The 70848-nt window shown below is 42.9% G+C and overlaps 4 protein-coding genes, 1 long non-coding RNA gene and 1 pseudogene across 12 annotated transcripts; 4 read left to right on the top strand and 2 right to left on the bottom strand.

Annotated features, from left to right (window-relative positions):
* The first annotated feature begins 22339 nt into the window (after nucleotides 1-22339).
* On the top strand, nucleotides 22340-24095 carry LOC136479810 (cysteine-rich receptor-like protein kinase 10). Its single transcript, XM_066477551.1, has 6 exons — nucleotides 22340-22473; nucleotides 22644-22791; nucleotides 22894-23155; nucleotides 23273-23501; nucleotides 23616-23766; nucleotides 23844-24095. The coding sequence occupies exons 2-6, from the start codon at nucleotides 22663-22665 to the stop codon at nucleotides 24093-24095; spliced, it is 1023 nt and encodes a 340-aa protein (XP_066333648.1). The 5' UTR covers nucleotides 22340-22473; nucleotides 22644-22662.
* A 1456-nt stretch (nucleotides 24096-25551) lies between these two features.
* Nucleotides 25552-28284, top strand: LOC136483683 (cysteine-rich receptor-like protein kinase 40). Of its 3 annotated transcripts, none has more exons than XM_066480820.1 (7): nucleotides 25552-25715; nucleotides 25899-26099; nucleotides 26173-26437; nucleotides 26875-27109; nucleotides 27199-27349; nucleotides 27460-27651; nucleotides 27996-28284. In XM_066480820.1, the coding sequence occupies exons 2-7, from the start codon at nucleotides 25962-25964 to the stop codon at nucleotides 28017-28019; spliced, it is 1005 nt and encodes a 334-aa protein (XP_066336917.1). In that variant the 5' UTR covers nucleotides 25552-25715; nucleotides 25899-25961; the 3' UTR covers nucleotides 28020-28284. The 3 variants fall into 3 exon arrangements, with proteins under 3 accessions (XP_066336917.1, XP_066336918.1, XP_066336916.1); XM_066480821.1 differs by having other exon boundaries at nucleotides 25553-25715; nucleotides 25896-26099; nucleotides 26878-27109; XM_066480819.1 differs by having other exon boundaries at nucleotides 25554-25715; nucleotides 25896-26099.
* Nucleotides 27191-41160, bottom strand: LOC136483684 (uncharacterized). 2 transcript variants are annotated; one of them, XR_010765561.1, is made up of 6 exons: nucleotides 40702-41160; nucleotides 40404-40536; nucleotides 40282-40332; nucleotides 39663-39743; nucleotides 38861-38926; nucleotides 27201-27326 (listed from the first exon to the last, which is right to left on the bottom strand). It is a non-coding gene; the product is annotated as an uncharacterized lncRNA (long non-coding RNA). The 2 variants fall into 2 exon arrangements; XR_010765560.1 differs by lacking the exon at nucleotides 38861-38926 and having other exon boundaries at nucleotides 27191-27326; nucleotides 40702-41156.
* Nucleotides 41161-42450: 1290 nt separating this feature from the next.
* Nucleotides 42451-44009, top strand: LOC136479808 (glutathione S-transferase T3-like). The gene is made up of 3 exons (XM_066477550.1): nucleotides 42451-42716; nucleotides 42911-43151; nucleotides 43233-44009. The coding sequence occupies exons 1-3, from the start codon at nucleotides 42451-42453 to the stop codon at nucleotides 44007-44009; spliced, it is 1284 nt and encodes a 427-aa protein (XP_066333647.1).
* Nucleotides 44010-44979: 970 nt separating this feature from the next.
* Nucleotides 44980-46232, top strand: LOC136479807 (uncharacterized; annotated as a pseudogene).
* Nucleotides 46233-60439: 14207 nt separating this feature from the next.
* LOC136483681 (cysteine-rich receptor-like protein kinase 25) lies at nucleotides 60440-69725 on the bottom strand. 5 transcript variants are annotated; one of them, XM_066480818.1, is made up of 9 exons: nucleotides 69548-69725; nucleotides 68477-68615; nucleotides 68134-68360; nucleotides 64914-64968; nucleotides 64710-64835; nucleotides 64381-64609; nucleotides 64134-64284; nucleotides 62683-62889; nucleotides 60440-61648 (listed from the first exon to the last, which is right to left on the bottom strand). In XM_066480818.1, exons 3-9 carry the CDS (start codon nucleotides 68254-68256, stop codon nucleotides 60821-60823), a joined length of 1719 nt encoding a protein of 572 aa, XP_066336915.1. In that variant the 5' UTR covers nucleotides 68257-68360; nucleotides 68477-68615; nucleotides 69548-69725; the 3' UTR covers nucleotides 60440-60820. The 5 variants fall into 5 exon arrangements, with proteins under 5 accessions (XP_066336915.1, XP_066336911.1, XP_066336914.1 ...); XM_066480814.1 differs by having other exon boundaries at nucleotides 64710-64968; XM_066480817.1 differs by having other exon boundaries at nucleotides 64710-64968; nucleotides 68134-68277.
* Between the last annotated feature and the right edge of the window lie 1123 nt (nucleotides 69726-70848).

Here is a 70848-nt window from a genome sequence, read left to right as displayed (position 1 = left end):
AAGGTCACCGTGATTTGAGGCTTAACAACCTTCGGTGTAAAATGGCTCAAATCAGCAAAACCAAGAAGCCACCCCAATTTAATGGCTCAAACTATCCCTATTGGAAGGCTAAGATGACAACTTATATCAAGTCAATCAATAGGAAGGTTTGGAAGGTGGTAGAGGCAAAGATTGAGATTGATGATGAAGAGGCTCCCACCGCCGCCGAAGAAATGCTAATGACATTGCTCTTAGTGCCATCCATGATGCTTTGGATGAGAGAACATTTGAGCAAATCAAGAACATTGAGAGAGCTCATGAGGCATGGAAGAAATTGGAGGAATCATTTGAGGGCACTCAAGCCATGAAGGGTGCAAAGGCATACATTCTCAAAGAGAAGTTTGCAAGCTTCAAGATGAAGGAGGATGAGAGTGTGCCGGAGATGTTTCATAGGCTTCAAGTGCTTGTCAATGATCTCAAAGCACTTGGAGAAGAGGTGAAGGACAAGGACTTCTCTCACAAGTTCTTGAGATGATTGCCTACAAGATTTGGCACATTGGTCACTATTCTAGTGAGGAGTGGTTTGGACACCATGACACCAAACCAAGTGTTGGGATATATAATGACCGATGATACATATAGAGATGATGATGAGAAGGAAGAAAAGAAGAAGAAGAAAGATGAGAAGAAGGATGAGAAGAAGAAGAGTGTGGCATTCAAGACCACATCATCCAAGGGCAAGGCAAAGCAAGAAACATCGAGTGAAGATGATAGTTCATTTGATGAGATGGATGATGAAAAGATGGCTCTCTTTGTTAAGAGATTTGGCAAGTTCATGATGAAGAAGGGCTACTGTGCTAGAAGAAAGAAATCTTCATCCAAGAACAAGGAAGAGTCAAGAAGGTGCTTCAATTGTGGAAGCAAAGATCATCATGTTGCTCAATGCCCATACAATAGCGACAAAGATGATGACAAGAAGAACAAGAAGAAGGACAAGAAGAAAAAGAAAGAGAAGAAGGACAAGATGACCTTCAAGAAGAAGAAGGGTGGTTCATATGTGGTCACTTGGGATAGTGATGCTTCCACAAGTGATGATGACAAGACCACCAAGAAGAAGGCACTTGCAAGCATTGCTATCAATGAGAAGCCTTCTCTCTTTGATGCTCCATCATGCTTCATGGCTAAGGCCACTAAGGTACAAATTTGTGATGATGGAAGTGATGATGAACATGGTAATGAAAATGATAGTGATAGTGATGATGATGAACCTACTAAAGATGAATTATTTGACATGCTAGAAGATGCTAAAGAACACTTTGACATTAAGAGAAGGGAATGCAAGAGCTTGAATAAGGAGGTAAAAGCCCTTAAGCAAGCCCTTGATGAGCTCAAAGCAACTCATGAGAGGCTAGAGGAAGCTCATGGGAAGCTTGGAAAGGCTCACAAGAAGCTTAAAAAAGCTCATTCCTCTTTGCTTAATGAGCAAAATAAAAAGAAGCATGTTGAGACTTGTGATGTAGGCTTAATTTATGATATAATTGATGAATCATTATCTATGCCTATCATTGTTGCTCCCGCTAACCCTTCTTGTAGTACTTCTACCTCCACCTCATCTAGTAGTGATGGTTTCACTTGTGATGCCTCACTAATGGTTGAGAATGAGAACCTCAAGAAGGAGGTCAATAAGCTCACTCACACCTTGGCTAAGGCATATGGTGGTGAGGACCGCTTGCTTATGTGCTTGGGTAGCCAAAGAGCTTCTCTCTATAAAGAGGGATTGGGCTATACCCCCAAGAAAGGCAAGGCGACCTTTGCTCCTCACAAGACTAGTTTTGTGAAGAACAATGGTCGGTTTTGCAATAGTTGCAAGCAAGTTGGTCATAAAGAGCATGAATGCAAGAACAAGAGCAAAAATGCTAATGTATCCTCTATTAAGCTTGATTCTTTCTATATGCTTACCAAGGGTGCAAATGGTGTAAAGGCTAAGTTCATTGGTAAACCATGGATGGGCTCAAAGAAGAAAGCCATTTGAGTGCCAAAGAGCTTGGTCACTAACCTTCAAGGACCCAAGCAAGTTTGGGTACCTAAAAAGAATTGATCTTCTTTTGTAGGTCAATTACAAAGCCGGAGGAAGGCATTAGGTTCTTGATAGTGGGTGCACTCAACACATGACCGGTGATGCAAGAATGTTCAACTCAATCAACACCAATGGCAATGATGGTTATGATAGTATCACTTTTGGTGACAATGGCAAAGGCAAGGTCAAATGGCTTGGTAAGATTGCAATATCCAATGACATGAGCATATCCAATGTGTTGCTAGTTGAGAGCTTGAACTTCAATTTGCTTTCCATGGCTCAATTGTGTGATCTTGGATTCAAATGCATATTTGGGGTAGATAATGTAGAGATCATAAGTGTAGATGGCTCTAACTTGATCTTCAAAGGCTTTAGATATGAGAATCTATAATTGGTTGATTTCAATGCTAGTGAAGCTAAACTATCTACATGTTTGTTCACTAAGTCTAGCATGGGTTGGTTATGGCATAGAAGGCTTGGTCATGTTGGCATGAAACAATTGAATAGATTGGTTAAGCATGACTTGGTTAGAGGCTTGAAAGATATTGTGTTTGAAAAGGATAAGCTTTGTAGCTCTTGTCAAGCCGGAAAACAAGTTGGAAACACCCATCCCAAGAAAAGCATGATGAGCACTAGTAAAGCATTTGGGTTATTGTACATGGACTTGTTCGGGCCAACACAATACACTAGCATCGGTGGAAATAAATATGGCTTTGTGATAGTAGATGATTATACTAGATATACTTGGGTATTCTTTCTAGTGGATAAAAGTGATGTATTTGCAATATTCAAATCATTTGTCAAAGGCATTCACAATGAGTTTGAAACAATCATCAAGAGAGTTAGAAGTGACAATGGTAGTGAGTTCAAGAACACTAGAATTAATGAGTTGTGTGATGAATTTGGAATTAGACATCAATTCTTGGCCAAGTACACTCCTCAATCAAATGACCTTGTTGAGAGGAAGAATAGAAGACTCATTGATATGGCAAGGTCTATGCTTACTGAGTATAATGTGAGTCAATCTTTTTGGGCCGAGGCTATAAACATGACTTGCTATTGTAGTAACCGCCTCTATTGTCACTCATTGAAAGAGAAAACACCATATGAGCTCTTGAATGGTAGAAAGTCCAACATTGCATATTTTAGGGTCTTTGGTTGCAAATTCTATATCTTGAAGAAAGGCACTAGATTGGGCAAGTTTGACAAGAAATGTGATGAAGGATTCCTACTTGGATACTCAACTACTAGCAAAGCATATAGAGTTTGGAATTTGGATAGTGGTACTCTTGAGGAAGTTCATGATGTTGAATTTGATGAAACCAAGGGTTCACAAGAAAAGAATGAGAACTTGGAAGATGTTAGAGGCATTCAACTTTCAAATGCCATGAAGAATATGGATGTTGGTGAATTGAGGCCTAGGCAAGTGAATGATGATGAAGATGATCAAGTACAAGTGTTCTCTAACTCAAATGTGTAAGATGATACAACTCAAGCTAGTTGAAAGTGCATCTAGCCCTTTAGTGGGTTTTGGATGATTGAATGACAACGTGATTAAAGGACTAACCCATTTGCTAAGTGTGAACAGGTAATAGGTTATCTCACAGGTACTTAATGAAAGCCAAAATGATGTGTTGTTGTATAAACAATCTAGTTCAAGCACAAGACAACAATGCAAATGGAATTCATGTGAAGGCTTATTTCTTGTGGGATTTCCATGTACTATGTGAAAGCAAGCTCATGATTATTAGTTAATGAGACATGAGGGATTGCATATGGAATGGTCTCATATTTGAAGCTTACTAAATTAAAATGAAAAAGATAACAATACATATGAATGGATGATTCAACACAAGATGTGACTTGATGGCTTGAGATGGTGAAGATAGCAAGGAAAGGCTTTGAGGTACTAAGCAAGGGTGAAGGGCAAGCGACGGCTTGGCGGCCGAAGAACCTAGCTAGGGTGAAGAAGAAAGTACTTGCATTTAGTTGAGGTACTAATCAAGCTAAGATGGTCATATTGATGTGAAGGATCAAATCTATAATAAAGTATTTGATGGAAGTGACTTGATACATTTGGGATTATTCAAACTTGATGAATGGAATCAAGTCACATGCTCAAGATGGCTATGCTCAAGTGAAAAGATCAACATCAACATGTTAGCACCCTTACTTGATGAAGATTGGAAGGGACGGCATCAATTCAAAAGAAATCAACTCAAGTGGTATAAATTCATTTTTCCTTTGATCTTGAGTTTAATAGGTATGCCGTACTATTAAGAGGGATGCATCATATTGATAGATAATGTTTCATAAGTGCTCAAGCCAACCCATGTGAGTTTTGAGAATTTGAGCGACAAAAGAGCTAACTGATTTGTTGCTGGTCTGGCAATACCGGACGTGTCCGGTATTCATACCGGACGTGTCCGGTATTTGTCCAGCAGCTGTAAAATTGTTGTTCTCGGGTTGGTTCGTCGAGAGTTCCGACGTTGGTCGGGAGTTCCGATGGTCGGGAGTCCCGGCATGGGTCAGGAGTTCTGACGTCTCGCACTTCAACTAACTTGGAGGGTTCTCTGTCCTGGTCATACCGGACGTGTCCGGTATTCATACCAGACGTGTCCGGTATGGATGACCAGAAGCCAACGGCTAGTTTTCAAAAGCCTTGAGGGTCGGGAGTTCTGACGTAAGTCGGGAGTTCCGACGGTCGGGAGTTCCGACATGTGTCGGGAGTTCCGACACCTCACTAACTTTAACTCAGTTACATGTTTTTCAAAATTGCTGAGGGTCGGGGGTTCTGACTTGAGTCGGGAGTTCCAACGGTCGGAAGTCCCAGCGTTCTTCGGGAGTTCCGACGCCTCACAACTTCACTGTAACTTAGTTACCATTGGCGCAGTATGAGTCATACCGGACGTGTCCGGTATTGCAACGGCTATAAAACGGCTAGTTTTTCAAGGGGGCTATAAATACCCCCAAGCCTCCACCTTTGGAGGCTGCTGATTCTGCTGAGATAGACACACGTTTTTGAGCCTTGCCAACTCTCCTAAACCCTCTCTTAGTGAGTGTGTGATCCAAATTGCAAAATCAATTTGTGGGTTGAGAAAGAATTTGAAAAAGAGAGCAAGCCACCACTTGAGCACTTGTGCATATTGTCAATCTCGTGATTCGCATTTGTTACTCTTGGACTCTTCGGTCCTAGACGGTTAGGCGTCGCCGGAGAGCACCCGAGAGATTGTGGTGTGCCTCGAAAAGTTTGTAACGGTCGATTCCGCCGCCTCGGAATCAAATTAGTGGAAGGAGGAAAAGGAGTTGGAAAAGACTCCGGCTAGAGTGACCTTCGTGGTACCCTCTAGGGCTGACCTTCGCTGGGTCACCCGCAGCCCCCTCAATGGAGAATAGGACTCGAACGAGTCCGAACTTCGGTAAAACAAATATCGTGTCTAAATTCGCATTTCATTTGATATTTGTGTTGCTCTAGCTGTTCTGCAGGTTCTCTGTGTATATTGTCATCTCCATTAGGTGCCTGCAGTTTGGTTTGAAGATAGAAATCGAAAGGAGCAAGTTCGGGGCCGATCTACAGAAATCGTGTATACCGGACACGTCCGGTATTCATACCGGACACGTCCGGTATTTCCTGCCTGCACTGAAAATATTTATTCTCTGTTCTAACTTGTTATTGCAGGGTTGTAGCTTCTAGATATATTCTTTATACCTTGTTTACTTTGTGGCTAACTTGTGAGGGGTGGTAGTACTCTTAATTTGGAGTTTTCATTTTGGAAACTCCCCTTTCTAATTGTTTCCGCATTTAAAGGTGTTAATTTTCAGAAATGCCTATTCATCCCCCTCTAGGCGACATCCTAGGTCCTTTCAATTGGTATCAAAGCGAGGTTCTCACCTAAAGCTTCACCGCCGTGAGAAAAGGATGTTGACGCCTATCAAGTTGGAGCCGGTGCTTCTCCAAAATGATGGTTCAAACTTTCTACCATGGTCAATTAATGTACTCAATGCTTTTAGAGATATTAGTCCTCTTGTTGAGCATATTGTGGATGCAAGCATACCTCTTCCTATAGTTGATTGGAGCAACTACAAAAATTTGTCAAAAGAGGAAGAGATATGCGTGCAACTCAATGCTCAAGCTATTAATGTCATTTTGAGTACATTAAGTGTAGAGGTTCAAGATGAGGCAATATTCAATGGACAACCACCTCCGGAGAGTGCTCATCTCATTTGGACTAGACTTTTTGATTTATATGGAAAATCCAAATGTGATGATGCACTTGAGATCGAGTCAATGGAAAGTATGTCCATTGTGTCTTCATATAGCGAAGAAGCCTCACAAGACCTCAAGAGTGCCGAGCCGGAGCAAGAAGTGCAAGCAGCGCATGACCTGCTGTCTGCCTGCGTGTACCGGACGTGTCCGGTATGCGTGCCGGACGTGTTCGATATGGCCGAGGCAGCAGACCAGCAAGCAGCTGTTTGCAACGATGCTCAAGCCCGGTGGCAACCAAGTGATGAGTCAATCTCAGTATCTCATGATGCTCATCACTTGTGTCACATGGCCAAGAAAAGCAAGAAAAAGAGTAACAAGAAAGATCAAGAAAAGGAGAAGGCTCAAGTGGATGATCAAGATAAGAGTGATATTGAAGTTGAAGACAACTACAACCTTGATCATATCAACCATAAAGACAAGTTCATCATCATGAAGATAGTTGAAAAGAACGATGAGCTTGAAGAAGAGATTGAGAAGCAAGAGCAATCGCTTCAAAATCAAGAAAAGTTTCTCATCTCCAAATTGCAAGAGCTTAAGGCAATAAATGAGAGGTATGAAAAATTGTCAATTGAGCATGCTTTAGTTACTAACTCCTCTTCTAGTGTTTCACAACTAGAGAAGGAAAACTTCGAGCTCAAGGCAAGGCTAGATGAACTATCAAGCAAGTATAATGAGCTACAAGCAAATTATGTTCATCTAAAGTGCTCTCATGAGGAAGTAGTAGAATCAAGCATCATGCTTGAGGTGGCTCATGAGGTTGTGATTACGTCGGTAAAATTCTCTCAACCTCTCACACATCCGCTCACTAGTACACCATCTCAATTAAATATTTCTTGTACTAATGAATGTGCTCCTCAAGCAAGCCAATCTTCGATTGAGCTAAATCTTATAGAAAACATAGAGCTCAAAGAAGAAGTACAAAGATTAAAGAAAGATGTGATTCGGTTGAAGGGTAAGGAGAAAGCACAACCTTCTCAAGATAACCGTGATAACATGGTGAAGAAGCTTGAGAAGGGTTCAAACCTTGCTTCCTCCAAAGCCCAACAAAAGAATCACATCTCAAGCAAGGCCAACACAACCAAGAGCAAGAAACATGGAAAAAGGATGTGCTATGGTTGTGGATTGTATGGACATGAGTGGGCTATGTGTCCACACAAGAGTTGGGCCGACAAGGTTGAAGCCACCAATCAAAAGGCTTCTACCAAGGAGGCCAAGCAAGTGAAGAGTCATGGACAAAGTGCTTGTCTCATGAGCAAGAAATTGGGGCATCTTACCAAGAAATGCCCAATGTACAAAGAAGCAAGAAAGGAAGCCCAAGTTGCAACTAGAAGATGCTATGGGTGCAATGAGATGGGCCACAAGGTTGATAGATGTCCATACAAGAAAAGCAAGCATAGAGCACACAAAGGCCGCATATGCTATGCTTGTAGAAGAAAGGGGCATCTAAGCTATGAATGCCCAAATGGTAAAACTCCTAAGCCAAACACATTTGTTTATAATGATATGCTTAGGAAGACCACAAATGGAGTTAGCACTAGTAAGGTGATGTGTTCACCACAAACTAATGCTAAAGCCATTTGGGTGCCTAAGCACTTGTTGACTAACTTAAAAGGACCCAACAAGAGTTGGGTACCAAAGTGTGCTTAGGTTAATGATGTAGGTACTTGGTGATGAGATGAAATCTTCGGGGTGGTTGAGCAAGCAATTTGACTATATTCACTCAATCTATCAACCAATTCTCATCATAATCTCTTATATGGTTGACCCGAAGATAATTCAATGAACATATCATATATTTCATCCTCACCATTGGTAACAAGTACCTAAACCTTGTAGGATAGCCACTTTGTTCGTTTCGTGTTCTATAGTTCACAAATAGGTACATTTGTGAAATAATGAAAGTGGCTAATAAGATTCAATTAAAAGGAATTCTACTTTGCCATATGATGCTTTTAACGGCTCTCTAGTAAAGAAATTCATTTGTTAAGATGCAAGTTTATAATAAATACTAGAGCTAAAATTACAAGCAGTGAATTAATTGGTTCTGTCCTGAACCTATCGGACGTGTCCGGTATTACTATCGGACATGTCCGGTAAGGCCAGGGACAGAAAGTCAGTACTTCTGTTCTGTGTATTCCGGACGTGTCTGGTATATATACCGGACGTGTCCGGTATTACAGGAAACAGAACACTAATTGGATTCCAACTGAGTTTTTGATTCATATATGTTCATATATCACTAATTCACTAAGAAGCTTGTGATTTATTAAATCTAAGTGGATTGTGAGCATCTCCCGAACTTATTTTTAAATATGGCAATTTTATTTAGTTTATGGTCAAAATAGAAAATTGACTCCCAAACTCTTAAAAGAATAAAGTGCTTGTTGAAAGTTATTCAAATTACTTGAAGCACTTATTTAGGGGGAGATAAATTTCTATTTTGCACCATTGTGGACTAACAAATTTATCTAGCACTCTTTGTAGTCCTTTGGATGAAAAATTGAAAATGTATCTAGCATGGTTATTTGGCAATCAAGGTCAACATAAAGATCATCATGCCATGTATCTTCTTAGTGGTATTCTTGTGGGCTCAAGGCAAAGGTATGTGTTTACATACATACATTGTAAGTGCATCTAAGGCCCTTTATATGTTAGAATGTGCATTTGTGTGACATAGGAGAGACGTTTTTGAAAACCCCTAACTAGCATGAGTAGGAAGTGTGAATTTGAAAAACTATTTGAATCTTGATCTTTGTGACCTAGCCTTGCCATGTGATGATTATAGCTCTCCTTGATTGTTTGATTGTCTAATCACACATGACATGGCTTTCTTAAGTCCATAATCTACTATGTCTCACTTTATCTCTCTCAAGCAAGCAAATTATTGATTATGCCATATATTTGGAAAAGAGAAAATCAATTGATGGCATTGGATAAGAAAAGTGATAGTACTCGGTTTGGATAAATGTCATACACCTTTTTGGACTGAGAAACAACAGAGAAAGGGGATTGGAAGAGAGAAATCACCCTGTGGAATAAGTTGGGCCAGCTCGCGTATACCGGACGTGTCCGGTATGACTACCGGACGTGTCCGGTATGAGCGCGACTATAAAAACAGAGCATACCCCTCGGCCCAAACAGACTTGCCTCCTCCAAATCAACCAGCCGACGCCCTTCTTCCCACCTAGGGCAACCAAGGATTTCATCAAGGAAAAGAGAGAGAGGGAGATTGCGTTGGAGAAGGCTTGGATCAAGGATTGAAGGCCCGTGGATTTGGATTTCACATCACTCTCTCTTCTCTCCTCTCAAGGTACCCTAATCACAGACCTCATCCGATCTACATGGTCAATGCATGATTTTAAAATTCCTTCGATGATTGTGCTGCATTGGTGATGAAGAAGCAATGCCCAAAGTTTGGTAGTAATCCGTGTTGGTTTGAATCAGGGAACCCTAGTTAGGGTTGCTGATGGCCCGTACCAGACGTGTCTGGTATGCTACCAGACGTGTCCGGTATGACCCAACAGAGCAGGCTCTCTGCTTCCTTTGATTCAATGCTATCCTAGAATTGTATATTAGGCACAGTTTCTTCTATATCTATGTTTTGCAAACCTTGTGACAATGGTGTGTCGAGGTGATTTTAAAACCTTGGATAAAAGAATCTATGTCTAATTACTATTCAAGAATAAGCTATGGGCATGTATCTAAAATTCTTTGGAAATATTTGGATACAGGACAGCAGCCATGAGTGGACGACAGGAGCCGAGGTCCAAGCACAGGCATGATCCAGCACTTGAGAAGTACAAGAAGGCGAGATAGGATATGCATCCTAGATTTCAGCCGACCAGCAGGAGGTCCACCAGGGCTGCCTCTAGTGCAGCAGCTCAGTATGCAGAGGGGTCCGGGAGCTCTTCTTCTGACATAGACACTGATGAGTTCAGAGTGGAGTCTAGAGATGAAAGAAAGGAGGAAGAGCACTGACAGAGGATCAGATGGTGACAGCTCAGATGAGGAGCAGGAGATTGAGGAGGAGTCAGTTCCTCCAGTTTAGCACTATCCTGGTTAGGGGATGCACTATGGTCTCCTTGAGACACGTCTGCCCAATGTACCCTCCTATGTTTCCAAGGTTGATTACAGAGGAAAGGGTATGACCAGGAGAGCTAGAGATGAGCGAAGGGTTGATCCGAGAGGCTTACCTAAGGTTCAGTACGATCACCGCTTCCAGACAGCTTTTCACCTAGACTTCTACTCCAGTGTGATTCTCACTAGGAACCCTGTGATTGCCAGGTCTCAGTGGATTGACTGGCAGTACGTCAGAGAGTTGCAGAAGGCCTCAGTTGATCATGCCATTGCTATTTGCCAGCGCACTGGGGTTTATGAGATCATGGAGTTCCAGCATGACTGGAACACAGAGGTAGTAGCTCAGTTCTATGCTACTCTGTTTGTTGAGGAGGATGAGCGGCGGATGCACTGGATGCTTGAGGGCCAGTGGTACAGTGTTGACTATGATGTTTTTGCCGCCCACCTTGGCTTCTCAGAGGATGATCTCCAGAGGGACAGGATCCACACCGAGCAGGTGTTACCTCCTGAGCAGCTCGCCTACATGTATCCTCCAGGTGGTGAGAGAGGAGCTATGGGAAGGTTCTAGGTCTTCACCCTACTTACAGATACCTGGACAGGATGTTCAGGAAGACTATTGACTGCAAGGGTGGAGACAAGGGCAACATTGCTGATTACTCCAGGAACCTACTCCACAGGATAGCACCTGATGCTTGGCCCTTCAGCGTGTTTGATTTTATTTGGTCCGAGATCAGGAGTGTTGGAGAGAGGCCCCTCAAGGGCTATGGTTTTGCTCCTTATATCATGCATATGATTGAGCAGGTGACAGGGCACACATTCGAGTATGATAAGATTCACAAGGCTCTGAAGATTATTGCAGATCTGCCTGAGATAGGGTTACCTCCAGCAGGACCAGGAGGAGTAGCAGCAGCACCAGAGGCAGATGCACCTGGGAGTGGTGCACCAGCAGGAGCTTCACCTTCACCACGTGCTCCTTCACATTCTACTTCACGCCATGGCAGTCCTCCCTCGCCTATCCGTAGGCTTTTCAGCTCCATATTTGGGATGTGCCGTGACATCCAGACTAGGCAGCAGAAGGAGAAGGAGGCTAGGAGGAAGGACACTCAGACTTTGAAGCAAATTGCTTCTAATCTTGAGCTTGATCCTCCTAGGTCTCCTCTATCAGATGAGGCAGCTAGTGAGCCTGAGACTGAGGAGCAGCAACAGGCTTGATATGATAGAGAGTATGTTGAGTTCATACAGCGACAGCAGCAGCAGCAGGCACCTGAGCACCCTGACACTCTACCACTTCAGGCTCGTGTGCCTACTCACTCTCAGCCACGTCCTAGCACTGCCGACGACTATGCTACAGATTGGTGGAGTGACTTGACAGGTGGTGGTGGCAACTACGGCTCTGGTGGCTACGACCCATCTGGTGCCGGTGGTTCTCGTCCGGCTGGTGTTACCCGCTCTGATGACGAAGATGCTGGGAGAGATGATGATGATGATGAGTGATGCCAGAGACCAGTGATAGCTTGTAGCCCCTTTGTCCTTAGTATGTCATTGTTGGACCTTTGTGGTGATAGATGACAAAGGGGGAGAGAGACTGATTAAAGCTTCAGGATAGTTTCATTTGCTTATCTCTGTACCTGAAGATATGTACTGCAGGCTGTAGTTTATTTTTGAGCTTCATTGATGTATCTTGGATTTGAGATAGATTGTATCATGTGAGAGATGAGACTTACTTATGCTTTATCTATGTATCTCTTGAGACATGATCTTTATCTATATATATATATCAGTGGTTTCTGGACTTGAGAAGATTTGTAATGAGTGCTATGTGTGAATTACATATGTCATATTTATTTTCATAAGGACTATGCATGCTAGAATGAAAATATTTGATGTGATGCTTTTATATTTATTCTTGTGTGATATATCTTGTCATATGCATCATGGTTTCTCTTGGTCACACACACATGCACCCCACGGATGCAATGATTTAGGGGGAGTCTCCTATTTTATTTTAGTATGTGCAATTGACATTTGAGGTCATTTTGTAAATTCTAATTATAAGCACATATTAAGGGGGAGCCTCTCATAAATCATTGAACCCAAAAGTTTAAATGTTTATATTATTTTGTAAGCTTTAATCAAGTTGTCATCAATCACCAAAAAGGGGGAGATTGAAAGTGCATCTAGCCCTTTAGTGGGTTTTGGATGATTGAATGACAATGTGATTAAAGGACTAACCCGTTTGCTAAGTGTGAACAGGTAATAGGTTATCTCACAGGTACTTAATGAAAGCCAAAATGATGTGTTGTTGTATAAACAATCTAGTTCAAGCATAAGACAACAATGCAAATGGAATTCATGTGAAGGCTTATTTCTTATGGGATTTCCATGTACTATGTGAAAGCAAGCTCATGATTATTAGTTAATGAGACATGAGGGATTGCATATGGAATGGTCTCATATTTGAAGCTTGCTAAATTAAAATGAAAAAGATAACAATATATATGAATGGATGATTCAACACAAGATGTGACTTGATGGCTTGAGATGGTGAAGATAGCAAGGAAAGGCTTCGAGGTACTAAGCAAGGGTGAAGGGCAAGCGACGGCTTGGTGGCCAAAGAACCTAGCTAGGGTGAAGAAGAAAGTACTTGCATTTAGTTGAGGTACTAATCAAGCTAAGATGGTCATATTGATGTGAAGGATCAAATCTATAATAAAGTATTTGATGGAAGTGACTTGATACATTTGGGATTATTCAAACTTGATGAATGGAATCAAGTCACATGCTCAAGATGGCTATGCTCAAGTGAAAAGATCAACATCAACATGTTAGCACCCTTACTTGATAAAGATTGGAAGGGACGGCATCAATTCAAAAGAAATCAACTCAAGTGGTATAAATTCATTTTTCCTTTGATCTTGAGTTTAATAGGTATGACGTACTATTAAGAGGGATGCATCATATTGATAGATAATGTTTCATAAGTGCTCAAGCCAACCCATGTGAGTTTTGAGAATTTGAGCGACAAAAGAGCTAACTGATTTGTTGCTGGTCTGGCAATACCGGACGTGTCCGGTATTCATACCGGATGTGTCCGGTATTTGTCCAGCAGCTGTAAAATTGTTGTTCTCGGGTTGGTTCATTGGGAGTTCCGACGTTGGTCGGGAGTTCCGACGGTCGGGAGTCCCGGCATGGGTCAGGAGTTCTGACGTCTCGCCCTTCAACTAACTTGGAGGGTTCTCTGTCCTGGTCATACCGGACGTGTCCGGTATTCATACCGGACGTGTCCGGTATGGATGACCAGAAGCCAACGGCTAGTTTTCAAAAGCCTTGAGGGTCGGGAGTTCCAACGTAAGTCGGGAGTTCCGACATGTGTCGGGAGTTCCAACACCTCACTAACTTTAACTCAGTTACATGTTTTTCAAAATTGCTGAGGGTCGGGGGTTCCGACTTGAGTCGGGAGTTCCAACGGTCGGAAGTCCCGGCGTTCTTCGGGAGTTCCAACACCTCACAACTTCACTGTAACTTAGTTACCGTTGGCGCAGTATGAGTCATACCGGACGTGTCCGGTATGCATACCGGACGTGTCCGGTATTGCAACGGCTAGTTTTTCAAGGGGGCTATAAATACCCCCAAGCCTCCACCTTTGGAGGCTGCTGATTCTGCTGAGATAGACACACATTTTTGAGCCTTGCCAACTCTCCTAAACCCTCTCTTAGTGAGTGTGTGATCCAAATTGCAAAATCAATTTGTGGGTTGAGAAAGAATTTGAAAAAGAGAGCAAGCCACCACTTGAGCACTTGTGCATATTGTCAATCTCGTGATTCGCATTTGTTACTCTTGGACTCTTCAGTCCTAGACGGTTAGGCGTCGCCGGAGAGCACCCGAGAGATTGTGGTGTGCCTTGGAAAGTTTGTAACGGTCGATTCCGCCGCCTCGGAATCAAATTAGTGGAAGGAGGAAAAGGAGTTGGAAAAGACTCCGGCTAGAGTGACCTTCGTGGTACCCTCTAGGGCTGACCTTCGCTGGGTCGCCCGCAGCCCCCTCAACGGAGAATAGGACTCGAACGAGTCCGAACTTCGGTAAAACAAATATCGTGTCTAAATTCGCATTTCATTTGATATTTGTGTTGCTCTAGCTGTTCTGCAGGTTCTCTATGTATATTGTCATCTCCATTAGGTGCCTGCAGTTTGGTTTGAAGATAGAAATCGAAAGGAGCAAGTTCGGGGCCGATCTGCAGAAATCGTGTATACCGGACACATCCGGTATTCATACCGGACACGTCCGGTATTTCCTACCTGCACTGAAAATATTTATTCTCTGTTCTAACTTGTTGTTGCAGGGTTGTAGCTTCTAGATATATTCTTTATACCTTGTTTACTTTGTGGCTAACTTGTGAGGGTGGTAGTACTCTTAATTTGGAGTTTCCATTTTGGAAACTCCCCTTTCTAATTGTTTCCGCATTTAAAGGTGTTAATTTTCAGAAACGCCTATTCACCCCCCTCTAGGCGGCATCCTAGGTCCTTTCACTAGTACAAGTGGCTCTCATGATAATGAACAAGATCAAGTGGCTAGTATATCATCTCAACCCAATGATCAAGTAAATACAAGCAATCAAGTTCCAATGCTCCAACCAACAAATATTACAAGGGATCATCCATTGGACACTATAATTGGTGATATTTCTAGAGGTGTACAAACAAGATCAAGATTGGCTTCATTTGGTGAGCATTTCTCATTTGTGTCATCCATTGAACCAAAGAAGATAGATGAAGCATTGAAGGATGTTGATTGGGTGAATGCTATGCATGAAGAATTGAATAACTTCACAAGAAATCAAGTATGGGAATTAGTAGAGAGACCAAAGGGACACAATGTGATTGGAACCAAATGAGTCTTTAGAAACAAGCAAGATCAAGATGGGATAGTAGTAAGGAACAAAGCAAGATTGGTAGCATAAGGATATACACAAGTTGAAGGTCTTTACTTTGGAGAAACATATGCCCCGGTTGCTAGATTGGAAGCAATTAGAATCTTGCTAGCCTATGCTTGTGCCCATAACATCAAACTCTATCAAATGGATGTCAAGAGTGCATTTCTAAATGGTTACATCAATGAAGAAGTATATGTTGAGCAACCTCACGGTTTTGAAGATGACAAGAAGCCCGACCATGTGTACAAGTTGAAGAAGGCATTATATGGCTTGAAGCAAGCACAAAGAGCATGGTATGAGAGTTGAGGGACTTCCTACTCTCTAAAGGGTTCATGATGGGCAAGGTTGACACCACTCTTTTCATCAAGAAGATTAAAAAATATTTATTTGTATTGCAAATCTATGTTGATGACATCATATTTGGATCAACCAATCAAGAATTTTGTGATGAATTTGGAAAGATGATGGCTAATAAGTTTGAGATGTCCATGATTGGAGAGTTGAGTTACTTCCTTGGTCTTCAAATCAAGCAATTGAAGAATGGTACTTTTATGAGTCAAGGCAAGTATATCAAGGACATGATCAAGAAATTTGGCATGAGTGATAGCAAAGCCATTAGTACACCAATGGAAACAAATGGTAACTTGAATAGTGATGCAAGTGGAAATATGGTGAATCAAAAATTATATCGGTCTATGATTGGAAGCCTACTCTATGTGACCGCATCAAGACCGGATGTCATGTTTAGTGTATGCATGTGTGCAAGATTTTAAGCCTCACCAAGAGAGAGTCATTTGAAGGATACAAAGAGAATATTGAGGTACTTGAAGCATACACAAAATATTGGTTTGTGGTATCCCAAAGGAGCAAAGTTTGAGCTAGTTGGTTACTCCGACTTGGATTATGCGGGATGCAAGGTTGAAAGGAAGAGCACCTCAGGCACATGTCAATTGGTGGAAAGATCACTTGTTTCATGGTCATCAAAGAAGCAAAATAGTGTTGCATTATCAACCGCCGAAGCCGAATACATATCCGTTGGTAGTTGTTGTGCACAAATACTTTGGATGAAGGCCACTTTGGGTGACTTTGGAATCAAGTTCAAGAAAGTGCCATTGCTATGTGACAATGAGAGTGCAATCAAGTTGACCAACAATCCGATTCAATATACAAGAACAAAGCATATTGATGTCCACCACCATTTCATAAGAGGTCATCAACAAAAGGGGGACATTTGTATTGAGAAGTGTAGGCACCGAAGATCAACTTGCCGATATATTCACCAATCCATTAGATGAGAAAAGGTTTTGTAAGCTAAGGAATGAGTTGAACATATTGGATTTCTCAAATATGTGTTGATGCACCTCTCACTCATATGACATGCCTCTCCTTTGAGCAATCCAAGGTAAAAGTTGATTGGCATGGCATACATCCTTGTTAAGGACATGTTTAGTGCATCTAGTCATCTTTCACATTTACTAGACTCATTCATGAAAATTAAATGAATTTGATGATTGTATGGTACCACTATTGCTTCTATGCTTGACTTAATCTAGTGGTAGCATATAACATGTTTGTGGGCTTGTAAACCTAGTGTTTGATCTAGAAAATGATCTCTAAGTGTTTAACTCAACATGGTACAAGATAACCCTTATTTGGAGGTGTGAAGAAGCTTGTCCTTGATCAAACCGAGTTAAATGTCTTTAGCAAGTATCCTAGATTGAACTAAATTTAGGAAAATGATCTTCACCCCATTGATTGACATTGATAATCTTAACCTATCTACATTTTGAACCTTTGTGGTCATTGATGACAAAGGGGGAGAAAAACAAAGATAGTGCTATGAAAAACAAAGATATTAGTACTATGGGAGAAAAACAAAGATATTAGTGTACTAAAATAGTGAAAAGACATAGAGGGAGAGATATGACAAAGGAAGGGGATCAATTAAAATTTTGAGCACACAAGTAGGGGGAGCAAGCTCATGAACTTGTATGGTGCATTTGAATGTGCATTTCATATGTTTGCTTGCATGGCACAAGTTTTAAATTTCAATATCCATGCTTGTGTGGTGTATGCTAGTTGTAGGTTTGAATGATGAAATGAAAAACTAGCATGCATAGGTCATCTAGTGATTTTATTTCCAAGTGGTATTGAGCTAACCATGGTGCTAAGGATGGTATATTGGTGCACTTCGATTAGTATCACGCTTCAAAGGTCCATCTCTTATATCTTAGCATTATTTGGTAGACATTGTCTCCCATATTTCCTATCTAAGCATATGTGCAAGCTACAATCCAAACTCTTAGCACATATGTAGGGGGAGCAATTGCTACCATATGGGATTCATGAAACTTGTCCATATCCTTTTACACATGGTAAATATGCTTGGGGCAAGCAGCATGGATTTAAATGAATTTTAATTCATATCTTTGTGAAAGGGTTGTCATCAATTACCAAAAAGGGGGAGATTGAAAGCTCTAGTTTGGTTTTGGTGAATTGATGAAACACTAAGTGCTAACCTAGTTTATCAAAGTGATTATGAGATAGGTAGCACTACTCTAAGTGGTGAAGCAAATGAAGATCATGACATGATGATGGAAATTCCATGGTGATGATCAAGTGCTTGGACTTGGAAAAGGAGAAAGAAAAAACAAAAGGCTCAAGGCAAAGGTATAAATGGTAGGAGCTATTTTGTTTCGATGATCCAGACACTTAGTGAGTGTGATCACATTTATGTTTGATAGCCGTACTATTAAGAGGGGTGAAACTCGTATCAAAATATGGTTATCAAAGTGCCACTAGATGCTCTAACTCATTGCATATGCATTTAGGATCTAGTGGAGTGCTAACACCCTTGACAATATTTGTGAATAATATGCTAACACATGTGCATAAGGTGATACACTTGGTGGTTGGCACATTTGAGCAAGGGTAAGAGACTTCACCGACGGAGTGTTCGCTCATAGAGTGCGGACAGTCCGACGGTGCCACCAGTGCCCTATACAGAAAAGACAGGGTTTCATAGAGTGCACCGGACGTTGGTCTCAACTGGACCGGAGCGTCCGGTTAGTGGAAGCAGTGAAGACGCTGGCGTCGATCTTCGACCGGACTCTGGGTCACTTTGTGACCGGATGCTGGCAGGGTGCATCCGGTCCCACTGACGTGGCAGCACATAGAGGAGACAGAGTGTGACCGGACGCTGGGTGAGTCCGGTCGGGCATGACTGGACGTGTCCGATCGCCTCTGGTACCTTGCTGGAAATGATCGGACACTGGTGTTGGTGCGTCCGGTCACTTTGAGCAGCATGTCCGGTCACAACTTAAATGTACTAATGACCATTGAGATCGGGCGATCAACGTTTGAAGCAGGGGACACGTGGCGTGCATCGCGTGACCGGATGCTGGGGTCATACGTCTGTTCGATATGACCGGAGCGTCCGGTCACCCCGAGCAGTGCCCAGTGAAAGGTGTACAACGACTCTATTTCATGGGGGCTTCTATTTAAGCTCCATTGCTGGCTCTAGCTCACTCTCTTGGCCATTTGCATTGACATAGCAACCTTGTGAGCTTAGCCAAAGTCATCCCACTCAACTCCATCATAGATTCAACATCTTTGTGAGATTGGGAGTGAATGTAAGTGCATTGTTTGAGTGTTTGCATCTAGAGGCACTTGGTGTTCGTGTTTCGCTGTGGGATTCGCTTGTTACTATTGGTGGTTGTTGCCACCTAGATGGCTTGGAGCAGCGAGGATCGTCGAGTGGAGGTTGGTGATTGTCTTCGGCTCCGATCATGGTGATTGTGAGGGGTTCTTAACCTTTCCCCGGCAGAGAGCCAAAAGGTACTCTAGTGAATTGCTCGTGGCTTGTGTGATCCTCATCTTGTGATTGATTGTGCGGCACCCTATTGAAGGTTTGGCGTGTGATGCCAATTAGCGCGTGAACCTCCAAGTGAGTGAATTGCCACAACGAGGACTAGCTTGCCGGCAAGCAAGTGAACCTCGGTAAAAATCATTGTGTTCATCATTTGATTCCGAGGTGATTGGTCTTCATTGATATCGATTCTTGTGATTAATTGGTTCATCCCTTGACACGGTGGTATAACCATCTTACTCTCTCTCTCTCTACATTACCGCAAACTAGTTATCAAGCTCTTTAGTGTAGCTAGTTGTGAGAGCTTGTTGGTTTGGTTAGTGTGGCTCTTTAGTTAGTCTTTGAGAGCACACTAACTTAGTGTAGTGATATAGCCATCGTGTGGATAGAAACTAGAATTGTGGTAGGTGGCTTGCAATTTTTAGTAGGCTAACGCAACACTTGCTTCGCCTCATAATTGTCTAACCGGTTTGTTAAGTGTTGTTGTAGAATTTTTTAATAGGCTATTCACCCCCCCTCTAGCCATTAGGACCTTTCAGAGATGCTCTTAGGAAAATGAGGAATGGATACGATGATTTGGGTTTGGGTGTGGACAAGCATTGATGTGTCTAAACCCATCCTAATGACAAGTATAGTTCAACGATGTCTTCCGCAACTAAAAATGTGAACTCACGCGAACCTTGTTTCTCTTCCCTCTTTTCCATTGTAGTATGTTGTAGGCATGCTTTATGGGCCCCTAACATAGGAGGGGTTTAACAAGGGTAGGCTAGGCTTTTTGATGTTATAGGTGGATGGATAGTTGGTCGGGGATCGGAGAAGCTTAGGTTTCGAAAGGGAAGGCTTATAACGGTAGGAGGTATACAGCTAGTTTTCAAAAAGAGGATTTTGAGAAGAAAGTTGTTCAAAATAAGACTTTGAAAGAAAGGTTTTCTATAAGGAATAGGGATGAAAACGGATCGGATACGGACGGATATCACCGATATTACATTTGTTTTCATATTTCTGTCCAGATTCGAATTTGAATACGGATAATGTCAACTATGTCGGATAGGATACGATTGGATATTGACATCATAAATATGCGATTTGAGTATTCGGATACGGATACGGTATCGGATGTTGGATATCCGGACTCGGATACGGACAGATCTCAACCCCTCTAAATGGATTCGGTTTCGAATACGGTCGGAAAATATCCGTACCATTTTCATCCCTAATAAGGAAACGTTTCAAAAGAAAGCAGATTTTCGAAAAAAGGCGGCTCTCAAAACATGAGTAGAACAAGGTAAGGAGAAGTTCCAAATAAGAACGAACATGGTAAAGAAATTTTAAAATATGAATAAAACAATAAGAAAGAGATTTTAAATGGTGTTAAAACAGACTAAACCACTGTTTAGACGAACAGTGTCAACAACTTCGCTCTCGCTCTTGGATCGCGGTGTAGTCGCGTAGGCACTGTGACAGTGACCGCTAGCACAAGGGGTGATTGAAGGGGATATTTCATTTCAATTTCAAGGTCCGGCCCAGCCGCCCAGGCATCCTCCACTCCTGGACTCACTACTAACCTCCTGATGGTACATTCCTTTCAAAATTGTCCTTACAATTCCAAATCATAGCAATTTTAGCATCATCAACGCGCGGGTATGCTTCTAATTATCTCTTTTAACAAACACTTCTTCGGAGCTCCAAAGCCTCATCATTTCATCTGATTATAAGTTTTCTTCTTTTTTTTGTTTGAATTTTTTTAGCCATGAATTTAAGTTAGAACTCGTTTTTACCACTTTTGAATTATTCGCACATTTTTTTAACAGAAAATGACATTTAATAATTATTTCCTCACTTTCTCTCCAAAAATTGAGTTTGTTTTTATTTAATAGGGTTTAAATTCTAGATGGGTGTCATCCCAAAAGTTCTTTTATCATCCCAAAACAAGGGTTTAAATTGAGTAGTAGAAATGGTCTACTCTTGTATCCGTGACGCAGAAATTAATCCGAGCCATTGGTTTTCGATCGGAAGGCTGAGAAAGACATCCAAATGTACACCGCTTTTTGTTCTCTGCACCTACCGGATCCGGATGTGTGGCCGGCCCTACCGGCCAAGCCAAATATTGACGTCAATGTTTAGGGCTGCCGTGCCAAATCTGTAGTTTATTTTTGCGTGCACAAGTGACCAGTTCCGGGCGGCCGCTTTGGCTGCCAAAGTTTGGCATGACACCAAGCAAGAAGGAACTATTCGCTGCTGTCACAGTGCTCTGCGGCACAGTTGTTCAAACGAGAGAAACTAGTATTCTCTTTCTAGATAAGATAGAACTATACTAGTTGATGCTAAAAATTAGTTTAAATAAATTAAAACCAGCTAGCTAATTGGTTAAAAAAAATCGACCTACGGGGTAAGCCACCCGGGCATTGCTACAAGAGAGAAGATATTTTCACACAGACCGAAAAACTCCCGAACCTCTGCCCCACCGACACAAGGGCACCGTTGCCCTGTGAAAACCGGGCCGGGCCTTTGACCTCACACAGGTCGAGAAAACCCCCGAACCTCTGTCCCACCCTGACACAGGGGCACCATTGCGCTGTAAGAACTGGACCGGGCCTTTGACCTGTGCTTTGGACATGGGACAGACGAGGAGATTTTTTTAACCCCAGACTAAAATTTGCTCCATGGGGAGTCGAACTCAGAACCTGAGGAGTGCCGCTGAGACCACCTAACCAGTTCAGCTAGGCACCCTTTGGCAACTAATTGGTTAATAACTAGTTCAAAAAAACTTAGCTAAAAAAATTAGTTGACGTTTTAGCCCCCTGTTTTTGAACGAGCTGTGCTAGTGGCCAGTGCTTGTTTTGACTAATTTTTTAGCTAGATAACCATTAACTTTTGATATCAAATAGACCCTAAATAATGACATTTAAATGATGTTTAAATAGACTGAATTACTGTTTCGACGAAAAGCGTCAGCAACTTCGCTCTTAATTTGCTCTTGGAAGACGGTGACAGTGACAGTCCGTCCCAGGCATCCCCACTCGTGGGCTCACTGACCTTTTCGCAACTGCTCACACATGCCTTCAAAAAAAACCCACATCGTCTAGAGTCAAGTCAACTCACTGTCCAAGTCTCCGATCCAGATCCCATCGGGCTGGATTATATTATATAGATATAATCTTAAAATCGCAGCAGCTCCCCTTCATCCTGCCAGCAAATCTCAGCCCGTACATCTGGTTCTTCGATCTCGATCTCCCCACTTCCCCAGCTTGGATCCCTCAAGTTTTCTACTCCAGGTCAGTGCTTCTAACAAGCTGCTACTTTCGTTTGGTTTCAGAACTTTCAAGTTTTTGTGCAAAATCCGTGTTATGCTCCTACATATATGTACTATGTTCTTGAGCAATTGCCATATTTTTGCTGGAGTTGAATTTGCAATAAATCTTGTTTAATTAGCTCTGGTCTGCAGCTGCTTCGAATCTTCAGGAATGGCCAGCAAGTCGACTCTTTTGAACACCTTGCCGACTAACCCACCAGCACAGTTTCTGAAGGACATCACCGATGGGTTCTCTGATGCTCGAAAGCTCGGTGAAGGTGCATTTGGAACTGTTTATAAGGTACCATACCACTGTGCTCAAATGCTCTCCATTTTTAGAATACTGTCCAATAGCGCACGCCGATTACAGTTACAGTATCTGAGTGAGATGTCGAAGTAACAGGGCATTCTGCAAGATGGGCAGCCGATTGCTGTGAAGAAGCTTGCAGATAACGCGCCAGTGGCACCTGAGAAGCAGTTCAAGGTTGGGGTTGGGAATCTTATGGCCATGCAGTATCCGAATATAGTGAGGTTACTCGGCTACTGCCACGAACCGCAGAAGAAAGTGATCGAGCACAGTGGAAGATACATCATTGTAGACGTGGTTGAGAGCTTACTCTACTATGAATATGTTCCTAACGAAAACCTTGACAAGTATATTTCCGGTATGCATCCATGAGAACGAGCTATCCAACATATTTGTTCCATCATTTAATTAATTTACTGATGAGATGTAAAATGTTATAAGGATACATGATCCATGTTGTTTTCATTCTCTTCAGATGCATCTAGACCTGATTGGAAGACATGCTTCGAGATAATCAAGGGCATCTGCCAGGGCTTACGTTACCTACATAAGGAAATGGATAGGCCAATTGTTCATTTGGATCTTCACCCTACCAACATATTGTTGGATGAGAACATGGTGCCGAAAATCACGGATTTCGGTCTGTCAAGACTCTTTGGTGAAGAACAAACCCGAATAAACACAATAAATGTTGTGGGAAAAAAGTAAGCCCAATAACCTTTAGGCATTCATTATTTATTGTTTCTTAATTGTTTCTACCAAATCAAATTGTGTTGTCCGATGATTCTTATTGTTCGATTGACATTCATGCTTTCCAGAGGGTACATGGCTCCCGAATATCTATATAGGGGTGAAATTTCAACCCGGTCAGATATATATAGCTTAGGTGTAGTAATCATGGAGATCACAACAGGCGAGAAGAGTTCTTCAAGTGACAAAGACATGGCTGCAAGGGACTTTGTAGATAAGGCAAGACTAAGTCTGGAAAACATGTTTTAGATGCTTATTCTATGTTGTTACTTAAGCTCACACCTCTAACTCTGTAGGTGCGTGAAACGTGGACAGATGAGCACATTGCATCCAAGCACTCAGCACTACTAGATGCAGGCAGCCTCCAGGAAGTAAGAACATGCATGGAAATTGGGCTAAAATGCGTGGATGTTGATCAGAACAAGAGACCTTCTATAGTTGAAATTGTTGACAAGCTCGACGGAAGGCATGGCTCACTGAATGGTGAACTAGTGCATAGTACTATGCAAGTGAAAAGTCTGTTGCAGACCCATGGCGATTTGCTCTAGATGGAATCATGGACAGAATAATTCAGAATAATTGTATCAGTTACCAATTATGTTCTTTTGAATAGCGTGTTCCTTGTGTCATGTCACTTTTTTGGGAGCTCCTTCTTGATTTGAGTTATTGTATTTTTTTGTGTCACAAATCTGCATGCATAACCTGTTAAAAATTGTTTGTGCATAATTGTTATTTGTTTTTTCTCATGTTCTGTGAACAACATTTTTTTGACCAACAATATGGGAGGGCCCTACTGAATTTTATTAATTTTCATAGAAAGAAAATATGTACAGAATACACAAGGACTTTGTAATGATTATGTGCTCATGTACATGATTTAGGGTACTTAAATGACAACCAAATCATTAGAACTAACATGTGTGTTAAGTTGTGTTAGACAAGTGCTAAAGATCCTAGGGGTCCAAAGAAACAAATGGCATGAAGATTGCTGAAGAAACATCCAAGATGACTTGGACAAACGATCCAAGTCAGCTAGGAAAGTGAAGAGGCCAGACAAACATCCCAGGCGTCCGGCAAGCTGCTGTGTTGGGAAAACTGTTTATCTGAATGGGCCAGACATTCTAGTGAGAAGGAATGTGAGTTCCGGAGAAGCACCGGGTAGAAGGTCAGACAGTCCGGCGAGCAAAAAACGGCGAGCACCGGACCAACTGCATCAGCTAATTTGCAACACCTAGTTCAACAGTCATGACTGAATGGATCGTTGGTGAGATTCAGTAGGCACCCGTCTAATTATGTTTCTGGCAGAATTTGTCTCCCACTTAGCGAGTGGATAGGCATATATATGGGTTTCCACTCGCTTGTCTGATATTGTTAGAGTTCCCAAGCTAGAGCAAGTGATCCTATACTCTATTCATCCTCTCAAGTGCATATATTGATCACATCCAAGATATATAATAGGATTTAGTGTTCATCTTTGTGAGGGTTAGGCATTAGAGCTATAAAGCTTGAGTGATTGGATATATGTGCTCTTGTAATCTTAGTGAGAAAATATTCAATGTAACAAAATGCTACTATCAAAAAATTCTGTGCAATAAAATATTACTGTTAACAAGCTGATGGTGCTACACATGAAATAGGGGTAAAATGGTCTTTTCTCCTTGCAGTTGACGGTGTTAGAGGGCACATCTAACAACAGTGCTATACATGGAATAAAAAAACGAAGCCAACCTATGTTGAGGAAATTTTATCTTTGGGTGCTTAACAAGTAACCATGTCATATACTCATATTTTGAGGCTAAATAGTGAATTTTCTCAAAGATATTAATACTTATAAGACCAAATTATATTTGAGATAGCTTGATTGAGGACAGCCCTAAAACGTCACCACGTCACATTTTATCGGATCGATGTACTACTAGTACTTCTTGTCCAGCTTTTTCCAAGCGCGTAACCAGGGGGCTCAGAATCACTTTGGACAGGGCATAGCTTAGTCAAGTCAACTTGTCATTGTTAACGCGGTTGGTCCTAGCCTGCTGTCTGCTTCTTTATATTCTTTTTGCAGCAATAGTGGAGGCATCCTCATCCGCCTGTAAGCTGTATACTCCTTCTCCAGGATCCTTCCTGCACGCTGCAGCTAGGACTAGGATCCTTCAAGTCGTCTTCTCCAGGTCAGTGCTTCTAACAAGATGTTTATTCTTGAAATTTTCGCTTGCTGCAACCATGCCTGTGCCTATTCAGTGTTACGCCTGCTGAGTTAAGCTGTCTATGACCTTGGAATGTCTTAGAAACAATCTTGTTCTTGCTTTATGTATGTGGTTAAGCAAACTTTCTTGCTTGTTTGGATACAGTAGAAGAAGCCTCGATTTGTGGCAGTTCAGATCCGTAGCTCCTTGCCACCTTGAAGGTCATCAGAAATGGCGAGCCTACAGAGCCAGCAGAGTCTTGCGAGTACATTACCAACAAACCTACCGGTGACCTTCATGAAGGAAATTACCAGGGATTTCTCTGTTGAGCTAGAACTTGGTCGATCTGTTTTTGGAACTGTTTATAAGGTGCGAGTGGACCCTAACATTTACACATCAGATTCTTACATACAAAACCGTTTTACTGACAGAGATTAAACAGGGGGTTCTTCCAGAAGGGGGCCGCATGATTGCTGTGAAGAGGCTTGCTGAAAACGCACCGGTGCCATCTGGCGTGACATTTGAAACTGAGGTTACAAATCTTATGGCACTTAAACACGATAATATAGTAGAGCTGGTTCACTACTGCCACGAATCGCAGAAGAAAGTCGTTCAGCATAATGGAAGATATGTGATTGTGGATGTCATCGAAAGCTGTCTTTGCTACAGATATCTACCAAAGGGAAGCCTTGACAACTATCTTTATGGTATGCAGTGCACTGTCCAACACACATGTCCTCTCTGTGTACTATTCATACTTGAGAGATATAAACAAATGTCAAAAGAGTTACTATCCAACACACATGTCCCCATCGGGCCGTGCCTGGCACGGCCCGTGCCGGGCCAGCCCGGCCCGTTGGCCATCTATAGAGTTATTATGATTCTTGTTTCCGATATTCGTTTTATTGACACCAATGTAAGCAATTTAGGCCCCGTTCGGATGGTATGGTTCCAGAGGAATTTGGATGATTTGGAGGAATTCTAGAGGAATTTGTAAGAGAAAAATACTGTTCCAGATGAAAAAAAGAAGCGGATCAAGCCAGGTTTAAGGGCACACGAACGGGGACACTTTTGAGCAATACTATTTTGGAATACTTATAACTTACTACTAGTACTTCTCTTTGTTTATTTCTTACTTATTTAGCAGCCACTACATCAATAAACTGGGACACACGGTTCAAGATAGTTAAGGGGATCTGCCAGGGTTTACATTTCCTTCACAAGGAATTGGTTGGTGGGCCCCTTATCCATATGAATCTTGTGCCTAACTCGATATGGTTGGATGATAATTGGGTGCCAAAGATTGCCGATTTTGGACTCTCGAGACTCTTTGGCAAAGAGCAGACCCGGATGTATACAGTCAATGTTAAGGGACATAAGTAAGCAGAAACAACTGAAATATATGATTATATATTCATTCTATTTACTACAAGTAAACGCCATTTGATTCTTTGATAAACTATTGCAGTGGGTACATAGCTCCGGAATATCTATACAGAGGTGAAATCTCCACGATGTCTGACATATACAGTTTAGGCATGATTATTCTTGAGATTACGACCAGAGAGAGGAACTCTTCAGCTTCTGAAGACAGATCTGCAAGACAGTTTGTCGACAATGTAAGATAGCACTACTACTTGATGACTTGAATTTTGAAACTTCTGTTTTTGGAATCTTTCCCTGCATTCAGCTAATACATTATCACTAAGGAATAAATCCAACTCTGTAGATACATCAAAATTGGAAGACAGATGAGCAAATAATGTACAAGCACCCATTACTGGATCCAAATGGCCTTCAGCAAGTAAAAGCATGCATTATAATTGGACTAAAGTGTGTGGAGGCTGATCGGAACAAGAGGCCTTCCATAGCGGATATTGTTGATAAACTGAATGGGAAACGTGTACCAATTTTTGACCAGGTGTGAACAATTGAGACATCATTACAGTTTCATTGTGTCGTGTTATGTAATAAGAAAAAATAATTTCATGGATTATTACACTCTGAACATCATCAAATAAGGTGACTCAATGTCTGGATTTAGTTTCATTTTCTTCACCTGCAATGACACTCCTTTACAGTCCGAACTAGCTAGATTCTACAAAACCAAAAGACCAAACAAACTATCAATGTGTGTACCATAATTAATTGATTGCCATTGATTTTTAAATACAATTTTAACTTATTAAATAGCCTAATATCGGTAGAACCTTAGAGTTTATGCTATCTCTGTTGTGCTAATTAACATGCTATACAAAATTTCAGGTCTCCCCTTCCCAGCATGCATGAGACCTTGTCTTTCCAAGGATAAGTTGATGTCCAAGATGAAGTGAAACCCGCTCTATGATATGTTGATGACATGGATTTTCTTCAGAACTAAGATCCTGTTTTTAAATTTTCTCTGCCTGGCAACAATGTGACACTGTATTATTAATATTGCAGTAGTTTGTCTCTATTGACCTCATTTTAATGTAGAATTTCCACCAGTCCCTGCCTGGCAACAACGTGACACTGTATTATTAATATTGCAGTAGTTTTGTCATTCCAAGAATAAATCTCTGTTCCTTGGCTATACGAGAGGTTTTGTCATTTTTTATGACAACATATCATAAACTTTCCACCAGTCCACCGGACCAGCCATTTGTCACCGAGGTAACAAATACCCAAGGTTTTAAATCCCCGGCTAAGCCATTTAGCTGCTGTCCTTCTCAACAGCTAAGTGCAGCTATAGCCAGAGATAGCTGCAGCTAAGATATTATTTAGCTGTTTTTGTAAAAATCAAAGAAAAAGGGATGGGTGGGAGACCGGATATGGGATGCAGGCTAGGGTTGGGTTGGGATGTATTAGGTGGGCCGCTGCCTGATTTTCTTGGCCCAATAAGATTTTAGCTGCCGCTAAAATTGACCCATGTAGCGGCTATCTCCAACTATTAGCGTTTGCTATTTCTTAGCGCGAAAAGCTAAGTATCCTAGCTTTATCTGCAAAAACCTCGTATGGGCCTGGTAGTGGATTAATGTTTGATACTTTAATTTGCAGATCATGGGTGCCACTATAGGCACTAAGTCCTAATAGCAGAATTTATAAAATAATCAAAATCAAGAAGAATATATCAATATCAATACCCAACATCATGTTCACTTACAAATATTGTAAGTTTTTGTTAGTTATTTTGTTTAGCAGTAGTGTAAGAAGATTCATGGTGACAAATTAACACTACGGTCTTATATCATTGAAGAAGGACATCATTCTTCATCATGACATAAATCACCATCCTCAACACTCTTATTCTCATTTGAACCATCCTATTGTTACTCAGCATCAACATAAGACATACTCACACAGCGTGAAGCCTAACACGAGTAACTGAGGGAAACAACCCACAATAGTGGGCCTCCGCGTGATCACCTTCCTTGGGACACCTAGCACGTTAGAGAGCTTTGACACGATGATGTCCTTATTCTTGTGGAGTAAAGCAAAGAGCACGCTTTCCTATTTTTCGTCAATCGTTGTCCCAACCAGGGCTGTAATGGTGGAGTCTTCTAGGTCAACACCCACATTCTTCGTTTCCTCTATCGGCTTGAACATGGTTGCCCCACTATCTCCTTGGATGGGGTTCATCCATCACTGGATGAGAGGCAATTTCCAACCGAAGCTCGTCTAGCTCGACAACAGCCATTCAAACCATGGCAAGCTTACAGCTCTCCATATCACAGTCGAAGGCCTACTGGAGATTCTCACAAACCATGATGATGACCCCCTTAGGGCCCAACATCTCTTTATCTTTAGGTAGGTATAGTTCGAGATGGTCATGAATCAATAGTACGTAAATTGGTTTTTCCCTATGGTATTTTCACAATTAGTTCTATTAAAACCAGCAGTGATGATATATCACCGCCAATTCGTGGCTTGAACCGGCGGTGAAAATTGGGCTGGTTTATAACAACGCTTCAAGCGATAAACTAGCACCGAAAATCGACCTTAGTATGTAACTAGAAACCCTACCTACCCATCCACTCTCTCCCACACTCGGGCGCTGACCCCTTTCTCTCCCTCACCCGCCTGTTCCACACCTGGCCCTACCCTTCCTAGCGAGGACGGTGTAGCAGTTGTAGGGTCTCGACCCGCCCCTAGCGTGGCGGCAATCGCCCACCACCTCCCCTCTCTCGTTTGTGGACAGGTCTAGCATGGATTGGGCCAATGGTGGTGCTCCACAACCTCTCCTAGCAAGGACGGCGCGACAACAATGTAAGCTCACCCCCTCTCCTGGTGCAACGACAACAACCTGCCACCTCCCTTTCTCGTTCACTATCGAATCTGGTATGGACAAGTGCTACAGCGGCCCTGACCATCCCTCTCCCAGTGTGGCGGCAGAGGCCCTCTCCAATCTCTTCTTGTGAGGATGGCACAATAGGACCGGGGGCTATCCCCCCTCTCCTGGCACAATGTCGATGGTCCGCCACCATCCTCTCTCATTCGCGATCAGATTTGGCATGGACAGGGTGCTAGCGGCCCCGCCCCAATCTCTTCTGGCACGACAGCACCCCCTGTCATCCCCTCTCTTGGAGCAGCCCTCCTTCTCTTGGTGTGGCAGCAGGCCCCTCTCTTGAGAGCAAGGACAACATTGACAACACGCTGGCGACGATGACAACACTAGTGCAGGCGAGGCACATATTGTTTTTTTCAAATATTTTATTCACCTTCGCCTGTGCAAACTGGTGGTGGTGAACACCATTTCACTGCCAACTTTCACCATCGTCGAGCAGAACCGGCGATGATAAATCTATTGTAGTAGTTGAACTTGGCATAGTAGGGTCATCGGAGCGTACTACGCCCCCTCAAAGTCAACAACCTCAAAGAGATGAGCATCTCAGTCCATAATTTATCTAGTGTACGAAAAGTGGCGGGCACAGTTAGCTACCTGAGTACAAAGGTTGACTCCCTGGGGATGACCTCGTGGAAATGCGCACCAATGTGAGATCTTCATATTGTCTAATGTTTTGGTAGACATTATGGAGCCTGCTCCCCATGTCCACGAGCACCTTAGAGCTTCTCTTTCTTAAACCCACTCTCTAATCCTCATTTGAAGAGTCATTCTAGTAAAAACCGCTCTCTATATTTGGAGATCTAGTTTAAGAGCTGTGGAGGTACACCAAAATCTCTATTCCTATCAATACTGAAGGATATAAAAGACTCTTGGAGATGCTCTTAGTCAGGCGGCATGTATTACGAATGATGGGGGTTCACCACGAGTGTACCTCCCCATGGTGAGGTATGTCCATGGCAAGTGTCCATTATCTTTAATCCATAAACAATTGAATTTGATTTGAATTCTTTAAAATTTAGTGCCACACCCAGTTTTAACGACAAAACCCAATACATTTTACATATATATTATGATCAGTTTATTCATACATATGGTGATGATATCAGTGATACATTGTGATACTTATTATAAATGATATGAAGTCTTCCATCTTCCATAGGTAGTTGACCAAGGTACACGCCAATGTAGCCTCGGCACCAAAATTCCATCTTCTAGTCCAAACAACTAGGTGTAGTAGTAAAGGGGAAAAATAAGAAGGGTGGGTACATTGACATGTACTCCATAAGTGTAGAAAAGTAGGGGTGAAAGTGGCATGGATAATTCTCTGTTCTGATCTAATCCAAATCTGAATTTGAGGTTATGGAAAAGAACATTTGATATCTGCATATGCAGATATGGATAGTAAAAATCCAACTAGATGTGAGGTAGGATATGGAATCAAGAAAAATCTAATGGATATGGATTATCTGCAAATTCTATATGGATTATCTAATGTTTAGAATGTGATATCCGATAATTTCTCTTCCTATACTAAAACCTAGAGGAATTCAGGATTTTTTTAAAAGCTTGTTAGTTGAGAACTCATATATTTTGTGATGTGGTTGTTTGATGTTCTAAATTTTGAATTGATATCTTGCTGGCTGTTATTACATATTTGCTAATAACTTATCATTCGTGAGTGAGGATACCTTATTCAGGGCCTATTTGGGATATAGGAATATAATTTTGCAGGATTTCCACATGAATTTTATAGGAATCAGTTCCAAAAAAGCTCAAACAAGTGATTGAGAGTAATTTTAGGATGATTGTTAGCCTCAAACTCTATGTAAGCCGTTGGGCACTCTAGGATTTGGTTAAACAATGAATTAGTCTATTTCCTATTCCTTCTCTCCAACAAAATAGGGAGCAGAGGGGAAAACCTCGCCCCCACTGTACCGATGGCTACGACCTGTGCAACCAGAGCGAGCTGCCGCCACCATTGCCATTACCCCTGCAATGGTGACGTAACACCTTGGTATCCAACCGATCATCTTCCCCTGTTGCCTCTGATCCCGTCCAGGCAACCACCAGCCGCCTCTGCTTCTGCCAAGCCATCACCCACCACTATCACCATGCCTGGTTCCAATGATGATGATGGGGCATGGATTCCGACAGTGATGGGGGCTTCCGACCTAGCAGTTATTATCAGATCTGGCGTAGTGGTACTTATCATCCTTGATGTCTTGAGCTTTTTCCTTGTCTTCAAGGGTCTTCATGACTGCTCTTTGATATTAATTTGAGGTGTTAATTCCTCAATCTTGACCCTAGCATAGCTCATGTCATCTTTGCATCTTTAGGACTAGTGTAAGTTGTAGACTATCAAACATAGTTATTAGTTTTATAGGATATATTGTCATTCAACTACCAAAATCACTAAGGTCTTGCCACGCTCATGTTTCTTAGAGATTTGACATACTTCAAGGCTTAATCGGATCAGGTAAGTTTTGTATTATTTAAGAGATGGAAGATCAATAATGGTACTCTACAGCGCATGCACTATCTTTCCATATCTTAAACTCACTTAGCTTTTCTATATGGTGTGTGTACTTTGTTGACACCAAAATTTGGTTCGAAGTGAAAGGGCCCCGAGGTCAAAATCTGTCAAGGGAAAGCCGAAATAATCAACAAGATCGGCTAACCAGATTGCCAGATCAGCTAGCAAGATGACGTCATTAAGGGAATGAGCCCTACAATAGAGACAGCAAGGCATGAAGCAAGAAGACGCGTCAGGCTCCATAGAAAGAAAAGATTGGAGTCCAAGTGTCGGGGTCATAACCCAGGACGTCTCAAGGCACCGATTAGTTAGCAGGCTGCACGGTCTGCAACGCAACAGTCAACAAGGGCCCAAGCAACCGAGGCCCAGCGAAAGCCGAGCAGAGCAGGCCATGCGCTAAGGCCAGGGGTGCTTACGACCCTTTCCTCCAGCACAGGTCACGCGACGCTCAGATGCGCGACCTCTCCCCCATCACGACCCCTAAAAGGGACGGGGAGAGGTCGGGCCTTGCCTGACAAACCTGCTCTCACAGGGGCGAGCACGCCACACCGATCCCTCAAGGACCGATGTGACGGCAGTCACCTCAGTCCAATCAGGCGCCATCCCTGTGCCAGACCGCACCAACGAGACAACACCGCACAATGGTGGCAACAGGTACGAAACCCACCGTTCGAATACGGACCGATAAGACGCGCGTACGATCCCTGCACACTACAAGGATATGATCCATGACAAGGGTCTCAACTTGGAGACCTTCCCAACTTGCGGAGAGCCTCGACCCTAACTGATGGGGGTCATGGCCCTCAGCCTCATGAAGCGACCAGGTGAACAACAACCCAGGGCGGCTACCTACTACGGGTACGACGCCCCGGGGAACCTGGAGACAAAGGCGAAGACCATGAAGGATGCCGCGTTGCACAGGACAGCGGACGAACTATCACCATGGCTACAGTGTTGCCACGGCCAGCACAGTAACACCACGTTAGACCCTGCCGCAACGTGGCCATAACACCATAACGACGGCCACGCCTGGACAGACACCAGAAGATGGCGTAGCTTGCAAGCCAAGTTAGCTAGGACCTCCCTTAGACTCTAGACCTTGGCTTAGGGTAACCTTCTCTTTATAACGAGCCCTGGCCCCGAACTCTATATAAGGGCAGCCAAGGGCTCCCATCTCGGAACATCTTCACATTCTTCATCCTCTACCATTCCATCCATAGCAGTAGGGCTCCTAGAGCTTCTCTTCGGGCTGCCCCTCGTCTAGCATAGGTTCTACCACCTCTTTCGTCATTCTTGCATCCCCCATTGTAAGAACTTCAGAGCATTCAAGCGAGAAACACGCACTCGATCTTCTCTGAGACTGGACGTAACTAAACTACAAAACAAATGTTAGGCCCATTCTTGCCACAAAGCGTCAAACAAAGTGGAAGAAAAGGGGCCACACTTCCATCCTTCGGCATTGATGGAAGGCATAGCATCCTCAAACTGTCGAATTCTCCAGAATTCCCATGGTTGACTGATGGCTTCTCTTGGCCTTAGTTTGTCTGCAAAGAAGAGCCCGGGAGGCAACTGTCTAAAGCCAAGTTGGCGAGCAGCAATGGAAGGATTGTAGAATTCGTAGGACGCCGGCGGTTTCTCCCGACCGTGTCTGAATTCCACTGGGAGCAACCCTAGTTTGACTATACACTGGAAAACTTGCAGTCGATGGCTCGTCTGAATAGGCAGTTTTGAATCTGAAAGAGATCGGGAGTTCGAATTCGACAATCTCTAGATAGACGAACCAAGTTAGAGCCTCATCCTGAAAGCCCCTTGTAAAAACCTCTGAAGAACTGACCGGTGCTCCAATTGATTGAGAAAGCCGATGTAGCCTCGCCAAAAGACAGACATCGACGAAACTTATCTTCTTCATCCAGAGCCTCTTCTTGAGCTTCCGAGTAACTCAGAGAGGGGAAACTTAAAGTTCGAAGGTCATTCACTGCGACCTTCTGCATATGCAGGTTCATCCACAACTGCAAAAGCCACCATGGTCCGCTAATTGTACCAATGGGCTCATTCATCATCAGTTTTGAAGACACTTGGTGCATCAGGTAGTACAAGGATCCAAACAGACACTTGCCTAAGGGGATATCAGCACCATGGGACAGTCGTTCTGCCAAATACTAGTAATTGGCATTCAGACTGCATGAAGACCCATAGAAGAGATACTTCTCTAACCACATGTTCAAGAAGGTTGCATGTTCTTTAGGATCAACGCTCTTGTTCTGAGTCTGCTTGTGCACAGCAATGTAGCCTCTGAACTTTATGTTCTGGAATTCCGACAAGGTCGTAGGGTTGAAGGGGCCGTGTAATCCTAAGGCCGGTTAACATATGGATATCAGCCAAGGTGACTATCATCGGCCCATGACCAAATATGAAGGCGTTGAGAGCATTGGACCAGAAGTATGAAGCCAATTTCAACATGGGATCATTCTTCTTTATGTTAGACAGAGAAAGAGCTATGCACTGGTCCAAATAATAATCTACCCATTTGGTCTGATGGGTTTTGGCCACTCTAAGATACCAATCCCTCCACCCGTTTAACAGGAGTGGCCACGCCCTGAAAGTCTTATTCCATACTAAAGGGCTCATGTTAGATTGCTCCTATCTGTTTCTAAATTGATAAGCTCGGTCGGATCTAGATCACCCATCAGGCCCAAGAAGTAAGCATTCTCAACATCAGTTGGGATCAAGATTTTGTCCTTAAGATCCTAGACCAGAAAGAGCAGATCTGTAAGCCGGAGGACGAATAAAAAGCAAAAAAACGGCAAAGAAGGTCTCTGGGTCATACCTCTGGGACGAAGTCGATGGTCACCATCAAGCTCGAAGGAGTGGATTGGGGTCTCCTAAACGAAGTGTTGGTGATGCGCTACCTAGTTGAATCATCACCTCTGAAGATCCCGTGGAAATTGCAGGGGCGCTGTGCTGAGATTGGAATCCTAGATTTGCTAGGGTTTGGCGTTCGGAAGTTGCGACGGCCGATGAGCAAAGCAAAAGGGGAGTGATGGAGACCGGAGCAATTTCGGGAATATGATGAAAGTTCTTGCCCAAAGTCGGGGACCAAGGCGGAGGTTTCGGTGTGAATACACAGCGCGTGCAACGGTCATAAAGCAAAATTTTGGAATAAAATCATTTTATCCCAAAAATTGAGGGTATGTGTTGACACCAAAATTTGGCTCGAAGTGAAAGGGCCCCGATGTCAGAATCTGTCAAGGGAAAGCCGAAATAATCAACAAGATCGGCTCACCAGATTGCCAGATCAGCTAGCAAGATGACGTTATCAAGGGAATAAGCCCTATCAACAGAGGCAGCAAGGCATGAAGCAAGAAGACGTGTCGAGCTTCATAGAAATGAAAGATTGGAGTCAAGTTATCTTAAATTAGAAGTCTTATTTTCTTTTCCAAATTTTCGTAACCGGTCGTTATCAAGGGAATAAGCCCTATCGATAGAGGCAGCAAGGCATGAAGCAAGAAGACGCGTCGAGCTCCATAGAAAGGAAAGATTGGAGTCAAGTTATCTTAAATTAGGAAGTCTTATTTTCTTTTCCAAATTTTCGTAACCGGTCTTGTTCGAACAGGACTCGTAGTCAAGCCTCGGGTATAAATAGTGAACCCCAGGCTATTGTAATAGGCATCTCACAACGATCAACCAAATCAAGTACCTTTACTTTTCGGCTCCGGCCACCCCTTAGAAGTAGGAATAGAGTAGATTTCAACAAGTTCTTTAGGCAGGCAGGGCTGCATCGGACGACTTGACCTTCAGGCTTGTTTGTGAGTATCCGTCACGACTTATATTGTTACTTGCAAGGCTACAACAGACGACCGATCTCTTGCGAGTCATGGTATAAGTTAGTTATCGATCTATATTGTTATTTGTAAGGCTGCAACAGACGACTGATCTCTTACAAATCGCTGGTATAAGTTAGTTATCGATTCGTATCAACTTTTACAAGGCTGCAACAAACGTCTGATCTCTTGTAAACGTTGGTATTAATCAAAGTTAACGATATTGTGTTGAATAGTTTACTGTTTAATACAATATCACCCATTGCCCCTGCTGATTATTATCACAGTTGAATTCAAGTCTTGACGTTAGATCCTGTTTTAATGAACAATCTATCTCAGTCCTAAAACATGGCGGGTGTTTGAAGTCATGTTCCATTAGAAGATAGATCCATTGATCGCCAGTATCCAGTATGACTCCTGCTATCAATGCTGCATCAGACGACTTGACCTATTGATAGCGTGTCACATTGGACATTGGTGGTTAGTAGATCTATCTGTTAAGAAGAGCATGGCGTCAGCCACCCGCTATGTCCCCATTGGCTACCTGAGCTTTAACGCATACGACATGCCTTCATGATTCTTTTGCGATATAAGTAGATCGAAGCATGGCGTCAGCCACCCGCTATGTCCCCATCGGCTACCTGAGCTTTAACGCGTACGACATGCCTTCATGATTCTTTTGCGATATAAGTAGATCTAGTCGATTGCTAGCCTCTGATCTAGGGTCCTATCGTCAATGCTTGCATCATACGACTCGACCTGTTGACGGTACAATAGATTGAGTCTAATCGTTTGTAGATTTACTTGTATCCAACAGATGAATGATCGTATGCCGTACGACACGATCACTGGAATCGGCTGTTTCAGCTGATAGCCCGCTTTGTTGAGGATGTATTGGTTGTTTATATGCGTTTACTTGTTTGTCTTGGTTAAAATCTAGTATGTCTCTCACATGTTCGCTTACATGCCTATCCTTACACCTTTCGCATGCTTTCATGATCATCGACTAAGTTAGAACCATGTAACTGAGTAAATAACAATTGCCAATATGCTCGTTTTGCTTACATTACATCATGAACATGCTGGATATAGCCACTGACTGTATATTTGGAACTTCTGGAACAAACACCAGCATATTCTACCTTAAATTACTGATCAACTTCTCTCTCCTCGTCAATTACAGGATCAAATTGATTGGGTTCAAAACTTTCAAACTATGACATTACAAACTCAGAATTTACAAACTTTCAAACTATGACATTACAAAACTTTGTACTGCTAGGTTCAAAACTTTACACTCAGAATTTATAAAACTTTGAACTATTACATTACAAACTTTGTACAGCTGAGTTCAAAACTTTAAACTATCACATTATAAACTTTGTACTGCTAGATTCAAAACTATGAACTATCACATTATAAACTTTGTACACCTAGGTTCAAAACTTTACACTAAGAATTTAAAAACTTTAAACTATCACATTACAAAGTTTATACTGTTAGATGTAATACTTTGATCTATCACATTATAAACTTTTTACTGCTAGGTTCAAAACTATCTTGGCTGACAGAAACCACAGGGGACAAAAGCAAGTAAAAAGCACCATCTATTATCAAAAAGATCAATGTTTCAAATTGTATCAAAGTATTAGGCATATGTGCTTTACAATGGCATGTTAAGCCTCAAGCTAGGTTTTATTTTTAGCTTTGAAGTAAACATTTGAATAGGGCATTAAAGCACATCATCATATCACCAACCCAAGCATGGAAACACGGCTTCCTATCTAGTAGTAGCTTCTATATTAACCAGGTAAGACGAACTAAAATAGATAGCCAGCAAATAGTGAGATAGCTAGTATTAGCTGCTATATTAACCAGTTAACTATTGGGTGCTCTTGGATCCAAGCAGAGTCTTTAGGTGGCTATTTTAAACTAGCAGACCCAAACCACACCAAGCTAATAGATAGTTAAAATATTAGTTCGTCTTAGGGAGAGACAACCAACTACTAGCTAATTGTTAGCTACAGGAACTACTCGCCCATCCACTACAACAGGATAAACTGTCTACGCAAAGGTGCGCGCTCCTCCATCATCAGTCAAGTATATATTTTTTTAATCTGTTGGGCTTTAAGCACAAAACAGCCAGCCAGCTTATGAAGTGTTGCAGAGATGCATCTCAATTCTCAAAGCAGCTAGAACATGATGACTGCTATTGACAAGTGCAACCTTGATCCTCAAAAAGCGGTTAGAACATGATTGCTATTGACAAATGCAGGTTGTAGCACGAAGGGGCCAGAATTAGTGGTACTAATGCGATTTCTTGGCACGGCGAATCAGACACAGGATGACAATTAGTGGTACTAATATGACTTCTTAGCAGGAGCAGGGCCAATCAGACACAAAAGATGACAAGGGCAAGCAAGCAAATGGAGGGAATTAACATCAGTGTCACCTGTATTCCCAAGATGCAGCAGAAAAGCTTTTATCCTTTCTATGTTGCACATAAACAAATCATTCACTGCAAAGCATCATGCCATCATCATCACATCCATGCACAACAAAATAACTGAAGGCAAATGAGTACTAGCAGTAGGTGTCAGCAACTATGGTTGAATTCATTATCATCTACTACTAGCCACTAGGCTACTACTGCTACTGTACTACCACCACCTCCAAAAACACAGCGTGAAGGTGGAATACAGAGAGCAGCTGAAATGAGCTCTTGGCACCCTTGCCTGTACAACCCCAAAGCACAACGTTATGCCATCATCATCACATCCATCCACAACAAAAACAACAGAAGTGCTAGCAATTCCATTCCGTGCAGAAGAACAATTCAAAAGTCTTATATAGGGGCAGAAGTAATAGTTCAAAAAGTTAGGACAACGTTCATATCAAAAAAGAAGAAAAATCCTTTCAACAAACAAAAAAAGCACATGTTGAAAACTTTCTATTTCTACATACATATCTTTCAACTTACATGTCGAAAAACTTTCTGTACTGACCTCGTCAATCAGAAAGTTTATATTCAACAACATTAGTACTCGAGATACAAAAACTTTGTACTACAACATCATAAACTTCAAACTCACAATTTTATAACTTTATATATTAAAAACTTCAGATGCTAAATTAGAAACTTTATACTAGCAATGCCAAAACTAAAGATAACTATTTCTCAAATACTAAGAAGACTACCAGAGGATCCATAATAGTAAAAAGCACACATAAGATATATTAGGACCGGACTATACCTCAGTACAAGCGAAGAAACTGACCAATTCATTCTTATCTACAATCCCATTTTTGTTCACGTGATCCCACAGACCATCGACCTACAAAAAATTGGAGGTAAGTCAATAACTGATGAATCTTCAGCAGCGAGCATACAGGCAGCAAACTAGCAAAAAGGAAAGAGGAAAAACAAGTTCTCTGAGTCTGCTGCTTGTTGCTACAATTCTGGGGTATAAAGAACTAAAATCCTAGAAAAAGAGCATGCCTACAACATTTTCATGACTTGTATGTAGTGCTATGAATATGATTCAACTATCCGATATGACATTCATATGTTTCTATTTCATTGGAAGTAATAGCAAAATATACTTGGAACCAATGCATTACATGGATAACATTTGGAGGCACAAATGTTCATGTTAAAATCATAGGACCTCTAATACATTACATATAAATTGGGTAAGAAAGTGCCATCAACAAGAGAAGCACATATATATTCAAACAGGGATTTGGATCGCATCAAACTTGCAGACATCGTGATAATGGATTGGCTACATATTTAAGGTGCTCATCCCTTGGTCGATCCCATCAACAAAACAATCTACATCCCTAAAAATCAAGGGAGAGGAAATTGACTACCTAATTTTTGCTGCTCTCATAGATCAATCACACTGACTTGAACACACACGCCTGCAAACACACAAGCAGGATGTTATCCGCATCACATCAATTTGCCTTCCCATCTGAGGGTTAGGACGAACCGTAGTAAGCAGTGGACGACGAGTACAAGGAGCAGCTGATCCCCTTTCACCTAGCCCACAGATCCAGGTGAATCAGCGGAAAGACAGCACCGGCGATGGAGCAACTCTAGCGGCGATGAAGGGTCCACGGTGGCTGAGCAACGCGGCGACAGATGCGATTTAGTCAGAAGGAGGCCGATGAGAGAGGGGAGCTCCTCTTTGTTGCTCGAGAGACCACACAGCGAATCGGGCGAAACGGGCCGAATCGAGGAGAGCGCGGGGGAGAAGGAAAATTAGAGGCATCACAGATCACCATTACCTTTGGGGAGAAATTGGGGCATGGAGGAGAGGGCGCCACCTCGGTGGGAGCGGAGGCCGGGGAGGATCCATCAAGAACACGAGGCCGACCCTTCCTCACGGCCTCCTCAGGATGCGAATCCGCCGGACGGAGGAGAGGGCGGCGCCGTGGGGGATGAGGGTTGGGAAGGCAGCCGCCTCGGGTGCGTGGCAACGGAGGGAGGAGTGGGCGGCGGGCGGCGGGCGGCGCGAGCGGCGAGGGAGGTCGAGCAGGAGAGGGGCGGACGGCGCGAGCGGCGAGGGAGGCCGGACTGGGGAGGGGTGGGCGGCGCTCGGGAGGCGGGAAGGCTGGTGAATTGCCTCGCGACTACTCCGTACAGTTATTTATGGGAAAATTTTGATCTATACCATTGAAAGAACCCGAGTTTAGAAAAATAGCATCCAAAGATTCAGCTTTAGAAATTTAGCATTGAAAGCTCCCTCCGTTATAGTTTTGTAGCATCTTAACTTCCTGAGTTCCTGTTAACACACGCACCACGCAGAACAGAATGCACGCAGGAGGACCACCGTCCGGCGGCACGCCTCCCCGCCAGGAGCGCTGTCTCCTACACGTGCTGCTCCTCTTCCTCGGTTCCACCCTTTTCCTCTCCTTTTCCCACCTCCAAACAGGCCAGCAGAGGCCTCAGCGCCGCAGCGGGCTCAAGACGCGCAGGCCCCGTCGGCAACCAGCAGCAACGATGGCGGCGCATTGATCTCAAGTTTGAAGCCCAGCCGAGCAAAGTCGCGAGATGTTTCCTCCACCATGAGTCGGAGCGCGCGACGCGTATCTTGTATTGTATTCTTGTCCTGATGCTCCCTCCCATCGCCGTTGCCGTAGCTCGCTGCTGCCGGCGCGGATGCGGATCAGCGGATGCGACTGCCGCGCGCGGAGCGATGCATCGCGGTCGCTGTAGCTCACCGCTGTCGTAGTTGATGCGGATGCGGCCGCCACGGGAGCGATAAATCACGGTCGCAGTAGCTGGCCACTGCCGTCGCCGATGCAGCCGCCCCGGAGCGATGCGTCGCTGTCGTCGTCCTCGCCCGACTTCAGCGCCGTGCCCGACATCGACCACCTCGATCCACGCGTGCAGCAGGCCAGGAAGCACGCTAGAGATTACGATCCACTAAGGGCAGTCCCAATGGTGTATTTATGGTAGTTTCTATCTTCATTAATTACTTGGACAAGTCAGCATTTTGCTGATGTGGCATGAAAATTAATGAAGAGAGAGAGAAAAACGAAGAAAACCGTTTCCTCAGTAGGAAACGACGTCGACGCTAGCACCGATGCTCCTAGAAACTACGAAAATGCCGTTGGGAAGAAACGACCAGCGTCTTGCGCCCTACACCCGGATCCCATGCGCCGCCGCCCCCTCGCGCCGATGGCGTGCGCGCTCGCCTAGATCTCCCCCGCGCGCTCCCGCCACTGCGTCGGCCGATGGCGCGCGCGCTCGCCTGGATCTCCCCCGCGCGCTCCCGCCACTGTGTCGCCCGATGGCGCGCGCGCTCGCCTGGATCTCCGCCCTTTCCCCCGCGCGCTCGCCTGGATCTCCCCCACGCGCTCCCGCCTTCGATTTCCCGCGCGAGCTCGCCCTTCCCTCCCTTCCCCGCGCTTCTCCCGCCACTGCGTCGCCCTTTCCCCCACGCGCTCGCCTGGATCTCCCACGCGCGCTCACCTGGCCTCAAATAGCCTGGCTTCCAAGACCTAGAATCATCCAGCCCCTAATCTTCAAGCATGAATCTTCTCCGGCCTTCATCGTCAAGCTCTAGGCAAGGCAAGATAGGGGAAGGCAGGACAGGGCAGGGCAGGGGTGCTCCTGCCGCCGCTACCCGATCTGATTCGGTAGTCGTTGCTCCCGTCGCCCCTGATGATGGATCCAGTTCGGCCGCCGGTAATCCCTCTCGCGTGACTGCAGCAGCATCTCCACCACTTCCAAGCCTTCAAGCAACCGGATTGCCAACGTGGTGGACAAATTCCTCTCCGATGGGCTCCAATGAAGGGTATGTGTTCTTATCAGTTTTAGTGTTCCAATTTTGATCGAGGCAATTGTTCTTATCAGTTTTAGTGTTTCCAATGTTCATACTGTTACTACAAGTATTTATGGTAGAAAATGCTTTTTCTATATGAACAAGTAGTCCAGATGGTTCATACTGTTCTTATCAGTTTCATCGAACATCTCTTTTCATTTTTTTAGGATGTACCCACCAGGTGGGTTTACCAATTTTCTCCAGTCAAATGTTAGTCCAGAGAATTTCCATTTAGTTGGAAATACAACAAGTAGAACTACAATTTCTCCAACTGCTCCAAGTTTGAAAAGAACCCTAGAAAGCAATGCAGAAGACAAAGAAACAATCAATATTGATGCGGATGAAACCAACGAAGACGAGAGGACTGAGAGGCGATTGAATTGGACGAAACCTGAAGACGTTAGATTGGTAAGCATCCTTTCTTAGTTTGTGAACAACTTGAACAATCAGCTTGGTTATAAACTTGTAGGTGTTGTTTTGTGAATGTAGGCTTCTGCTTGGCTGCGTAACTCAAAGGACCCAGTTGATGGAACCGATAGGAAGGCAGATAAATATTGGACGGATGTTACTGAAGAATACAATAAAAACACAGAGGTTTGCCGTAGGAGAAACCGGAATCAACTGAAGATCCGTTGGGACCGTGTTAAGAAACCAGTAATGGATTTCCATGGTTGCTGGAATAGAACAACCAAAGTCTACAGAAGTGGTGTGAGCGATGATCAATTGATGGAAATTGCTGAGAAGATGTATGCTGGTGAACATAATGACAAAGAATTTACACTGAAGCACTTTTGGAAGGTTGTGTGGAATGAAAGGAAGTGGTCTGCATATGTGAAAAAGGAACAGGAAAAAGAAAAGAACAAGAGTGCAGCTGATTCGCCGTCTCAAGTGGTGAATTTGGAAGATAATCCTAAGATTCGTCCTATTGGACATAAGAAGGCTAAGGCTGAGCTCTATGGGAAAAAGAAGACACCTGAAGCTTTTTCTGCTATTACTGACAAGCTAGACAAGTTCATTGAAGTAAGCACATTGGCTAGAAAGGACCGTGAGAAGATGGCGGAGACGCAGCAAATTATGGCAAAAAGTAAGGTAGAAGCTGCTAGGTTGACTGATAAGGCAGCAGAGAAGCAACTCAAGTGTAAAATACTAGACACTTACAGAGAGCTTCTGTTAGCTCCAACAACTAATATGAATGCTCATGCTTTGGCTAAGAGGGAGAAAGCACTAGAGAGTATGAGGTTGGTCTTATTTGGTACAGATAATTAAGGTATTTGCTAAATGCTTGTAGTGACAATTACTTGAGCACTGGAGAGTATGTGTTAAAGTTTAATTTCTTTGTGACAGCAGGTTTTCAAGTATGAACTTGGTGTCTAGAAGCTTTTTCTTATACTGGAGTGTATGATGAGTTTCTATGTGACACTACTGGGTTTCTAGGTAATTGGCACTTGAAAATTGATGTATTTATTAGTGTCAAAACTGCTTATGATGAATCCTTTCAAGTTTATTGTTTGATATAAACTTGATGTCTGTTGCATGACAACCTCTTTAGTTGGAACAACCTCTTTGTTGATTGTTTGATATAAACTTGAGGATATCTCATCAATTGTCTCAAATATTCTGAGTTCCCATTTGTGAATGTCGCATGACTCCTCTTCTATATATGAAATGAAGCCACAGATGCAACAGCCCATACCTAAATAGTGAAGCAATACAGGGAGAGAACCTTTTAGTGTGAAAACTGACTCTAGTGTGAAAACTGACCATTATTAGTGTCAAAACTGCTTCTAGTGTGAAAACTGACCTTAGTGTTACAACTGAACATTATTAGTGTGAAATTGAAACCCATCATGGTGTGAAAACTGACCATTAGTGTGAAAACTAACCATTATTTGTGTGAAACTGAAACCCATCATGGTTTGAAATCTAAAAATTACTAGTGTGAAACTGCCCACTGCCTCTTGGTGTGAATACTGCTTGCTTCCCTGCATATATATGGCAACCACCGAGTCTTGGTGTGAATACTGCTTGCTTCCCTGCATATATATGGCAACCACCGAGTCTTGGTGTGAATACTGCTTGTGGGTATACATACTCCTCTTTCTGTAGTTCTTCTCTCTTCGTTCTCCTAATGTCTAGCCAACCACCGAGTGATGCTGAACCTCAAGACGAGGATGGCAGCATATATCCAGAAGAGTTGTACACATTTGAAGAATTTGAAGCCGAGCAAGAAGTATTAGAAGACCTGCAAGATGAGATGGTTGCAGAATTGAAGAATGATATTGAAGCACTAGAAGAAGAGAGGAGACGCAGTAGTGGTCCAAGGAGGTATGTGGCAAGGCCTCGAGAAGAAGCCAATCAACGGCTTATGGATGACTATTTCACAGAGAATCCTATCTATAATTCTACTATCTTTCGTAGAAGGTTTAGGATGAGAAGGCTCTTGTTTCTGCGCATTGTCCATGCCCTAGGTGAGTGGTCTCCCTTTTTCACCTTAAGAGTGGATGCTGCTAATCGCCCTGGGCTATCTCCAATTCAAAAGTGCACTGCTGCAATAAGGCAGTTAGCAAATGGAAGCCCAGCAGACCAGCTTGATGAGTACATTAAGATTGGTGAAAGTACTGCAGTAGAGTGTTTGAAGTTATTTGTGGAGGGAGTGATTGCAAAATTTGGGGGGAGTATTTGAGGCGACCAACAGTACAAGATGTTGAGCGCTTAATGGAGATTGGTGAGCGACGTGGGTTCCCTGGCATGCTAGGGAGTGTTGACTGTATGCACTGGCACTGGGGAAAATGTCCTTATGCATGGAAGGGTATGTATACCCGCGATGATCACGGTGTTCCTACGATCATTCTAGAGGTAGTTGCTTCGCATGATCGTTGGATATGGCACGCCTTCTTTGGTGTTGCCGGATCGAACAACGATATCAACGTGCTTAACCAATCACATTTGTTTGTCGAGCAGCTGAGAGGAGAAGCTCCCCAGGTGCAGTACTCTATCAATGGTAGACAACATAATATTGGTTATTACTTAGCAGACGGCATATATCCAGAGTGGCCTGTTTTCTTGAAGTCTATACGTAAACCACAATCCGATAAACATAAACTTTTTGCTGAGAAGCAAGAAGGGGCAAGGAAGGATGTTGAATGCACCTTTGGCATTTTGCAGTCTCGCTTTTGTATTTTGCGTCGACCAGCTCGTCTATATGACCAAGGAGATCTGGAGAATATCATGCTTGCTTGTATAATTCTCCACAACATGATAATTGAAGATGAGAAGGATATAGAGCAGGTTCCAATTGATTTGAATGAGGAAGCCAGCACATATACTATTCAAGAAGCTACAATCTCTCATGGAGAAAACCCTGAGATGGAAGATGTACTTAACATAAATACTACCTTACATGATCGCCAAGCGTATAGACAACTTCAATCTGATTTGATTGATCATATTTGGCAAAAGTTTGGGAATACATATAGGCAAAATAATTAGGTACATATCTTCAATCTGATTTGGTTTAGTGTGCAAATATAGCTAAGTCATCCTAGTATGTTTGTTTACAAAGAACAGATTAGTTTTTTTGAAAAACACATGTGCCAGTTCAACCTTTTCAATTGCACTAAGTAATGTTTTGGGCCTTTTACCTGTATGCCATTATAAAAGTTCGAAATGATCTACATGCCATTGAAATTTTAAAAAGTTCCTCAGTACCCTCATCCAAAGTTTTTTTTATCTACGTGCCACTTTCATTAGTTTTTCTTGTAACAGCACGCGAAAAAGACGATTTTGCCATCAGTTATAGAATGCATCAAAATTTTTATTCTTTCCTCAGGTGCCACTGTAACATCCTGTGATTCAAAAAACTTCACTTTTTTCTCTGTACCATTATGAAAAAAATCATGGTAACAGCTTGTACGTGTGCATGTGAAAAACTTTAATAATTATAATAAATTCGAAATGCATTGATGCATTTCGAATTTATTATAATTATTAATGTTTTTCACATGCACACGTACAAGCTGTTACCATGATTTTTTTCATAATGGTACAGAGAAAAAAGTGAAGTTTTTTGAATCACAGGAAGTTACAGATGCATTTCGAATTTATTATAATTATTAAAGTTTTTCACATGCACACGTACAAGCTGTTACCATGATTTTTTTCATAATGGTACAGAGAAAAAAGTGAAGTTTTTTTGAATCACAGGATGTTACAGTGGCACCTGAGGAAAGAATGAAAATTTTGATGCATTCTATAACTGAGGGCAAAATCGTCTTTTCCGCTTGGTGTTACAAGGAAAACTAATGAAAGTGGCACGTAGGTAAAAGAAACTTCGGGCGAGGGTACTGAGAAACTTTTCAAAATTTCAATGGCACGTAGATCATTTCGAACTTTTATAATGGCGTACAGGTAATTGTCTCTAATGTTTTTCATCTAATCACTATTTCTTTCCTTGTAGAAGATGGTTTCTGAAGATTTGGAGTCCATTGCTACCTGATGGATTTTGGAGTGTATGTGCAACCTACCTGACATGGACGTGGCACCTTATTATTTTATTTTGCATATGATGAACTTCAGTACTTCCATACAAACAATGTATGTTACATGTTATATTTATCTCCGGATTGCTATTATTAATTAATGTATGGTTTTCGAGACTGAATTATGGGTAGCTGTATGGTGATATTTGGTTCTGAAAAGTGATGGAATGCAGAAATATGATCTATGTTTGCCGGCTGTGTTGATTTGCTGGCGGTCATCGACCAATTTTGTTTCTGTCATTGTGTGTTGTCGATGGAACACATGTGGGCTGTAAAAATAGTTGTCACAATTGATCTATCTGTTTTTGGTGCTGCATTTAATTTACTCTTTGTATGAATGATGTTATAGAAACCATGGGTTGGAAAGCACTATTTTTTTTTTGGTGCGGTATCCTATGTTATAGAAACTACTAGTTTCTATCATTGAGACTGCCCTAAGGCTTCCATCTCATGGACTAGGACGCTCGCCGGAGCCTGCAGTAGCGGCAGCGGCGCTCGACGAGGACGTCGCGGCAGCAACACAGCCTTCCAGTTAACGTCCATTTAACGAAAATGGTAGAAGGCAACAACGAAGCTATCTTTTGATGTTAAATTTCTAAAGTTGAATCTTTGGATGCTATTTCTAACTCTGGTTCTTTCAATGGTACGGATCTAATTTTTCCTTATTTATGTGGGAAGCCAGGGAGGAACGTGACGGAAGTTTATTTTATTTTATTTTTTTATTTCTTTTGGCCGGTAATTTTCTTTATCACAAGGCATTCGGGCGCCCGAGAAATCATGCGGGAGGATGCGGGCGCGGGCGCGCGAGAGGAATTTTTTCGTGCTTCTATTTTGTGCCCACGTTTGGTTTAGCGGGCGTGAGAATCTGTTGGCTCTAGTTTTTGCCTCGTATAATTTGTCTGTGCATAAAATATACCGATAAAGATAAATATTGGAAATGAGCGCGGGCATAATTTGCATGTGCATAAAAATATACCGACAAAAAATAAATATTGGGATGGAACACGTGTGGGGAGATGCGGGGTAGAGGAGATTTTCAACGCACACGGCGTGAGAGCGTGGGAGGATGCAAGACTCTCTTACTTTGACCTAATTCTTTTTTGGAACTCAAGCTACTAACCATAGAGGACGCATGTAGACCTCTCTTTAAATTAAACCTCCCACCGGCAAGACACCTACTGCATCAACTCTCTACAATGCATAGAGAGAGATAAACTTATTGTAGATATTGCATTTTAGCACCAAACTAGTTAACAAATCAAGACCTTTTTTCAAATAAGATTTTACCTCTGCTTTTAAGAAAGCAATGTAACGGTACAATCACTGAGGTTACCAATTACAAAAGAAGATCAACAAAAAAACCCAAACCTAGTACAGGTACTAAATCTCGCCAATAGCCTTGAAATCAGCGGCGGATCCAAAGGGGGGCTGGGGGGGGGGCTCCAGCCCCCCTAATGGCTTGATTTCAAGCCTAATCACTGTAGCAAAATCTTGATTTCACCATTAAATCTTCATGTAAATCAACATCTCCATTGTTTTAGCCCCTCTTATCCCACATCATGCATCCGCCACTGCTTGAAATATTTGAGCCAGCACATGACGGAGTTCATCAACTGAGATACGCGCTCCTGGTCCATGTCCTTAAGGTTAAGGCCCTGTTTGGTTGGGCTTTTGGCTTTGGCTTTTGGCCCCAAAAGCCAAAAGCCCAACCAAAGGGGCTGCTTTTGGAGGCTGCTTTTTCAGAAGCAGCTGCTTTTCCGTAGTACATTTTTGAAAGCTGGTTTGACCCTGCTTTTGGCTTTTGGCTTTCTGCTTTTCAAAATTGGTGGAATAAAAAGCTCTTCCATAGTTGTTTCAAGAGAGATAAAGATAGAAGGTATATTTTATACTTGTTTAACCAAACAGCTTTCAGCTTTTCTACAGCTCACAGCCCACAGCAGCTTTCCCACAGCTCACAGCCCACAGCAGCTTTTTCCCACAGCCACAGCTCAACCAAACAGGGCCTAATGCTCCACTTCTGCAGCAATGATAATGCAATGTAGAAACGCGCTTCTAATAGAAGTTTCAGGGACGTCGGACTAGCTCTAGACATGGTCGGACCAGTCCGATGCTCCCTATAACAGCGCGCGCGAGACGAGAGAGCAAGGAAATCAAGTTGGGACTGCTGCTAGGCCGGTCGGACCGTGGGGTCGGACCAGTCCGACGCGTATGCAGCAGAGACAGAGAGCGGGCAGAACCGGTAGGACCAGTTGTGAAGATGCCGTCGGACGGCACTCGTTCACTGTACACTGGTCCACTGGTCTGACTCCATAACCCTAGTGAGCGCAAGTGTTACGGTGACACGTGGCGGTGGCGGTGTGAGAGTCGGACCACCTCTGGTCCGACGGGGTCCGGTCGGACCGGAGTCCGACTGCGTTTCCAGGTTTTGGAGCTCGTGAATTTCACGGGGCGTACCATTGTGGTTTCAACGATCGAGTGGACATGTGGCGCTGTAACACTTGACCAAATATGTGGTTGTGTTAGTTTGTGGAATTATTTGACCAAATTTAGTTATTATTGTAATTTTTCGTTGAATTAACATAAAATAAATGTAATAGTATCTAAACTTGGTTAGGAAAATCTAAAAAATTGCAAGACAACATATTTTTGGTATATAATCATCGCATAAAAATTTTAAATGATTTTAACAAAGCAGTACTACACATTGTTCATAAATAGATATATCTCACATATGATTATATGACCAAGTGGGAGGTGTTTCTATGGTAATATCCAAATTTGGGTCCCATATGTAAGTGATATGGTTTTGAATATTGACGTGTGGCTTGATAGGACTCAAAGTCCCAAACTACAAGCAAAGGATAGAGCCAAACTTCGAGGGACTAAAATATGAAACCACAAAATAAAAATTGGACTATAGTCACAAACATAGGAATCAAGGTTATATTAATTATTTTTTTGGAAATTGAAAATTAACTACTCTCTACTCAGACTATCTTAAATCCTGAAATTGCAAAACATATTATGTATTTGTACAGGCATGCAGTTCAGGATCATGTAATATTAATGATTGGCTCCAATGAAAATATTACGATTATACTTTAAGTATTATTTTTTATAACAGTACAACACAAGTTCAAATACGAATTATTGCAGGATTTTACTGCAACACACGGACATGATCCTGTGTCTAGATATATATTGTAAAATCTATGTAAAAGTCGAATTAACTTATAATTTGGAAAAAAAAAATTAGAGTAGTGTAAACGACGTAAAAAAATCGTTTCGTCGAATTGAGTTGGCGGGAGTGCGGGTCAACTCCCGCTCGTGGTTTCCAACAAAATTTCAAAACAATGCCGTCCAAACTTACCTATCTACTGGTCCACACAGCCAGCACTTCTCCCTTTCTATCTTCTCCACACACCACATTCTCTCTTCCCCCACGCACGCCGCCCTCCTCTCCTGTGGCCGGATCCACGCCAGGGCGACCTCCTTTCAACTCCCGTGGCCTGATCTACGCTGGGGCGGCCTCCCTTCAACTTCCTCGGCTGGATCCACGCAGTGGGGCTGCCCTTCTCTACCCCCGACCGGATCCGCGGCGTGCCCTCCATTGATGGCAACGGCGCCTCCATTGACTCATGGCGGGCTGCGGGAGGATCCACGCAGTGGGGGCTGCCCTTCCTCTCCACTCGGCCAGATCCACGTCGTGCCCTCCATCGCTTGCAGCGGTGCCTACATCGTCTCGTGGCGGGCTGTGGGAAGTATTGGGGCTGTGTTCCACGGAGGAAGCCCCGCATCGCCAGCCCTGCCTACCTCCACCGTTCTCCGCTCGGTCTTCCCCTCCGCCCCTTCCCCGAGGCTCGGAATCCCCACCTCCAGTGGCCACGGCATCCACTATGCAAGAAAGGTGAAGGCACTGGCTGTGTGCGCACAGGATCCTTTGAGCGTTGCTGCAGGTTAGAGGAACATGCCGATCTATGTTTTGTTCTTCAACTCACAGCTTTGGTCCTCTTGGATCTCTATTCTTTTCTGGAGTCCGTCACTCGCCGTTTTGTCTACAGATCTGCAGGCCGGCAGCAGGTGTGCAGCAGTAGCTCAACTAGATCAACTTTTCCTCTATGCTTGGCTCTTGTGCAACAGCGGCAGCTCAGGTTATTTTCTAATACAAGTTTCGTTGGCTCAAGTTATGCTTTATCTGATTAGTCAATCACTAGATTTTTAACTCCATTCTTGTCTTTATTTTTGATTTAGATAACTTGGCAAATATGCTTGTGGGGTTGCAGTAACTTAATCAAGTATTTATTTGATTGCTCTCTTGAACCGTGGCTTGTTTAGTGGTCAAAGTTAGCACTTGGTTAATATTTTCATAGTTACTGAAAATTGTGTTGCCTCTATTTCTGTGCTTTGAAGGGCGGGCCTGGTGCAAGCGGTAGAGTCTTACCGCCTGTGACCGGAAGGTCCCGGGTTCGAGTCGTGGTCTCCTCGCATTGCAAAGGCGAAGGTAAGGCTTGCCACTAACACCCTTCCCCAGACCCCGCACAGAGCGGGAGCTCTCTGCACTGGGTACGCCCTCTATTTCTGTGCTTTCACCCAATAAAATCGTCATAGGTTGTACGACCCTTGAGGCATACTAACAGTAATAGCAGTTTGCTAGCGTTGGCTTCAGTTTGCCTATGTTTTGTAGTTCCGGTTACCATTCAATTACCTGATAGCCTGAAAAGGATTTTGCATATAATTTCTGCTGGCTGGCTTAGTTTTGATTGCAAGTTTATATCTTAGTGCTATTATTCATTCAGTTACGTATTTTATTTCTGGGACCTAGCAGACCTCAATTGAGTTCCTGATCTCCTGTTTCTTCTGTAAGCTTGCCCTAGGAGCAGGAGCGCATTCTGTTATCGGCCTCCTATAATGGCAAACTTCCATAACGATCACTTGTTATATTGCTAGGAAGTAGGAACTTCCTTGCTAAATCTAATTTGTTCTTTTTGCTGGCAGGTGAGATCCATGGGAACGAAAGGGACTTGAGAGGTTTTCTCTTATTTGGTATTCAATTGTATTATATTGCTAAGGAGAGCCTTATTGTGTATAGCAAACAGGTGTAAACTGGTATGTCCTAAGCTCCCGCCACACTGGTTTCATTATTTACCTATAATAAGTGAAGGTTACTGTCTACTCTATGTCATAGCTAGTTTTATGTCGACACTTCATGTAGGGCCATGCTATGTTCAATTGGTCACTGGTAAGCCTCTTTGTGATGTGAGGCGGCGAGCCAGCGAGGGAGCACTAGCGAGATTCTGGCAAACTATGCGTGGATGAGATGAATCCATTTATCGAGCATAGAGCGGAGGTGCAGAGCACGCTGTGCAGGGTGCACCAGCCTGGGATGGGGCAAGCGGGCGGGAAGATGTTGGCAGCAGGCCTAGGCGCGGTGGCTGCATGGAATGAAATGCTGGCGCGCTGCTGCTGCATGACGTGAGCACCTTAGCGGCAGGTGGATGTTCTTCCTCTTCTACTTCATCTGCTTCGTTGTTTCCCATTCTATCCATTATTTAGTGTGGCAGTGTCTTGTGCTCTTCAGTTATTGACGGCTTATTGCTTGATCTTTTCTGTTTGACTTCATGGTCTAGGATTGTTTCAATTCAGTCTAGGTAATAGTTAGTATTTTTATGTTGTTGGTATGATCAGACATGTAAATGCAATGTAGATTACGGTTTTGATTACTGTTGTCAAATCTAAATTAAAGGTCTTGTCATTCTCTCATTGATACACAGACGTGACACATGTTTTTTTTTTTTTGCCTCTGGAGAAAGACAGACAGACATCTATGCCCTAGAAGACCAGATATGTTGTAGGGTGAATTTCATGATTATGCAGTATTTTAGACTGATGCAATACTATTTATTATTTCCCTATCACTACTCAACTATCTTCAAGAAAGTTTGTGGTCACTGATACAACTACACTATATTAAGGTGTGATATATGATCATTGATTCATATGCTATTTTGTATCATAAGTATTTGTCTCATTCATATTTTCTCTTGATGAGTTTAGCAGCATACATAGTGAGAAAGTGTCTTTTCTGTTCAGTGAAACAGAGTTGTCCAAGCTAAGCGTTATTCTCTAAATGGTTCTGACAGTACCACAAATCCAAGTAAGGAGAGGAAATGCAATTGTACATGTTTGTAGTACACTAGCCAACATGTTTACTACTCTTTTAAGTAATTGGTATAAGAGATGGTTAATATATTCCATGCTCGCGGTACTGGTCTGGTAACATTGGTAAACATTCCTATCAGATTTAGTTTGTTTACATGTGGCCCTTATGTAGTAATATGATCATCTTGTTTAAATATCCATACCTTTCTAACTTGTGTGTTTTTGTGCCATTGGTTATGATCCATGCTAAATTGTTTGTGGGAACGACCAAAGTAGACCGATGAACCAATGTTGTAATTTTAGAAAAATAAGTGCTTAAACATGAAGGGCGGGCCTGGTGCAAGCGGTAGAGTCTTACCGCCTATGACCGGAAGGTCCCAGGTTCGAGTCGCGGTCTCCTCGCATTACACAGGCGAGGGTAAGGCTTGCCACTGACACCCTTCCCCAGACCCCACACAGAGCGGTAGCTCTCTGCACTGGGTACGCCCTTTTTTTAAGTGCTTAAACATGATGCATCTGTACTTGTGTAGAGCCCCTGCTAACTGAAAATTGGTCTTACATTTAGTTCCTGGTGATTAATATTGAACTTTTCCATTTTGTTTAGTATCAGATCCTGCTAGAACATAAGTAACTCAGCCTGTGTGTACTAGTCAGTGTTTATTGTACTAGGATGGCTGGTGAAATCTGTTCTGCCTTCGCCATGTACCTTATACCTTCACCATGTAAGTGATAATTACGTCAATGATTGACCCTGCTAAATATACTACTTGTAGAGCACAGTGTCTTCTCTTATGTTGGAAGTTTTTTTTGGTGGCATGGATTTAAGTAGATGTTACTGTTGTGAACATCTTATTTTTCTTAACAGCTTAAATTCAAAAATAATTAAGTCCTTGCTATTGTTAAATTAATCTTTAACTGATTGCTGAAAATTACATATCCTTGTGAATTTGTGATTGACTTGTGGATGTTTATTTTCAGGAGGAAGCTAGAGTTTGAGTGGAGTGCTCGAGTGACAGGATGATGGTCAATGTCTAGCCAACCTTTGTTGTAGTGGTTGACATAGCTAATTAGATTTTGATGTGTACAAATAAGTGTGTCGGATACCTTATGTGTTTGAGCAATGTGTGTGTGTGTCTAAGTCGAGTTTGACATTGAATGGTTCAATTTCATGTGTACAAACAAATCATATTTTGGTTTAATGTCTTTGTGGCAATTTAATTTCGTATTCCAAATATTTAGTGTGGCAGTATAAGGTTTCGTTGTAGCAACCAAACATTGATCGTGGCAATAGAGGCTTATTCTATCGCAACCAAACATTTAGTGTGGCAATAGAGGCCACCTTTAGCAACTAAACATTTGCCGTGGCAATATAGAGTTCCACCTCTAGCAACCAAAAATTTTTAATGGCAATAGAGGGTTTCATCTATAGAACCTAAATATTTGTTGTGGCAATAGAGGGTCTATCTATAGCAGCCATAGAGATAGTGTAGCAATAGAGGGTCCATCTATTGCAATGCAATTGATGCGTGGTAATAGGGTCTATTGCAACATCAAAATGAAGTGTTGTGCAAACCTAACGCCTCCCAACCAAATTTTTGTGTTACAACTTTGTCTATTGCAATTCTTTTTGGCCTATTGCAACACTTTTAGGCCGTTGCATCAGGGTAAAACCTTGTAGTGGCAGCCAATCACAGTAACACTAGGAAAATGTTATGATATATTAGCAAATGTGTTACAAACTATGCATTCTACCATAATGTGAAGTGTTACTAAGCAAAAAAAACGTGTTACAACAAAAATGATTGTAACACTAGACAAATGTTCGTGTAGACAAGCAAATATGTTACAATAAACCAGTCTATAGTAATATGGCCAATTGAACACACAAATCAAAATGTGTTACTAAGAGTGCTAGTAACACTTTTTCCAACCTATAGTAACATAAGTTGGCGTTACTATATCCCTGCGCTGTAGTAGCGAGTGACTCCTGTTGCACCCAAGACCACGCCTTCACCACCGGATCTGTCTCCTACATCCCAAAGCCAATGCCTTGAGCCCTGTCTTCACCGGATCTGTGCCGTGGCCGGCTAGCTCATGGCTGGCCATAGCCGCTGCTGCCTGGCTGTAGCCGCCCCTGGCTAGCCGCGGCTGGCCGTAGCCCGCTGGTAGCTAGCCACAGTAGGCTGCTGCTGGCTACAGATGGCCGAAGCAAACCTCAGCTGGCCTCGTGAACCCTGTCCTACTCGGACGCATCCCTAGGACCTAGCCCTATTCGTGAAAAGCCTCTAGCGCACCTTAGCACCATCTCAGCGCACGCACGGCCGCCATACCCGTAGCACTACTGTGCTAACACCGATCCCACATGTCCTGACAGCCTTGCGTGTCGGAAATGAGACAAAGCGCTTTGCCATTGCAAAGCACAGTTGCCAGCAAGCGCGCCTAACCCTAGCACCCCCTTAGCTGCCTATCAACCGAGCCCTATGGCCTTGCTATGCGGCAGTCGAGTACTCACTTATGATCTCGACTAACCTAGCCGACATGGCAATCTGGCACATGATGTCCTACCACCAACCTACACATGCGCCACCATGACTCCGCCACAGCACGACCGAGTAGAGCCCTGACCTACAGCTCGAGCAACCACCTCAGCTTTCGAGTGTGGTAATGCGAGGACCAACCTAATCCCAACCCTTGGCATAGATAGACCTCCACTTGACCGCCTCGCTTTTACCCGAACCCTAGATTGACATAACTTCGGGAGTCCAACCCCTGTAGACACGAGAACCCGACGCCAACATAAGGGGCCCGTCAACCATGTGCCCATGTTGAACCTAGTCTCACCATGGCACCTAGCCTAGACTCGAAGCCACCTTGCACCTACCATGCTCCCTAGCCTCCCATCGAACCCCTGAAGTGACCAAAGCTTCGGTCAAGCCATAAGTCCACAGCCATGTATGAGTGAATTTGGTTCTTCTTCGTTCTTTTGGCTCTTTGTGATAATCTATAGCTTATAGGATTATCGGTTGGATGTGCGTCAGCTCTGGGGACCCGTGGAGTGGAGCTGACCCTGGAGGTGGAGGTCCACGCCAATCGACTACATCGACTGACGGAGACTTGTACCACTACTACCTTGACATCGCAGGTGTCATGGCAGCACCTTTTACTTAGAGAATCCTATTAGGCATTACAAAGTAGATCTGCTAGCGCTTTACATTTATTCCTTGCTAGAATATGTGATGCATGCTATTGCCCGAGCCTTGCTTGTCTTGATTCAAACCACTTAACCCTGATTACCCAGCTTTGCGCTCGCACTTATATATGCCTGTCTGCTTGCTTGCATTTTACTCCATCATAAATATATATATATATATCCCTTGTTATGTGATGTGTGATGGATGTTTAGATGATGTGAATGGTGGATGGGGTTTCGCCGCGAGGCACCCCCATGTGGTGTGGTTTGATACGTGATGGGAGCAGTGAATCCCGAGTGGGTGGTGGTGATGTGAGGAGTTCTGGAGGTCTTCCTTGTGGCCAGAGTGAGAGGATTGTCGCGGTGTACGAAGTGCACCTAGTGTGGTTCTTGTGGCGGGACCACCGGTCCTGAAGGGACGACGGTCCTCGAGGGACATTGGGATGAGGAGTTTGGGGATGGATAGATCACCTCTGTGGGGTGAATCTAGTGCTTTGAGGGCACACGGATTGGTGGAAGGTGCTCGCTCTAGCCAAATTAAAGACTAAGTAGGTTGCAGCCATAAATCACGGATTATTTCCATGCACACCACATGCTTACATGGGTGCTGTCCGTTGCCCAAACTAGTGCAGGCGACCATCAGTCTCTATGGGAGATAGTAGGCACACGGTCTGTGGCCCTGTGCAATTAGTGTTAGGAGGGCGGAGGTTACTTCGTGCTACCTCAACGACACGATCCCAGCTTATATAGTGGTGTCTATAAATCTTCGCTCTGGATGGTGGGCAGGACTGGTGTTAGTCGGCCTAGTTTGCGGTGGCGGTGTTCATCGTTTGATGGTGATACGTCGACGGTGTTCATGTGGGGGAAAATCTATACGTATAGCCGCGGTCTCGGATATGACCACTTACCTGTGTGCAGGGTTCAGCTCACTAGCTTCTCTTGTGCTTTGCTTTTCTCCCCCTGAAGTTAAGGTACGGCTTGAGGCCGATTAGACGAGGGTCGTGCGGAGGCTGCCTCGTTGACTAGATTGAGAGATTGAGGGTGTTGTGAGGGATGATGAGTGATGACTTGTGATGATGATGAGTGGATGGTGAGAATGAGATTTTGGTTTGGGATTAGAGAAGTTTATACATTACTTTTGATGCTTTCTGCACACGCTAAGGATGAAAACCATAACCAAACTATTAGGATCGCCAGATCCCTTTATTTTCTATTTTCCACTAAAGCTCATCGATGCTAACCGTGGCCTGCACACATCTGGCGGTGTGCAGATTTCTTGACTTATAGTGATGCTGAGATTAGTAGTTGGTTTTGTTCTACACTCAAGAATGCCTTTGGATGGGAGATCGCCAAGCTTCGCTTCCATGAAAGAATAACAGTGTTCTGCTTGTTGCTAGCTGTATCTAAATTATTGTAATATATTATTTGTGCACTCTGATGTTATATGACTCTGTAATCATATGTAATATAGACGCTTGTTGCTAGCTGTATCTAAATTATTATAATATATTATTTGTGCACTCTGATGTTATATGACTCTGTAATCATATGTAATATAGACGCTTGAAGTATCCTGGGACAATAACAGAGGGGAAAAAGATCAGAATTTCTCTAAGGAAATCCCGGTCTGCTACAGCCTGCCTTCCAGTTCTCTGGCCCTGGGCGCCGGTTAGAGCGGTACCAACCTCCTTGCTGATCTTAGAACCGCCCCCTTGGCCCTAGTTCCAATTACCCTGCTGAACTGGACCTCGGCTGGCTTCTAGGCGGTCACCAACAGCTTCCTTGCCCGGATTAACCCGCCCCTGGTCACCCTGCATCATCCCGTGATTACTCGCTGCAGCTGTCGCGAAGATCCTGTTCTTCATCGAGGAGGTCATCCTCTTCCATCCAGTCCTCATGCCACCCTTCTTGCCTATGTTTCAGAGGCCGATTTGCCCCCCGAGTCGCCATGCCTTTAGCAGCAGCACGAGCGAAGCTATGGGTGATCGTAGTTGGGGGAGGAAGACGGCGGATGTGTCTGGCTAAGTGTCCAAAGTAATGATGGCAACGGGCGTGGTGCCCGCGGATACTACCTTCTTACGCCCGCGCCCGTCAGCTAAATCTCTCGCCCGCGCCTGCGCCCGCGACCCGCCACGGGCAACAAACCACGCCCGCGCCCTCCATCCGCGGGCATGCCCGTGTGCCCGTCAGGTTGAGCATATACATAAATCACAGTGCATTACAAGAAATACGAAGATACATATTCACAACAAATCGTGCATATATACATATATTTGCTTGTAGGCCCCACATGTCAGACCTGTGGAGCGGGTCGGGCGGATAAGCGGGCGAGGATAGCAAATTTCTTTGCCCATGAAGAACTATCCTCTAGGTTTAGGATGGTGCCCGTGCCCATGCCCTCGGGCAAAAAGTGGTGCCCGTATTCTTGCCTATCGGGTTCCATGCCCACGGGCATGCGGGTATTCTGTGCCCGTTGCCATCTTTAGTCCAAAGCGTCTTATCACTCCAGATTGGGCTGGATAATAGGTCTCCATCAGCAGAGCCCCTTTGGGATCCAAAACCAGCCCGGCCCAGGTCCAATCCCGCCAGGTGTCTAGGAATGGTCAAACCGGACATCAGTGGTCAGGTCGTCTTCCTCCTCCCGCCCACCTGGGTTCAATTGAACCTGCTGAGCAACCGCACTACCCATTGGACCTGCATCATCCTCCCCATAGAAGCTTCCAGACGAGTACATGCCGCATCCAGATCCGACATCGAAGAATCCCCCTCAGAGGTAAACAAATGCAGGCGAATCTCCTCTGCCAAGTTGATCTGCTCCCGTAGTTTTCCCCCTTTCGTTATTGGCCTGTAACTGGATCCCCCATGACTATCAGAGCTCGGGATTGGCGGAGCCATCGTCAACCGACGATTAGCACCCTTCTTCGCCGGGATTGATACGGGGAGGGGCCACTCCCCGTCAATCAGCGAAGCCTCTGAAGTACCCATGACCGGAATCGAGGGTTCCCCTGCCCCTCCATGGTGGCCTGGTTCCCCTACCTTCCCTACCGACCCAAGATGTCCCCCAGAGAACGGAATCGGAGAAACCTCACCTGTCGTGGCGGCAGAGACCCTCGAAGCAGACGACCTCGTCGGCGAATCCACCGCTTTGGCGGAGGGGTTCGAACCTGCGTTGCTCGAAGGCGTCCACGGCTTGACATTCGCAGCGCGCCAAAGGTCGCGGGCCGCGATGGCCGACTCCACCGACCCCCTCGTCGTAGATGGAGAGACCGCCGACGAGCCCGCTCCCCTTCCGGTCGCCTCTCTCTCCCCTGTCCCCTTGACTTGGGCCATAACTGAGCTGTGTTTTCGCGGAAGTCCCTGCTGATCTCCTTATATGATCCATCTAATAACAATTATGTATATAATTGAGATGCAGAAGCATACCGTAAATAACAGAGTAAACATTTCGAATTAATATCAGCATATATAGGGTGTTTGCACACATCAGACAACACAGTGTTTGGATTAAATCCAACTGACCGTGCTATAAATGAACTTCACGGTGAGTGCCATGTATAAAATCTTCACATATTGATAGTACCGTCTAACATATATTTGAAAGATGTACCGTTGACAACATGTCCTATCTACAAAATTGTAGATATCCAACAGATGATCATGAAAGGAACCATGTTGTATGTCAGTTTCATCACAGTACTTATGAAGACTTGATGTTTATATTTGTTCAGATAAAAATTTTAATTACATTACATTCTAATTGTTCATGCTTCGTTAAAAATCATATAATATTATCGAGTGACTATAAATGGAATGTTGCTAACATCACACTCAAACAACTGTTTTTTTATAATAATACAATACATGTTCAAATTGCAACACACGAATATGATCCTATAGTTTATGAAACAAAAACAGAACATGCAAATGTAAAACACGCGGATGCTTCTAACATCGCAGTTTGATCGCGTGCATCCCCATGACCCCCGCTGGACCCGTTCACGTCTGATAATGATATGGCCACGCCCCTGCAGTGCGCATGGCGTCCACAGGTCGGAGCTCATGCGCGATTGACGCAACACCAGGAAAAGATATAATAATAACTAGCTACATGTGTACAAGAAGTGCTACATACGCACAAAAAGTAAGAAGTGTCGAGAACGGGGTGCTCGCCAGTTTGTGGCTTATTTCGGCTAAATTAATAATGTTCTGCGAGAGAGCATAAGCATAAGAGCTGAGACTAACATGCAGAACAGGTCAATTTGAGGCACGCCACGTGAAGGCCACAGGGTTAAAAGCGCTGTGCTGATAACGATATCGACGCCGAGACCAATACGGTGCATGTTCTCAAGTATGCGGTCGATATTAAGGTCACTCGCCTGAACAATCTGGGCGCCGGCACCGACGACCCGGTTACGGTTGGTGGCCTCCCAGCTGATACGAGCATTTTCCTTGAGGCACGCCACGTGCAGGTCAACAACCTCGCCATCGAAGTAGGAACTGTACGCCCAGAACATACTGCGGTGGCCCTTATTGTCTCCACACAGGACACACGGTCGCGATGCCTTCCGGCGGAGCTCGAAGGCCCGGCCGTCGTGGATAATGTGGTCCGGCATGGATGCGCAGCACGGGTGGAGGTGGAGGTGGATGTCTTGTTCGAAGCAGTGGTAGACGTAACCGTGCGTGGGCTCGCCACAAGCGTTGCAGAAGGTGGCGCCGACAGGGGGCGGGGGCTCGTGGAGGAAGCGGAACTCCAACTTGCCATAGCCGAAGAGTGGATGCACCAGAGTGTCCTCTGCGAGGGCGCAACCCGTGTGGAGGTCCAAGGATTGGCCCCCACCGCCGCAATCGCACCTGTACCTGGGCCCGTAACCGGGCTCCTTGCAGCCGTTGCACATGAACGGCGCGCCGTCGTCCATCAGCTTCAGCTTGTGCTCCGGGTGGGCAGGATGGCAGATCTCCGACGGAGGATCATTGTGCATATTATTGCTAGATTTCTGCTGCTTAGTCCTCAAGAGCCCCTGAATAGAATTAGTTAGTTTCATCAAACGAATATAAGGTTTACATTAATTAATGCTTTCAGCTGTCTGAATATAATGTTAAGCACAGTAAGCAGCGAATGCAACTTGTGCAGGCGTATCCTGCACACCATATAACCATAAATAAAGGCTAATACAATCCTAGTATATGTACTGTATCGTAATGCTATATCCAAAACTATACAGTCAATATACTATAACATTGAATATATGTATATAAAAAACACCTCTAATCTACTGTATGGTATTGTTTTTTCTGTGCCACTTATACAATTACTCCATCCATTCTAAATTGTAAGTCATTCAACCTTCTTGGAGAGTCAAAGCATCTTAAGTTTAACCAAAATTATAGAGAGAATTACAAAGATTTACGACATCAAATAGGTATAATATGAAAATATAATTAATGAAGAAGAATCTAGTGATACTTATTTGGTATCATAAATGTTATTATTTTATTATACGAATTTGTTCAAACATGAGACGATTTAAAACTCAAGAAAGTTGTAATGGCTTTTAATTTGAGATGGAGGAAGTAATTGTTACAATACGCTTGTGTCTAAGAGTGGATCCGAAACGGGAACTTGTTTTTCAAGTCTTAGATACCAAATATAAGCTATATATCTTGATGATGGTACAATTTTATTCTACTCTTTTTTACTCTGCCATGTTAGCAAAATATTTTATCTGACACTCATTTAACGTTGATAAGAGATTGCACAGGGATTAGCCTAACAAAAAGAAGACCAGCACAGTCATTGAACAGAATGTCGGGGAAATATAATATTCAGTGGCACAAGAGTATCTTGTTAAATTTTATATTATATCAAAATATATTTCAATAAAATCTAGAATTTATTATATTTTTTCCATTGTAAATCATTTAAAAGACACGTATAATCGAAGTCTGGTCAGATATGATGTCCCAAAAGTTTTGTATTTAATATGAACACAGATACTTTTCGGAAAAATAAATTTTATGATGGATATTTTACACACAAGATTAATCATGGTACCTTTTCCATCGGCAGCTTTGAGTCAATTTCCAAATTTCCCATCTCATCCAATTGACTCACGATATCCTTTATTGTAGGCCTCTTATATCGGTCAGTCTCCATGCAGTTTCTTGCAATCTCGATACATCTTTTCACTTGTTTGCAATCTGCTTCAAGTGATTCATACCTGGGTATCTCCTGTAGACACCTTTTCCAGTTCTCGTGAACCTTGGAAGTCAAACGTAGAGTATAAAAGCAGTGCAACAAGGCAGTTAACACGAATGAAATTTGCTAGAGACAACATATGAAGTTGCAGTCTTATTCCTGTGTTTTGTTCAATTGACCATGAAGAAACCTTAATTGGAACATTAGTTTCTGCATTGCCCTTTTGCGGTTGGTCCTTGGAGCCTTGTTCACTTACCTATTGCTGACCCTCTTAATCAGCCTATTGAAGTACTTGCTGAATTCAAATGGCAAGTACAAGTCCCCTTTTTCATGGAGATAATTATTTTACTTTGCTGGAGAATCTAGTCAGTTCGAAATGACTCTATTTTGAGGAATTTAACATACTTTGTAGAGAGAGCCAAAAGCATCTTCAAGGAAGAGTTTGCCATGGTTATCCATAGGCCAAAGAAGAAATACTTCCCTTTGATAGAGTTATGGCGAGAAGCTTTGTTGTAATCTTTCTTTTTTTTTCGTTAAACTTTGTTGTTCGCCTGTTTTAAACTCTTCTAAGAAATTCAGTAGGGCACAGTCCTCCTGTTTGCCCAAAAAAACATAGTTTGCCCTATTGCCAATATAGGTTTTGTTTAATTTCAAACACGTGAATTAACTATAAGTAAATCATAGGAAACTGACACAACTATGTGATCCAAATACAGGAGCCCCTTGCACTACTACTGAAGTCGAGTGTTTTGATCAACTGTAACTATATCATTCCAAATAGTAATGTATTTTAGTTTTGTCCTAAATTAAACTTATCTAATTTTTAAAAGCTCAGAAATATATATATATATATATATATATATATATATATATATATATATATATATATATATATATATATATATATATATAATTCACTATATATCATGATATTAAATTAATGTAATTATTTCACTATGTAATGTATCATGATACAACATTTATTTGGTGGTATAGATGTTAATATATTATATTAAATGCTTTGTTATGACTAGAGAAGTTTGAGTAGGATAAATGGAAAGAAACTATATATTTTAGAATATATTTTGAATCATAGAGGGTAAATAACATTTCCATTGCCCGAAGGTGGGGAAAAGCAATAGGGCTGATGCACAACACTTTACTCGTAAAAGTATACAGTGATGGCAAATCTTTTGTTATTTTGTCACATGGTTTGATGCAAACTTGGTAAACTGAGATGTTGATAATGAATCTCATAGTACGTGATAGTAACAAAATGTTAGGATGATAGTAACTTGTATTCTTACATGTTCAACAAATTCTTGGGCAGCCATGTCGGCAACAATGGAGTAGCCTGTACTTCCAGCGATTATCTTTGTCATTATTACGCCCAAACTATATATGTCATACTCCTTTGAGATTACTTGATGGTTAATGAATTCGGGTGGGATGTATCCACTGCAGCAGAACATAAATGACATAGGTAAGATGAGATTGAAAAGTAAATACAATCCAACTGATTAAGAACTCTGTTTGCGTGAGCATTAGTCTTACATTGTCCCTAGACGACTCAACGTGTTTATGGTATTCCCTTCACCGATGAGCCTAGACAAACCAAAATCTGATATTTTTGGCATCATCTTCTCATCTAACAATATATTATCTGGTTTTAGATCCAGATGGAAAACGGGAAACTCCAACCCCTCTTGAAGGTATTTCAAACCCTCGCAAATTCCCTTAATTATTTTGCAGCGTATAGGCCAATTATTGCCAAGATTGTCACCTGCAATAGCAAACATGGCATTCTCAATATATATAACTCCAACAACATTTTTTTATTCACATGCTGGAAAAAATATTCATTCAATACCGTAAGCACCAACCAGAAAGGAGGTTCACAAGGCTTCCTTTGGGCATATACTCAAGGCAGAGTGCCCTGTGTATCCTTTGACAAACTGTTAGTTTGCCTTTGTACTCGTAGAGTTCTTCTTCAGCTTCATCGCAGAAGCCTAATAGTGGGACAATATTAGGGTGCTTGAGCTGCTTAAGGATTTCAAATTCCTTTTGGAACTGCTGGTCATAAAAACCTGGCATGAAACGGAGCATTTTCACTGCAATTTGTTCTCCATCTTCCAGCACTCCCTATTCATCATTAGCATTTGTAGTTACTCATACTAAGCTTGTATTGTTTTATGCTCAAAGTGATTGAATTTGAAACAAACAAAACAACTATAAGCAAGGGTGTCGCAGGAATTTTGGGGGGCCTATGCAAAACTCTAAACAAGGGCCTAATAAACACTAGTTGCAACTAAATGCACGTACAAAGAAACATGAATTAATTCAACAAAAATAGGGCTCTGATTTGGAATTTACTTATTAACGTTTCATGGACAAATAAACTGAATCAGATTAATCAACTAATTTTAATTTGACCTTAGGCCTGCTAAGCATGTGCTAGCACTAGGCAATTTGCTTATTAGATGAACATTCCCATGATTTGTTGTAGATTGTTCTATGTTTAGCCGCTCAATTTCAAAGTTCTTTCAGATAAGCTTAAATCACTTTGACTAGTAGCAATTTGTTATAACTTGGTCTGTTGTCCATATTCTTGCGCCAATTATGTCCAGGGATTCAGAGTGTGTCAATTTCATGCTATTCTCTGATGCCACACTAGGTAAATATCGAAACCTAAATCTATCCCTGTGATACTCGGTGGTATCAATTTGAGAAAATCCCCTATTTGACATTAAAACTGCTAAAATACTAAGAGGCTCCCAGCATCTGACCCAAGTTATAACGTGACGAGGACGGACGCCGTGCACGCCATTGACGCTGAAGAGGGAGTTGCCATGACCTCCCCGTTCAAGCCTATGTGGAAGGTAGAAGGGCCCTGAGCTCCGCGCGTGCACCGTTGGACCGGTCCTGAGGCGCGCGGAAGAAAGCCGAACCATTAAGATGCTTCCCGAGTTGATCGGCGATGTAGTCGAGTTTGCCGAAGGAGATCTTTTCGCCTGGCTACCTCTTTGTGTTGTCGCCGAAGTTGAAGACGATACCCATCTGAAACACGATGGATCTGTACGCAAAAGGCTCTTACCTGGCGCACCTCGGAAAAATTAGTTCTGGCAATACCTAGCAGCTACTCGCGTAAGACGAATTAGATGGTAGCACACAAGACACATGATTTATACTGGTTCGGGCACGTGGGGTGCTATACGTCCAGTTTGAAGGTGGATCTCTACCTTCGTATGCTTGGTTACAGGGGCTGCCACTCTTAGCTACGCACTAGAATGCAGAAGATGGGAATGAGATGGAGTGGATCCCGATCGAGGCCCCTACTCCCCTTATATAGTCCAAGGGGGTAGGGTTACAGTAGATGCGATCGGCTAACAGATTGGATTCCTAATCTATTACATAGAATGCGCAACAGATTGATTCTATCCTATCACTGTGGATTCGCCTGGCTTTCGTGAGCCTCATCCCTCGTCGTCTTTGGTCCGGTAGATAGGCATGGATCGGGTATATGGACGGTGAAGGTACCCCAGGCCCATATATCCGACACATACATAAGTAGTTTGCTTGCTGGGATTAAAGCACAGCCAGCGAAAGGAAGATGGATTCCAACATGATTTGAGGTCCTTGAGCCCTCAAAAATTCTCTAGTGTCAATGCCCATTGAAGAAGACGACCTTGGCTACTCAGGATGTTGAAGGATTGCATTATTAACCGCATTTTCTGCCAACACATTCTCACCCATGACATCCCCTTCTTGCTCTGGCCAATTAGGCCAACCATTAGGATTGAATTCAACCATAGGAGGTGGGTTCTGGTTTGCCTCCCAACCATGATGACAATTCAGCTTATTACTAATCTCATTTAGATCCCCCACATCCTAAAAAAAAAACTATATCTACTACATTAGTAATTTTCTTCATCAGGGCTATGTCAACAACAAATTTGAGTACATCACGACACTTCATGGTCATCTTCATCAGCATAACATTGCCACTTAGTCGACAATATCGATAGGACTTATCCTCTGACAGACTGAAAGACGTTTCACTGACAATGGCATCAACCACTTCATGAAAGATGACATCAACTATGACTGCATCATTGATGACAGTAGTGACCACGTCATCAACAACGGCATTGACCACATCACCGACAACGACATCTATTGTGTCAACACAACATTCTCTGACATATGCAAAATGTAATTACATCCTATGACATATGCAAGACTACACCATATGGCATCCTCAGACATCTGTAAGATGCCTCTTCTATGATAACAAATCGACTAGTAACAACATGTCTAGCCAAATCGACTACCAATAGAAGAAGTGTAGCAAGGTGGTTGCATGCAAAGCCATCTGGGCCACGCGTACGCAAAGCGGATAGGACGGCGAGCGTGGTGAGATAGGATGCGACAAAATATAAATACTAAGCGAAAATAGCCTAGCCCATATTTCTAGAAGGTATATCTACTACTTTCTTCATTATCTTTTATAAGGTGTACACACATATCAAGATTTAAACACTAATTTTTTTACCAATAAGTTGGCTAACAATTTTTATATAAACTTGATACATTTAGATTCGTAATTAAATGTATTATCCAATTATCATAACTTTATAGTATAACAATATAATATATAATAAATAAATGATTAAAATGTAATTTAGGAGATCATGTTCTTCAAACTGCGCCTTATCTATATACTATATATATACTAATATTAAAGAGTGAAAATTTCTACCTACAAATTTTGGTCCATCACACTATTTTCCAGTCGGTGTGTCTGTCCCTCCACTTTGTGGAGCATAAGAATCCACACCAGTTTTAGTAATAGTATTAGGACGCGATGGATTAGAGATTAGATCCTAATTGATTTGTTGTCCGAGTTATAATAGTATTGGGACGCGATGGATTAGAGATTAGATCCTTATTGATTTGTTGTCCGAGTTAGAATAGTGCACGTCGTATGATACGATCGAAGTCTGATTTCAAAACGTATTAGAATAGATAACGCAAGAAGTAAATTCCATTACAACGTACGACCATATTTGTTAATAAAGGAGAATGAAGGGAGTAGTTGTAAAAAAAAAGCTTGTGGAGCTTGGGGTAGTATTTCTAAAAACAATTTACTTTATTAGGGGATACTAGGTGATATTATTAATCAGTAACAATTCCACAAGACTGCAAACTTTTTCATCATAAAACAATTTCTAATTTCTGTGTCATATTTCATTTGATAACAACAATAAAATAAGATACATATCTCCAACATGAAACGGATTTACATACCTTGAAAACTTGTCCAAACGCACCCCGGCCAATCTCCTCAGAGAAATTATTTGTAATATGTTTTATCAATTCGAATGGGAGCTTCCTTGGTTCCTCACTTAATGGACCGAGCTTGTTCTCCATGTTATGTGCGTTTACTCCAGTCTATATATGAATTAACAGCCAGAATAACTTGTAAGCAGAACCCCGGTAGCCGTCTTATTTTCTGTGCTACGTACGTACTGCTCCTGCTCTTGCAACAGATCGCTAGACTTGATTAGTACTAATGAAATGACTTTGCGTACGACATTCATGCACGACACGCATCCGACTGGGCACAGGCACATCTGCGCAGAGAACCTACCTGACTTGGTTAATTGGGTCGCCTGCAACCACGCCTACATGGAACCTGTACATGCGCAGTGATCGATGGACGGTAGTGGGAGTCGGACATGGATGGGTTTGTATGGACTGCACCCGAAACTATGGTGGCAATCGCAGATCTGCAATGGAAATAGCAAAGCCATCTGAGACTGAGAGCATTGCAAAGCGGCCAAACACCAATAAGATAAAAGCAGCTGTAGAATATCATACCAAGTGAAATAAAGGCCTTCATCATATATAATACAACAACAACAACAACAAAGCCTTTAAGTCCCAAACAAGTTGGGGTAGGCTAGAGTTGAAACCCAACAGAAGCAATCAAGGTTCAGGCACGTGAATAGCTGTCTTCCAAGCACTCCTATCTAAGGCTAAGTCTTTGGATATATTCCATCCTTTCAAGTCTCCTTTTATTGCCTCTACCCAAGTCAACTTCGGTCTTCCTCTACCTCTCTTCCCGTTACTATCCTGACTTAGGATTCCCTTCATCATATATAATATGGGAAAAAAAGGCTGAGAACCTTGGTCCTTTGGTGGCGGAATAATCGAGTTGAGATCTGAAATTTTTGCATTGTATGAACTCATTGTTATAGAACTAGAGCATTTGGGTCTAAAATAAACTATGGAGAAGTCGTAGTAGTAGTTACTTCCTCCTAGACGGCAACTTTCACAGGTTAGTCGAGCTTTTTTTTTCGACCAATACAGGTTACTCGAGCTTAGTAATCCATCATCTTTGACTTTTCCTTCTACGAGATCATAATCATGGATTGATTCTTTCGAGTTGTCGCGGACAGACTATGCCTTACAGCAAACAATAACTGCCAATTGTCAAGCAAATATCGAGCAGCTTGGATACCGCGATTCACATACAAAAAGGCACATGAATTCAGATGAGAGTACGGCTCCAGGCATACTACTACGAAAACAAAACAGAGTCGGCTATATAGTTTTTTTTTTAAAAAAAAAAGCAAAACAGAGTCCCATCAGTAGAAGATGATCTAAATTCATTCCCATCATGTTACCTATCATGTGGAAACCAGATAGACGCACGCACCTCTCGATCACAGTAAAGATGGACGACTGGATCTCGCACCTTCTCAGCGGCGGCGGCGCAGAGGGGGCGGGGCGGAGACTTTCGCTCTGAAGCCCGAGGCGATGAAGGGGGTGGGGGGAAACTTTCGCTCTCTCGATCACAGTAAAGATGGACGACTGGATCTCGCACCTTCTCAGCGGCGGCGCCGCGACGGGGGGGTGGGGGGGGGGGGGGGGGGGGGACTTTCGCTCTGAAGACCGAGGCGATGAAGACCTCGCTAGCTAGAGCAGGGAGATCGGTTTAAAGCTGATAGCAACCTACTAATTCTCTTCTCTTTTATTTTCTCCGGGTCACGTATTTCTTATGTGCCCTCACAAAGATTCCGAATTTTGCTTTGGTATATGCACAATATTTACATCCCAAGCAGTTGGCCACAGACGATATGACACCAGTGGCAATGGACAAAATTACTTTAGGTTGTTGTCAGAAGATTCCTCTTGTTATGTTTGCGCAATTTGCACTTGGGACCAATGATGATAAAACTATTGTAATGCTAAGGAATCAATGACATCTAGGATGTGTGTCTAACCAGCCGGCGCCACCGTGCTGCAGTCGTTTAGCAGTGTTATTATAAACGCTAAACAGTAAACAGTTAGCCACCATTTTTAACGTTAGGCTGTTTAGACGGCTTTTAAATGGAGTTAAAGGCCAAAACATATTTAAATAATAACATTAAAATATTTAAAAATATATATACATAATAGTCAAATATGCTAGAAAACATATATATTTATGCATGTAAAAAGTAAGTATTCTACCAAATAGATTTTTTTAAAGAAAAATTATACCCCACTCAACCTCATATACTAGTTGTGTGCCAAATGTAGTAGCTGTAGTGTAACACCCAAAATTCTACTGCAATTAGCAATTAAATTCTTGCCCTATTTATACATTTTCTAGGTATTTCTAACATAGACCAAATAATAAATATTGTATAAATAAAATAAACTATAAGTTTAGAAACTTGTTTGTTGTATTCATGCCGAATCATATGGGTTTTGTTTGAGTGTAGGGCTAGATGATTTGAAATTTGCATTCAAAACTTATTTGAATTTGGCTTAAAAATGAAAATGGAGAAAATAGAATTGGATAAACATTTGATTTGAAAAAAAAGAGAAAGTCACCTTCTGGCCCAACCCAGCCAGCCCGGCCTTCTTCTCCGTCCCCCTTTCCCGGCCTGCCTTGCCTGGCGCGGCCCACCCGGCGGCTGCCCCGCGATGGCCCGCACCCCGCGCGGCCCAGCGTGCCGCCCGCACGCACGT

Source organism: Miscanthus floridulus, chromosome 9, assembly GCF_019320115.1.
Source record: "Miscanthus floridulus cultivar M001 chromosome 9, ASM1932011v1, whole genome shotgun sequence".
NCBI lineage: Eukaryota > Viridiplantae > Streptophyta > Magnoliopsida > Poales > Poaceae > Miscanthus > Miscanthus floridulus.
Note: the sequence above shows the minus strand (reverse complement) of the source record. Positions and strands in the feature narration are given on the sequence as shown.

Excerpts from the sequence above, each read along its gene's own strand:
- LOC136483681 (XM_066480814.1), bottom strand. The coding sequence starts at position 68,256 with ATGGAGAACAAGCTCGGTCCATTAAGTGAGGAACCAAGGAAGCTCCCA. Across the intron at positions 64,610-64,709 it reads CCTTGTGAACCTCCTTTCTG|GTGACAATCTTGGCAATAAT; the intron begins GTTGGTGCTTAC and ends TTGCTATTGCAG. Across the intron at positions 64,285-64,380 it reads TTGAGTCGTCTAGGGACAAT|TGGATACATCCCACCCGAAT; the intron begins GTAAGACTAATG and ends GTTCTGCTGCAG.
- LOC136483683 (XM_066480820.1), top strand. The coding sequence starts at position 25,962 with ATGGCGAGCCTACAGAGCCAGCAGAGTCTTGCGAGTACATTACCAACA. Across the intron at positions 26,100-26,172 it reads TTTTTGGAACTGTTTATAAG|GGGGTTCTTCCAGAAGGGGG; the intron begins GTGCGAGTGGAC and ends GAGATTAAACAG. Across the intron at positions 27,350-27,459 it reads CAAGACAGTTTGTCGACAAT|ATACATCAAAATTGGAAGAC; the intron begins GTAAGATAGCAC and ends CCAACTCTGTAG.
- LOC136479810 (XM_066477551.1), top strand. The coding sequence starts at position 22,663 with ATGGCCAGCAAGTCGACTCTTTTGAACACCTTGCCGACTAACCCACCA. Across the intron at positions 23,502-23,615 it reads ATAAATGTTGTGGGAAAAAA|AGGGTACATGGCTCCCGAAT; the intron begins GTAAGCCCAATA and ends CATGCTTTCCAG. Across the intron at positions 23,767-23,843 it reads CAAGGGACTTTGTAGATAAG|GTGCGTGAAACGTGGACAGA; the intron begins GCAAGACTAAGT and ends CTAACTCTGTAG.
- LOC136479808 (XM_066477550.1), top strand. The coding sequence starts at position 42,451 with ATGAATCTTCTCCGGCCTTCATCGTCAAGCTCTAGGCAAGGCAAGATA. Across the intron at positions 42,717-42,910 it reads CCGATGGGCTCCAATGAAGG|GATGTACCCACCAGGTGGGT; the intron begins GTATGTGTTCTT and ends TCATTTTTTTAG. Across the intron at positions 43,152-43,232 it reads AACCTGAAGACGTTAGATTG|GCTTCTGCTTGGCTGCGTAA; the intron begins GTAAGCATCCTT and ends TTGTGAATGTAG.